Raw genomic sequence first — 72,089 nt, forward strand, 5'->3', positions numbered from 1 at the left:
TAATTGCCGTTCGAAATCAATTTTATCGGTAATATGTTATTTTGAACATGGCCTTCATGACAGGAGACTTGTGTGTGTGGATGAATAGATGGTGTGGTGGTGTTCTGCAGCCCCCCCTGGTGTGGTGGTGTTCTACAGCCACCCCCTGGTGTGGTGGTGTTCTACAGCACCCCTGGTGTGGTGGTGTTCTGCAGCCCCCCCCTGGTGTGGTGGTGTTCTACAGCCACCCCCTGGTGTGGTGGTGTTCTACAGCCCTTCCCCTGGTGTGGTGGTGTTCTGCAGCCCCCCCCCCTGGTGTGGTGGTGTTCTACAGCCCCCCCCCTGGTGTGGTGGTGTTCTACAGCCACCCCCTGGTGTGGTGGTGTTCTACAGCACCCCTGGTGTGGTGGTGTTCTACAGCACCCCTGGTGTGGTGGTGTTCTACAGCCCTTCCCCTGGTGTGGTGGTGTTCTACAGCACCCCTGGTGTGGTGGTGTTCTACAGCACCCCTGGTGTGGTGGTGTTCTACAGCACCCCTGGTGTGGTGGTGTTCTACAGCCCTTCCCCTGGTGTGGTGGTGTTCTACAGCCCTTCCCCTGGTGTGGTGGTGTTCTGCAGCCCCCCCTGGTGTGGTGGTGTTCTGCAGCCCCCCCTGGTGTGGTGGTGTTCTGCAGCCCCCCCCTGGTGTGGTGGTGTTCTACAGCACCCCTGGTGTGGTGGTGTTCTACAGCACCCCTGGTGTGGTGGTGTTCTACAGCACCCCTGGTGTGGTGGTGTTCTACAGCACCCCTGGTGTGGTGGTGTTCTGCAGCACCCCTGGTGTGGTGGTGTTCTACAGCACCCCTGGTGTGGTGGTGTTCTACAGCACCCCTGGTGTGGTGGTGTTCTGCAGCCCTTCCCCTGGTGTGGTGGTGTTCTGCAGCACCCCTGGTGTGGTGGTGTTCTACAGCACCCCTGGTGTGGTGGTGTTCTACAGCACCCCTGGTGTGGTGGTGTTCTGCAGCCCTTCCCCTGGTGTGGTGGTGTTCTGCAGCACCCCTGGTGTGGTGGTGTTCTACAGCACCCCTGGTGTGGTGGTGTTCTGCAGCTCCCCCTGGTGTGGTGGTGTTCTGCAGCCCCCCCTGGTGTGGTGGTGTTCTGCAGCCCCCCCTGGTGTGGTGGTGTTCTGCAGCCCCCCCTGGTGTGGTGGTGTTCTACAGCACCCCTGGTGTGGTGGTGTTCTACAGCCCTTCCCCTGGTGTGGTGGTGTTCTGCAGCCCCCCTGGTGTGGTGGTGTTCTACAGCACCCCTGGTGTGGTGGTGTTCTACAGCCCTTCCCCTGGTGTGGTGGTGTTCTGCAGCACCCCCTGGTGTGGTGGTGTTCTACAGCACCCCTGGTGTGGTGGTGTTCTGCAGCCCCCCTGGTGTGGTGGTGTTCTGCAGCCCCCCCTGGTGTGGTGGTGTTCTGCAGCCCCCCCCTGGTGTGGTGGTGTTCTACAGCACCCCCTGGTGTGGTGGTGTTCTGCAGCCCCCCCTGGTGTGGTGGTGTTCTACAGCACCCCTGGTGTGGTGGTGTTCTGCAGCCCCCCCTGGTGTGGTGGTGTTCTGCAGCCCCCCCTGGTGTGGTGGTGTTCTGCAGCCGCCCCTGGTGTGGTGGTGTTCTACAGCACCCCCCCTGGTGTGGTGGTGTTCTGCAGCCCCCCCTGGTGTGGTGGTGTTCTACAGCCCCCCCTGGTGTGGTGGTGTTCTACAGCACCCCCCCTGGTGTGGTGGTGTTCTGCAGCCCCCCCTGGTGTAGTGGTGTTCTGCAGCACCCCTGGTGTGGTGGTGTTCTGCAGCACCCCTGGTGTGGTAGTGTTCTACAGCACCCCCTGGTGTGGTGGTGTTCTGCAGCACCCCCTGGTGTGGTGGTGTTCTACAGCACCCCTGGTGTGGTGGTGTTCTACAGCACCCCTGGTGTGGTGGTGTTCTACAGCACCCCTGGTGTGGTGGTGTTCTTCAGCACCCCCTGGTGTGGTGGTGTTCTACAGCACCCCTGGTGTGGTGGTGTTCTGCTGCCCCCCCTGGTGTGGTGGTGTTCTACAGCCACCCCCTGGTGTGGTGGTGTTCTGCAGCACCCCTGGTGTGGTGGTGTTCTACAGCACCCCCTGGTGTGGTGGTGTTCTACAGCACCCCTGGTGTGGTGGTGTTCTGCTGCCTCCCCCTGGTGTGGTGGTGTTCTACAGCCACCCCCTGGTGTGGTGGTGTTCTACAGCCCTTCCCCTGGTGTGGTGGTGTTCTGCAGCACCCCCTGGTGTGGTGGTGTTCTACAGCACCCCTGGTGTGGTGGTGTTCTGCAGCCCCCCCTGGTGTGGTGGTGTTCTGCAGCCCCCCCTGGTGTGGTGGTGTTCTGCAGCCCCCCCTGGTGTGGTGGTGTTCTACAGCACCCCCTGGTGTGGTGGTGTTCTGCAGCCCCCCCTGGTGTGGTGGTGTTCTACAGCACCCCTGGTGTGGTGGTGTTCTGCAGCCCCCCCTGGTGTGGTGGTGTTCTGCAGCCCCCCCTGGTGTGGTGGTGTTCTGCAGCCGCCCCTGGTGTGGTGGTGTTCTACAGCACCCCCCCCTGGTGTGGTGGTGTTCTGCAGCCCCCCCTGGTGTGGTGGTGTTCTACAGCCCCCCCTGGTGTGGTGGTGTTCTACAGCACCCCCCCCTGGTGTGGTGGTGTTCTGCAGCCCCCCCTGGTGTAGTGGTGTTCTGCAGCACCCCTGGTGTGGTGGTGTTCTGCAGCACCCCTGGTGTGGTAGTGTTCTACAGCACCCCCTGGTGTGGTGGTGTTCTGCAGCACCCCCTGGTGTGGTGGTGTTCTACAGCACCCCTGGTGTGGTGGTGTTCTACAGCACCCCTGGTGTGGTGGTGTTCTACAGCACCCCTGGTTTGGTGGTGTTCTTCAGCACCCCCTGGTGTGGTGGTGTTCTACAGCACCCCTGGTGTGGTGGTGTTCTGCTGCCCCCCCTGGTGTGGTGGTGTTCTACAGCCACCCCCTGGTGTGGTGGTGTTCTGCAGCACCCCTGGTGTGGTGGTGTTCTACAGCACCCCCTGGTGTGGTGGTGTTCTACAGCACCCCTGGTGTGGTGGTGTTCTGCTGCCTCCCCCTGGTGTGGTGGTGTTCTACAGCCACCCCCTGGTGTGGTGGTGTTCTACAGCACCCCTGGTGTGGTGGTGTTCTACAGCACCCCCTGGTGTGGTGGTGTTCTACAGCCACCCCCTGGTGTGGTTGTGTTCTACAGCACCCCCTGGTGTGGTGGTGTTCTACAGCCACCCCCTGGTGTGGTGGTGTTCTGCTGCCCCCCCTGGTGTGGTGGTGTTCTACAGCCACCCCTGGTGTGGTGGTGTTCTACAGCACCCCCTGGTGTGGTGGTGTTCTACAGCACCCCTGGTGTGGTGGTGTTCTACAGCCACCCCCTGGTGTGGTGGTGTTCTACAGCCACCCCCTGGTGTGGTGGTGTTCTGCTGCCCCCCCTGGTGTGGTGGTGTTCTACAGCCACCCCTGGTGTGGTGGTGTTCTACAGCACCCCTGGTGTGGTGGTGTTCTACAGCCACCCCCTGGTGTGGTGGTGTTCTGCAGCACCCCTGGTGTGGTGGTGTTCTACAGCACCCCCTGGTGTGGTGGTGTTCTACAGCACCCCTGGTGTGGTGGTGTTCTACAGCCACCCCCTGGTGTGGTGGTGTTCTACAGCCACCCCCTGGTGTGGGGGTGTTCTGCTGCCCCCCCTGGTGTGGTGGTGTTCTACAGCCACCCCTGGTGTGGTGTTCTACAGCACCCCTGGTGTGGTGGTGTTCTACAGCCACCCCCTGGTGTGGTGGTGTTCTACAGCACCCCTGGTGTGGTGGTGTTCTACAGCACCCCTGGTGTGGTGGTGTTCTACAGCCACCCCCTGGTGTGGTGGTGTTCTACAGCACCCCCTGGTGTGGAAGTGTCCTCCAGCACCCCTGTTGTAGCGTAATATTTTAATAAACATTACGTAGTCTTAGAACACGTTCTTGGGGAGGGCTGCCGCGTGTCCGAGCATGGTCTGAGAAGGGATTCGAACTCCACCTTAAAATCTTAAAGACGTCTCAGACCATCCCGTTCTCCCTCGCCCGGCGCCCGAAACCATCAAACGCACTCAGAAATTGTAAGGTAATATTGCTTAAAAATCAATGTGCTCGCAAATATTAATTATTACTATTATTAGAATTTGATGTGTAGTTAGGCCTAGATTATGTTTATAGGATCTGTTGGCAATTAATTGTTTTTTAAGTAGATATATAGAGGAGCAGTTCGAACAGAGGTCGTACGCGAAGCAGAGTTCGAAATATATTCAAAACAGCGGGTTTGGTTGGTGGTTAGGTTAATGAACATTTGGCTCTTGTTAATGAGGACTGAATCCTATGAAAACTGGGTGTTATGAGGACTGACTCTAATGAGACCGAACTGATCGCCTCACGTTTACACGATGAGACCACAGCTGATCTTGTTTGAGGAGCTGTTTACTTGAGACAGTTAAGCAAGTCCCAGCTGTGTCTGGGTACAAGTGACAGGATGAACAACCCAGCGGGTTTTCTTCTTATTGGGGAGTGTTATACATGCTGCTATGACGGTGTGGTCACTCACAGGATGAGTGGCGCTGCCCAATACTGTCACTATGGCGGTGTGTCCACTCACAGGATGAGTGACGCTGCCCAATACTGTCACTATGGCGGTATGTCCACTCACAGGATGAGTGACGCTGCCCAATACTGTCACTATGGCGGTGTGTCCACTCACAAGATGAGTGGCGCTGCCCAATACTGTCACTATGGCGGTGTGTCCACTCACAGGATGATTGGCGCTGCCCAATACTGTCACTATGGCGGTGTGTCCACTCACAGGATGAGTGGCGCTGCCCAATACTGTCACTATGGCGGTGTGTCCACTCACAGGATGAGTGACGCTGCCCAATACTGTCACTATGGCGGTGTGTCCACTCACAGGATGAGTGGCGCTGCCCAATACTGTCACTATGGCGGTGTGTCCACTCACAGGATGAGTGACGCTGCCCAATACTGTCACTATGGCGGTGTGTCCACTCACAGGATGAGTGACGCTGCCCAATACTGTCACTATGGCGGTGTGTCCACTCACAGGATGAGTGACGCTGCCCAATACTGTCACTATGGCGGTGTGTCCACTCACAGGATGAGTGGCGCTGCCCAATACTGTCACTATGGCGGTGTGTCCACTCACAGGATGAGTGACGCTGCCCAATACTGTCACTATGGCGGTGTGTCCACTCACAGGATGAGTGACGCTGCCCAATACTGTCACTATGGCGGTGTGTCCACTCACAGGATGAGTGACGCTGCCCAATACTGTCACTATGGCGGTGTGTCCACTCACAAGATGAGTGGCGCTGCCCAATACTGTCACTATGGCGGTGTGTCCACTCACAGGATGAGTGACGCTGCCCAATACTGTCACTATGGCGGTGTGTCCACTCACAGGATGAGTGGCGCTGCCCAATACTGTCACTATGGCGGTGTGTCCACTCACAGGATGAGTGACGCTGCCCAATACTGTCACTATGGCGGTGTGTCCACTCACAGGATGAGTGACGCTGCCCAATACTGTCACTATGGCGGTGTGTCCACTCACAGGATGAGTGACGCTGCCCAATACTGTCACTATGGCGGTGTGTCCACTCACAAGATGAGTGGCGCTGCCCAATACTGTCACTATGGCGGTGTGTCCACTCACAGGATGAGTGGCGCTGCCCAATACTGTCACTATGGCGGTGTGTCCACTCACAGGATGAGTGACGCTGCCCAATACTGTCACTATGGCGGTGTGTCCACTCACAGGATGAGTGACGCTGCCCAATACTGTCACTATGGCGGTGTGTCCACTCACAGGATGAGTGGCGCTGCCCAATACTGTCACTATGGCAGTGTGTCCACTCACAGGATGAGTGACGCTGCCCAATACTGTCACTATGGCGGTGTGTTCACTCACAGGATGAGTGGCGCTGCCCAATACTGTCACTATGGCGGTGTGTCCACTCACAGGATGAGTGACGCTGCCCAATACTGTCACTATGGCGGTGTGTCCACTCACAGGATGATTGGCGCTGCCCAATACTGTCACTATGGCGGTGTGTCCACTCACAAGATGAGTGCCGCTGCCCAATACTGTCACTATGGCGGTGTGTCCACTCACAGGATGAGTGCCGCTGCCCAATACTGTCACTATGGCGGTGTGTCCACTCACAGGATGAGTGGCGCTGCCCAATACTGTCACTATGGCGGTGTGTCCACTCACAGGATGAGTGGCGCTGCCCAATACTGTCACTATGGCGGTGTGTCCACTCACAGGATGAGTGGCGCTGCCCAATACTGTCACTATGGCGGTGTGTCCACTCACAGGATGAGTGGCGCTGCCCAATACTGTCACTATGGCGGTGTGTCCACTCACAGGATGAGTGGCGCTGCCCAATACTGTCACTATGGCGGTGTGTCCACTCACAGGATGAGTGACGCTGCCCAATACTGTCACTATGGCGGTGTGTCCACTCACAGGATGAGTGGCGCTGCCCAATACTGTCACTATGGCGGTGTGTTCACTCACAGGATGAGTGGCGCTGCCCAATACTGTCACTATGGCGGTGTGTCCACTCACAGGATGAGTGACGCTGCCCAATACTGTCACTATGGCGGTGTGTTCACTCACAGGATGAGTGGCGCTGCCCAATACTGTCACTATGGCGGTGTGTCCACTCACAGGATGAGTGGCGCTGCCCAATACTGTCACTATGGCGGTGTGTTCACTCACAGGATGAGTGGCGCTGCCCAATACTGTCACTATGGCGGTGTGTCCACTCACAGGATGAGTGACGCTGCCCAATACTGTCACTATGGCGGTGTGTTCACTCACAGGATGAGTGGCGCTGCCCAATACTGTCACTATGGCGGTGTGTCCACTCACAGGATGAGTGGCGCTGCCCAATACTGTCACTATGGCGGTGTGTTCACTCACAGGATGAGTGGCGCTGCCCAATACTGTCACTATGGCGGTGTGTCCACTCACAGGATGAGTGACGCTGCCCAATACTGTCACTATGGCGGTGTGTCCACTCACAGGATGAGTGGCGCTGCCCAATACTGTCACTATGGCGGTGTGTTCACTCACAGGATGAGTGGCGCTGCCCAATACTGTCACTATGGCGGTGTGTCCACTCACAGGATGAGTGGCGCTGCCCAATACTGTCACTATGGCGGTGTGTCCACTCACAGGATGAGTGGCGCTGCCCAATACTGTCACTATGGCGGTGTGTCCACTCACAAGATGAGTGGCGCTGCCCAATAAACTCGCCCCTCGGGGCAAAATTAAAAAAAAAATTAAACCACAACTGAATAACTTAGGCAATGACACACTTTCTCACTCCCTAACTTAATTATATATTCTGTCTTTTAAACGTTTTATTGAATATTTTGAATATATGTTTTTATATTTTATATCAGTTGGGTTTTTATTTTCTAAAAACTGTTTTTTTTTTTTACTGGACGGTAGAGTGACGGTGTCATTTCATGCAGGTCGGCGTTCAATCCCCGACCGTCCAAGTGGTTTGGGGTACTATTCCTTTTCCCTCCATCCCATCTCAAATCCTTATCCTGACCCCTTCCCAGTGCTATATAGTCGTAATGGCTTTGCCGTTTTCCCTAATAATTACAAATTTAAAAAACATTTTTTTTAATTTTATTGAAAAAATTAAATGTTAATTATATATAATAAAAAAATAATTTTAATTACATATTATTATTTTTTAATTTATAATTTTTTATATAATTTTTTTTATACTTTTTTAAAATTTTATCGACGTTTTTAAGCAAATTTTCGCTTAAAATCAGCTATAAAAAGTTGGTTACTAATACTCACTAAAGAGCTAGTTACTTATACCCACTTAAGAGGTGGCCACTTATACCCACTTAAGAACTGGCCACTTATACCCACTTAAGAACTGGCCACTTATACCCACTTAAGAACTGGCCACTTATACCCACTTAAGAACTGGCCACTTATACCCACTTAAGAACTGGCCACTTATACCCACTTAAGAACTGGCCACTTATACCCACTTAAGAACTGGCCACTTATACCCACTTAAGAACTGGCCACTTATACCCACTTAAGAACTGGCCACTTATACCCACTTAAGAACTGGCCACTTATACCCACTTAAGAACTGGCCACTTATACCCACTTAAGAACTGGCCACTTATACCCACTTAAGAACTGGCCACTTATACCCACTTAAGAACTGGCCACTTATACCCACTTAAGAACTGGCCACTTATACCCACTTAAGAACTGGCCACTTATACCCACTTAAGAACTGGCCACTTATACCCACTTAAGAACTGGCCACTTATACCCACTTAAGAACTGGCCACTTATACCCACTTAAGAACTGGCCTCTTACCCAGCGAAAGATCAACACAGGTGCGTCGCCAAGATTATACCACGCTTCTATAATTAACAATTTACCTCTAATTAAAAATTAATCAATACATATTTGAGGCAGCTATAGGCCTACTGTAGAGGGCCATAACCTGACAGATTATTGATTGCTGATCGTCACGTGAGGCCTGGAAGAGAAGGCCTGGAAGAGAAGGGCTGAAAGAGAAGGGCTGGAAGAGAAGGCCTGGAAGAGAAGGGCTAGAAGAGAAGGGCTGGAAGAGAAGGGCTGGAAGAGAAGGGCTGGAAGAGAAGGGCTGGAAGAGAAAGGTTGGAAAAGTAGGGTTTAGAATGACATGGAAAGAGAAAGTGTGGTAACAGAGTGAGTGACAGAGAGCCAGTGATGGGGTTCCAACCATGGAATGGGGGGTTCCCAACCATGGAATGGGGGGTTCCCAACCATGGAATGGGAGGTTCCCAACCATGGAATGGGAGGTTCCCAACCATGGAATGGGGGGTTCCCAACCATGGAATGGGAGGTTCCCAACCATGGAATGGGGGGTTCCCAACCATGGAATGGGGGGTTCCCAACCATGGAATGGGAGGTTCCCAACCATGGAATGGGAGGTTCCCAACCATGGAATGGGGGGTTCCCAACCATGGAATGGGGGGTTCCCAACCATGGAACGGGTTGAGACTTGTGTCTATACCCTTCAACGGAAGAGGTCATCTGTGTGTCCATAACATGTCCTGAACAAGTTAACCCTCGATCTTCCTAAACGTAATCAGTTGAATTACCATGATTGGAGAGTTTAATATTCCTCCATTCCCATCAAAATTCTGGGTAGTCAGTGCTGTGTTTTTATCCCTCGTGAGTCTTGATGAGGTGAACTGCCAGAGAGTTAGATGACGGCAGTCATGTCTACGATTCTAGTGTCTATTCGGGCAATAAATATGAGTTAATATTAGCAATCTCTATTGGACAGTTATGATATAGGCCAATATATAAATACTATCAGATTTTGGCTTCTATATCAACTGGCTTTTATATATTCAACTTGGCAGCATCCTAGCTGCCCCAAGTCCAATGGGTGTTAGCTTGTGTCCAGCTTGCTCAAGTCCAACGGGTATTATCTTGTGTCCAGCTTGCTCAAGTCCAACGGGTATTATCTTGTGTCCAGCTTGCTCAAGTCCAACGGGTGTTATCTTGTGTCCAGCTTGCTCAAGTCCAACGGGTGTTATCTTGCGTCCAGCTTGCTCAAGTCCAACGGGTGTTATCTTGTGTCCAGCTTGCTCAAGTCCAACGGGTGTTATCTTGTGTCCAGCTTGCTCAAGTCCAACGGGTGTTATCTTGTGTCCAGCTTGCTCAAGTCCAACGGGTGTTATCTTGTGTCCAGCTTGCTCAAGTCCAACGGGCTATTATCTTGAGAGGATTTCGGGGCTTAACGTCCCCGCGGCCCGGTCCTCGACCAGGCCTCCTTTTTTTGTTACACACCCCCCAGGAAGCAGCCCGTAGCAGCTGTCTAACTCCCAGGTACCTATTTACCGCTAGGTGAACAGGAGGCATCAGGGTGAAAGAAACTCTGCCCATTTTTTTCCGCCTTCACCGGGGATCAAACCCGTAGGACTACGAATCCCGAGCGCTGTCCACTCAGCCGTCAGGCCGTAGTGATGACCACTGCAAATCGATGATAAGAGATATCACGCTCGAATATTATATTGCATCCATAAATACATACAAAGCTGTGCAATAAATTAATCTACAAAAAAATGGATATATTGGAAAAATATTTTTGTCTTGTTTTTGTTGTTCATCAATTGTTGTTCTTGTTGTCGCTGTTGTTTTCTTGCTTGTTTGTTTTGTCAGTATGGTTACAGATTCTAGTCTTGTTGCCATATATAGTTATAGATCAATAATCTATACCTGGTTGATGGGGTTCTGGGAGTTCTTCTACTCCCCAAGCCCGGCCCGAGGCCAGGCTCGACTTGTTAGAGTTTGGTCCACCAGGCTGTTGCTTGGAGCGGCCCGCAGGCCCACATATACCTGGTTGATGGGGTTCTGGGAGTTCTTCTACTCCCCAAGCCCGGCCCGAGGCCAGGCTCGACTTGTGAGGGCTTGGTCCACCAGGCTGTTGCTTGGAGCGGCCCGCAGGCCCACGTATTCACCACAGCCCGGTTGGTCCGGCACTCCTTGAAGGAAACTATCTAGTTTTCTCTTGAAAATGTCCACGGTTGTTCCGGCAATATTTCTTATGCTCGCTGGGAGGACGTTGAACAACCGCGGACCTCTGATGTTTATACAGTGTTCTCTGATTGTGCCCATGACAACTCTGCTCTTCATTGGTTCTATTCTATAAATATATAGTAACAATAACGGAATCTAAAAAAAGATAGATTATATAAATCTTCACAAATTTAGAAACGCATTGTATTTCAGCGACAAAGGCGCCTCATACATCTGGGTCAATCAGCACAAGAGAAGTGTCAAACACATACACGCGAGGTAGAATGACAAAGATGTTACTACACACATGAGTACATATATGCAACACCCACCACAACCCCTGCAACACCCACCACAACCCCTGCAACACCCACCACAACCCCTGGAACACACGAAAAAAAAAAATTGTTAGTAGAAACAGTTGATTGATTGACAGTTGAGAGGCGGGACCAAAGAGCCAGAGCTCAACCCCCGCAAGCACAACTAGGTGAATACACACCCATGACCAGAGGCTATACAGAGTTAACACAATCAAACAGTAAGTTGTACTTACGAGAATGATAATTACAGTCTACAGGTATTTACAGGACAGTGTTGGCTAGGTGTTGGCTAGGTGCTGGCTAAGTGCTGGCTAGGTGCTGGCTAGGTGCTGGCTAGGTGCTGGCTAGGTGCTGGCTAGACAATAGGTGCACTAGAGCAGACAATGAGAGCAGGAGTGTGTAGTCCCTTCTGGCAGTAGTCCTCGGGAGTTAGTGGTAGTCTGTGTAATGATAGCCTGGACGGCTGGAGCTATAACTCGAAGGCTCGGTTATGGAGTTGTAGCTCGGAGCCCCCATGTGTCTCTACAGGAGAGAGAGAGACCCCCAGCTGTCAACAGGAGGTAGCCCCAGCTGTCAACAGGAGCTACTAGCCCCAGCTGTCAACAGGAGCTAGCCCCAGCTGTCAACAGGAGCTACTAGCCCCAGCTGTCAACAGTACCTAGCCCCAGCTGTCAACAAGAACTAGCCCCAGCTGTCAACAGGACCTAACCCCAGGGCTCAACATGATCAAACAGCTGCTTCTCTCAAGAAAACCATCTTCCCCCACAAAGATACCATCTCCAGCGCTCCTCGCTAAATAGGAAGCAATTAGGCACAACCTATTTGGGCGACCCCCCTTTGGACAACGCAGGTTCGTTGTTGGATCACTAATTGAATAACGCCTCGCACGCTGTAATTACACCAAATACTTCGTTATATATCTACGTGGGGGCTTTCTGCCCACTCACTAATCGTTCTCCAGTTGATATCGTCGAGTTTCACAAGTTTTCATCACTGTAACGAGGCTGCAGCATCAGGGGCGAGTGAAACAAATCGACTGGAGGTGAAATATGGCGAGATCCTGAACGGATATCTTATATATATATTTTAAGGATAGCACTACCTGCTATCGATTTTGCTTCTTTAAGATGACGCAAAAGGCGTCTGACTGGAGTATATTACACGAGGATGGTTAGGTTGTTTGGGTACAAATCCCAACTACTTTCAAAATTAAATTGAATTCGCCTCGGTGCCATAAATTGCCATGATGCCTGGATAATATATAGCGCGGCCGGCCTTTATCAGCTGAGTGTCAAATGGCGGGAAAAATAGTGCCAATATCCCTCCCCTGAGCCGGTCGGCCGAGCGGACAGCACGCTTGTCTTGTGATCCTGTGGTCCTGGGTTCGATTCCAGGCGCCGGCGAGAAACAATAGGCAAAGTTTCTTTCACCCTATGCCCCTGTTACCTAGCAGTAAAATAGGTACCTGGGTGTTAGTCAGCTGTCACGGGCTGCTTCCTGGGGGGTGGAGGCCTGGTCGAGGACCGGGCCGCGGGGACACTAAAAAGCCCCGAAATCATCTCAAGATAACCTCAAGATAGTATTATGCGCCCCCTGGTGAGCACTCTGCCAGGTGTAGTGAGCCCCATATCTTGACCCATGATGTGTGGGGGTGATCTCTCTGGGGTCTTGAAACATGGCGTATGGGGGAAGGGGGTGATTCCCCTTGGTCTTGATTCATGAAGTGTTCGGGTGGTCTTTCTGGGTCTTCCCTATTCCGTACAAGGTGATCCCTGGGACTTATATACCCACGCCCCGAGCCAGGTATAAAAGTGTGTCTGAGGTGACCTTTGACCTCCCCCGACCACAGACAGATCTGGAAGCTGCTAGCTGTTCCTCGTTACCTGACCTCACTTCTTGACACGTCTTAAATAACTATGTTCTCGTTAGAATGTGATTTTACGTTGTTTAAAACGATAACAAATGTTCAAGAGTTATTACAAAGTTACTCATGTTCCTCGTGGTTATCATACACTCATCCATACACCCTCTTCCCCCCCCCCCCACCTGGGGGTTACAGACCCCCCAAATTCACCCATTATGCTGGAGGATACAGATAGACCATTATTTACCCACCCCCTATCTTAGGTACCAATTAAGCTTCAAGAACAAGATAAGTAATCAAACTATCCTCAATAAATATTGGTGTGAGAGGAAGATTACCACCCCTTTTATAAGACACTTCGGCTCCGGTTATAAATTTCTGATATGAAAACCCCCAATATAGGCCAAACTGGCGCTGTTATATAGGGAGTATTGAGGGTGTATTGTATAGGAAGCGAGGTCTGGGCCACTTGGCAGCTGATACACGTCACGTGGTAAACCAGACTGTTGTTATTAGCGTGATGTAGTGGGTATGTGGACATATATATATATATATATATATATATATATATATATATATATATATATATATATATATATATATATATATATATATATATATATATATATATATCCATGTATGTTGGGAATTGGATATTCTGGAGGGCAGACATGGTATTATGCCGTCTGTTATGTTGGGTGGGTAGCACCTGCTCCCTGTCTGTTGTGACCTGTCACTACACACCTGTCACCACACTCACCTGTCACTACCTGCCACCGCCATCACCAGCCAACACACCCACACCTGTCACCACACACATGCCATCACTCTCACCCCTTACACTCCCCCACAAGACCCAACCCCAACAACATTCAATACCCACCCTTCTCCCCCACACTCCCCACCCCGTCGCCATAACCAACCCCCTACCCACAACCCCTACCCACAACCCCTACCCACAACCCCTTACCCACAACCCCTTACCCACAACCCTTACCCACAACCCCTACCCACAACCCCTTACCCACAACCCCTTACCCACAACCCTTACCCACAACCCCTTACCCACAACCCCTACCCACAACCCCTTACCCACAACCCCTTACCCACAACCCTTACCCACAACCCCTTACCCACAACCCCTACCCACATCCCCTACCCACAACCCTTACCCACAACCCCTACCCACAACCCCTACCCACAACCCCTTACCCACAACCCCTACCCACAACCCCTTACCCACAACCCCTACCCACAACCCCTTACCCACAACCCCTACCCACAACCCCTTACCCACAACCCCTACCCACAACCCCTTACCCACAACCCCTACCCACAACCCCTTACCCACAACCCCTACCCACAACCCCTTACCCACAACCCCTTACCCACAACCCCTACCCACAACCCCTTACCCACAACTCCCTACCCACAACCCCTACCCACAACCAGGGAGACCCCAGCTTGCCTTCACTAAACAGAACCCCAAGCATCGTGTTCAGAAAGTCCAATTACAACAGAACAAACCTTAAAACCAAAAAGGCCAACGAGAGATAAACCCAGAGATAACAGCAATAATTCATGCAGCATTCCCCCAGAAAAACTACAAGATAATTATAAAATAAAGATAAACTAAAGGCCGGGAAAAATGTGACATTGATAGCCAAAGGAAATTATTTGGAGTAACTAGAACACGGTTTACAAATGGGACTTAAAAAAATACATCATATGGACTGTAATTGCTGCTCCTAAGACCATGAACCCTGTTATCTCTGCCCCCCCCCTGAGGTAAGTCTAAGATAACAGCCAGCTTAGGGGGGCCAAGTTGTGGGCAGGTTAAGCTGAGGACGCAGGTTAATGCTGAGAACACAGGTTAATGCTGAGGACGCAGGTTAATGCTGAGGGCGAAGGTTAAGCTGAGGACGCAGATTAAGCTGAGGACGCAGGTTAAGCTGAGGACGCAGGTTAAGCTGAGGACGCCAGTTAAGCTGAGGACGCAGATTAAGCTGAGGACGCAGGTTAATGCTGAGGACGCAGGTTAATGCTGAGGACGAAGGTTAAGCTGAGGACGCAGGTTAAGCTGAGGACGCAGGTTAAGCTGAGGACGCAGGTTAAGCTGAGGACGCAGGTTAATGCTGAGGACGCAGGTTAAGCTGAGGACGCAGGTTAAGCTGAGGACGCAGGTTAAGCTGAGGACGCAGGTTAAGCTGAGGACGCAGGTTAAGCTGAGGACGCCAGTTAAGCTGAGGACGCAGATTAAGCTGAGGACGCAGGTTAATGCTGAGGACGCAGGTTAAGCTGAGGACGCAGGTTAAGCTGAGGACGCAGGTTAAGCTGAGGACGCAGGTTAATGCTGAGGACGCAGGTTGAGCTGAGGACGCAGGTTAAGCTGAGGACGCAGGTTAAGCTGAGGACGCAGGTTAAGCTGAGGACGCAGGTTAAGCTGAGGACGCCAGTTAAGCTGAGGGCGCAGGTTAAGCTGAGGACGCAGGTTAATGCTGAGGACGCAGGTTAAGCTGAGGACGCAGGTTAAGCTGAGGACGCCAGTTAAGCTGAGGACGCAGGTTAAGCTGAGGACGCTAAGATCCCAGACTGTAAGAATTCCAGTATTGTCTATAACTGGGTCCAATTCCCAGACCTGCATTCCTCACGACTGGAAATTATAGCAAGCGTTAAAAAAAGATAAAATAGGGGTCAGTCTAACTGGAATAGGGTAACAAGCGGAGTACCTCAAGGATCGCTCCTGGGACCCATACTATTTCTCATTTATGTTAATGACTAATCTACAGGAATCGAGTCTTATATTGTCAATGTTTGTAGACGATGCAAAACTAATGAGCTGGGACAGATGAGGAGTGTAAGATTCTTGAAGATGAGCTGCAGAGTTGGTCCGAGAAACGGAAAACATGATAAAGACATATAAAATACTTAGATGGATTGAAAAAATGTAAAAAGAGGAAATATTCGTAATTAATACCAATATAACAAAAGGACATGGATGGAAGCCGGAAAAAAACACGTAATTTATAATGTTGGAATATTTACTTTTTGCCAAAGAATAATGGGAAAATGGAATGAACTGAAGAAGTTGGTTGTGGAAGCGAACTCCATTCGTAATACTTAATGTAGATATGATGGGGAAATAGGTCAGGAATAATTGCATTAGACAGCTAGATATGCTGAGCATAAGATCTAAAGCTCAACCCTACAGCGACAAATAGGTGAGCACAAACAGGTGAACACATACACACACACACACATTAGTCAAGGATAAGACTAAACTGGAAAAGGTTCAAAGATTTGCCACCAGACTAGTACCCGAGCTGAGAGGTATGAGCTACGAGGAGAGACTACGGGAATTTAACCTCACTTCGCTGGAAGACAGAAGAGTTAGGGGGAACATGATCACCACATTCAAGATTCTCAAGGGAATTGATAGGGGTAGATAAAGACAGGCTATTTAACACAAGGGGCACACGCACAAAGGGACACAGGTGGAAACTGAGCGCCCAAATGAGCCACAGAGATATTAGAAAGAACTTTTTTAGTGTTAGAGTGGTAGACAAATGGAATGCATTAGGAAGTGATGTGGTGGAGGCTGACTCCATACACAGTTTCAAGTGTAGATATGATAGAGCCCGATAGGCTCAGGAATTTGTACACCTGTTGATTGACGGTTGAGAGGCGGGACCAAAGAGCCAGAGCTCAACCCCCGCAAGCACAACTAGGTGAGTACAACTAGGTGAGAACAAATAGGTGAGCACACACACACACACACACACACACACACACCCACACACACACACACACACACACACACACACACACACACACACACACACACACACACACACACATCATCATTCTTAGAACATCATTCAGAAACCTAAGTAAGGAGGCATTTAGGGCGCTTTACACTGCCTACGTAAGGCCAGTCTTAGAGTATGCCGCCTCATCATGGAGTCCCCATCTGAAGAAACATATAATGAAACTGGAAAAGGTTCAGAGGTTTGCAACGAGACTCGTCCCAGAGCTACGAGGGATGGGGTATGAAGAGCGCCTGAGGGAATTGTGCCTTACGACACTAGAAAGAAGAAGGGAGAGGGGGGACATGATAGGAACGTATAAGATACTCAGAGGAATTGACAGAGTGGACATAGACGAAATGTTCACACGGAATAGTAACAGAACGAGAGGACATGGATGGAAGCTTGAAACTCAGATGAGTCACAGAGATGTTAGGAAGTTTTCTTTTAGCGTGAGAGTAGTGGGGAAATGGAATGCACTTCAGGAACAGGTTGTGGAAGCAAATACTATTCATAATTTTAAAACCAGGTGTGATAGGGAAATAGGACAGGAGTCATTGTTGTAAACAACCGATGCTCGAAAGGCGGGATCCAAGAGTCAATGCTCGATCCTGCAGACACAACTAGGTGAGTACAACTAGGTGAGTACACACACACCAGTTGAGAGGCGGGCCGAAAGAGCAAAGCTCAACCCCCGCAAAAACACAACTAGTAAACACACACATGCTAGCCAGGAATTTATAACTGAGAAAAGTAGCTTTGCAATTAATATGTTTTGACTGATGATAGTGTCAGAGCCGCTTGGCGGGTGCTTGGCCAACTTGCTGTGACTGCATTACCTCATTCAAGCAAGCTGTTACTTCCCCATTATCCACCACTAATTTGGAATACCAACCATTATCACAACTTTCAGAAGCATTTAAAGGTAATTATCCACATATTTCCTACACCAAATTTTTTTCTTCATTTAAGCCAGAGGGAGCCGGTCGGCCGAGCGGACAGCACGCTGGACTTGTGATCCTGTGGTCCCGGTGTCGATCCCGGGCGCCGGCGAGAAACAATGGGCAGAGTTTCTTTCACCCTATGCCCCTGTTACCTAGCAGTAAAATAGGTACCTGGGTGTTAGTCAGCTGTCACGGGCTGCTTCCTGGGGGTGGAGGCCTGGACGAGGACCGGGCCGCGGGGACACTAAAAAGCCCCGAAATCATCTCAAGATAACCTCAAGATCTCAAGAAGAAGCCTCGGAGGGTGAGCCCGTAGTCCCTAGTTGGTGTGTGTCTTCTTATCTTGAGGTTATCTTGAGATGATTTCGGGGCTTTTTTTAGTGTCCCAGCGGCCCGGTCCTCGACCAGGCCTCCACCCCCAGGAAGCAGCCCGTGACAGCTTGTCTGTTAGTGAGAGCCTTGAACCTGTGAAGAGTAATCCCAAATAGTACCTGTGACTGAATAGATCCAATAGGACTCACTCCCAGTCCCCCTTTCCGTCGTTCCTGTAAATTAGATCCACCAGCCTGTGTTTGTGTGAATTCACATCAATGTTGAAGCTACCCAACCTTATAGATTCCACCGCCGGTGCCTTGGCTGGATTCAACATCCGCGAATGATGTGAATCATGGTTCACTAGACCGCTCAGATAAGGTCTAAATATTAACTAGCTTAAGGGCCTCGATTCCGAGTAAAATATTTCGAAATGAGTCTGACAGAATCGCTATTCACAAAATAGGTTTATATACTTGACATTCTATATAACTTCCAGTTCTCTTGGGCTATTAGGCTCGGGTACTATAAGCCGAGACTCTCAGCTAGCTGATAGTCTTATTGTTCAATTAGTATAGTTCAGTGTTGGACTAAAAGAACCTTCACCTATGTGGAGAGATTTGTAAGTTCTTGGCGTTCCTGTTCTTGGCGTCCCTATTCTAAGCGTCTGGGTTGAGTGCAGCTATTCTCTGGTCGGCCGTCTATGTGAACTCTCGGGTGCTGATGTGTAAAGGAGGAAATGTATATGTTTATCTCTCAGAATGTTCGGTAATATGTTTATTGTTTGTGATGTGTGTCTATGTATGTATTAACACGTTGTACTGAACGGGGTGAGAATAGCTTGAGCTACCTCATCCCTTTGTGTGTATTTTACCTCAATAAACTTATTTCAATTTCAATTTCAATTTTGGGTGCTGATTGGACACTGGGATCAGCAATGCGTTATCGAGCATCGCTCTGATTGGTGTTAATGTCGCCTTTCGACCAATCATAGCTTATGTCACCTGTCGTTATTGGCTTAGATATCGCCACGTGTACCAAGGACGAAGGTGACATCATGCAGTGACTTGATGACTCTCTCCCTCTCTCCCTCTCTCTCTCCCTCTCTCTCCTCTCCCTCCCTCCCCTCTCCCTCCCTCCCCTGCTATCTCTCTCTTCCTTTTATTACTGATATTTGCGTTTCCTCATCACATGATAAACGTGAATGTAATCGGAACTAAAATTAAACAAAATATGATAAATACTAAATTGATGTGGAGGAGGTATCAAAGCGACGGTTTACATTCCCGGGTAATTAAGGGGGGGGGGGGCCAGGAACGAGGTGTTCCGACCTGCACAGTAATTGGTGCTTGTAAACGACCCGTGGCTCCAACGACCTGACCTCGAGCCCACATAGTTGACCTCTGCTGCCACACCAAACTGAACAATGGTGTAATGACCGATAAAGATTACGTCTATTAAGATGTTTGACGTGTTGGGTACATGTCTGAAGGGTTTATTATTATTGGTGTTTGCTGTTTGGGTCTTGGACTGGAGCCCAGGAGCTATGATACCTTGAATCATAGTTCTTGGGCTCCGCCTTTCTATAATCGTTGGTTGCCTAATATACTGACTCCCGACCTGTTTTTCTGTATCCTATCTACACACACACACACACACACACACACACACACACACACACACACACACACACACACACACACACACACACACACACACACACACTCACACACACACACACACATATCCCTAGGATGCAGCCCGTAGCAACTGTCTAACTCCCACCTACCTGTTTAATGCTAGGTGAACAGGAGAATCAGGCTGAAAGAAACTCTACCCATTTGTTTCTGCCTTCCTGTGTGTGTGTGTTCTGCCCTAGAAGTGCTTGCAAGAACGAGCTCAGTTCCTAGCCTCGACTTTCAAATGCTTGTGCATTAATACAATGACTCACGTTCCAAGTTTTTTGTTTATTGAATTCCATCCACACGATGACTGGAATTATTTTAATTTGTCGATGGGTTTCCTGATTGTTTCTCATATAATGGAGATATCTCTCTTAGCCTATTACGTCTTCAGCTTTAGTGAGACCACGAAGCTATCACTGTAATATGGGAGTTGAGCTATGACTCCAGTGAGGCAGTGGAGGCATGATAGCAATGAGTCAGCGGAGGCGTGATAGCAATGAGTCAGTGAAGGCATGATTACAGTGAGTCAGTGAAGCCATGATAACAATGAGTCAGTGAAGCCATGATAACAATGAGTCAGTGAAGGCATGATTACAATGAGTCAGTGAAGCCATGATAACAATGAGTCAGTGAAGCCATGATAACAATGAGTCAGTGAAGCCATGATAACAATGAGTCAGTGAAGCCATGATAGCAATGATACAGTGAACCCATCATAACAATGCCACACTGAAGCCATGATAACAATGAGTCAGTGAAGCCATGATAACAATGAGTCAGAGAAGCCATGATAACAATACACCTTGACATTATATCTTTAACTTAGTATTAACTCTGGTATTTATCTCGTGAAATAACAACTGGAAACAATATATTGGATGAGCGCTGGATATTACTGAGAAACTCGCGAGAATTTTAAGTGAAAAGTGGATCCTTTTTTTTAAGTGTAAAGTGGATGAAAGTGGGGTTTAAGTGGATGCCTTAAGTGGAAAGATGCCACGGACTCATTTCTCTGTGATGAGTCCCTCACTTGGTCATGAGTTAGCTCATATGAGTATCTCTCGACTGGTAATGATCCAGCTTTAATATGCTCATCAGCAAATGATGAGGAAGCTGTGACACCTGTCACTATATGTTGCCATATATATATATATATATATATATATATATATATATATATATATATATATATATATATATATATATATATATATATATATATGGCAACAGTGCAGGCGTACATATATATATATATATATATATATATATATATATATATATATATATATATATATATATATATATTTATATATATATATATATATATATATATATATATATATATATATATATATATATATATATATATATATATATATATGTCACTATGAGCAAATGTTGTGGATATCTAAACTCACTTGTGTGATTCCACAGTTGTAATTATGAGGTAATTATTCTTCACGGCAGATCTCAACAACTCATTTTTCTTCCCTCCGTAAAGTCCCGAGTTTCTTAACTCATTATTGTTGTAGATTCAGCTACTGGGAACCAAAAGTGGCAAGTAGCACGGGCTATGGCGAGCCCGTAGTGGACTTCCCCGGCACAGGGGTGGGAACTCATAGGCGCTTATGACAAGATTAACTTAACACATTGCTAGTAAACACCTGGATGATAACTCATCCAACTGTTAACATCTGTTAACAGTTGGATGAGTTATTGTCATCTAATGGTCACATGGCATTAAACATATGTATTGTGTAAGTAAATAAAAAATGATTGACAATAATAATCACGTCACTCGAGTGGGAATATAAATATTTCATATATCCCTTTAAATGTGTGTGTGTGTGTGTGTGTGTGTGTGTGTGTGTGTGTGTGTGTGTGTGTGTGTGTGAGTGTGTGTGTGTGTGAGTGTGTGTGTGTGTGAGTGTGTGTGTGTGTGAGTGTGTGTGTGTGTGTGAGTGTGTGTGTGTGTGTGTGTGTGTGTGTGTGTGTGTGTGTGTGTGTGTGTGTGTGTGTGTGTGTGTGTGTGAGTGTGTGTGTGTGTGTGTACTCACCTATTTGTGCTAGCGGGGGTTGAGCTTTGGCGCTTTGGTCCCGCCTCTCAACTGTCAATCAACTAATGTACAGGTTCTTGAGCCTACTGGGCTCTATCATATCTACACTTGAAGCTGTGTATGGAGTCAGCCTCCACCACATCACTTCCTAATGCATTCCATTTGTCTACTACTCTGACACTGAAAAAATTCTTTCTAACGTCCCTATGGCTCATTTGGGCACTCAGTTTCCACCTGTGTCCCCTAGTGCGTGTGCCCCTTGTGGTAAATAGCCTGTGTGTGTGTGTGTGTGTGTGTGTGTGTGTGTGTGTGTGTGTGTGTGTGTGTGTGTGTGTGTGTGTGTGTGTGTGTGTGTGTCAGAGTGTGCATGCGCATGTTGATTACTTGCTCTCGCAATAAAATGAACAATAAAGCACCAGACACGAATGGTAAACATGTCAATGCAATAATTCCCCCTCCCCCCTCTACGACTCACGTACGCACGGCAGGGGTTGTGTGTGTGTGTGGGCGTACAGTGCAGGCGTACAGTGTGGGCGTACAGTGTACATCACTACACATCACAGTAGCTCGCGGGCGTGGACGTACGGTGGGTGGGTGGGGGGGGATTCGAGCCTAAACTACCCTGTTGATCGTTATAGTGCTAGTATGAAGCAGAGTGCCGCCTCCAAGCCTGGCACTGTGAGTGCCGCCTCCAAGCCTGGCGCTGTGAGTGCCGCCTCCAAGCCTGGCACTGTGAGTGCCGCCTCCAAGCCTGGCACTGTGAGTGCCGCCTCCAAGCCTGGCACTGTGAGTGCCGCCTCCAAGCCTGGCGCTGTGAATGCCGCCTCCAAGCCTGGCGCTGTGAATGCCGCCTCCAAGCCTGGCGCTGTGAATGCCGCCTCCAAGCCTGGCGCTGTGAGTGCCGCCTCCAAGCCTGGCGCTGTGAATGCCGCCTCCAAGCCTGGCGCTGTGAATGCCGCCTCCAAGCCTGGCGCTGTGAGTGCCGCCTCCAAGCCTGGCGCTGTGAGTGCCGCCTCCAAGCCTGGCGCTGTGAGTGCCGCCTCCAAGCCTGACACTGTGAGTGCCGCTTCCAAGCCTGGCGCTGTGAGTGCCGCCTCCAAGCCTGGCGCTGTGAATGCCGCCTCCAAGCCTGGCGCCGTGAGTGCCGCCTCCAAGCCTGGCGCCGTGAGTGCCGCCTCCAAGCCTGGCGCTGTGAGTGCCGCCTCCAAGCCTGGCGCTGTGAGTGCCGCCTCCAAGCCTGGCGCTGTGAGTGCCGCCTCCAAGCCTGGCGCTGTGATCCACATTACCGAACTCGCAACTCCACTAAAGAGAAGTTTCCGGGGTCGAAGGTGGATGCCGCAAACTGTAGCCGCTTCACCTTACAAGACCAAAATTGACGATTAGAGAAAAGCCGAGCCAAGAGGAAGAAGAAGAATTGACACGGATAATCAGTCGTAAGTGGAGTCTTGAGGGTTCGTAGTGGTGCTCATGGGAAAATTACCTTTTCCTTTTAAACTAAGAAGGATGAATATATATGTTCGACCATTGCAACAGGAAATGTTACCGAGTGTGATAAGGGGTAAACAGCTTTAGTCATGACGTGATATTGCTGCAATATTGTGGTCTGTGGGGGCAGCAGAGCTGTCTGTGTGGGGTTATTGTGGTCTGTGGGGGCAGCAGAGCTGTCTGTGTGGGGTTATTGTGGGCTCTGGGGGCAGCAGAATTGTCTGCGTGGGGTTATTGTGGTCTGTGGGGGCAACAGAGATGTCTGCGTGGGGTTATTGTGGGCTCTGAGGGCAGTAGAGCTGTCTGTGTGGTGTTATTGTGGTCTGTGGGGGCAGCAGAGATGTCTGCGTGGGGTTATTGTGGGCTCTGAGGGCAGCAGAGCTGTCTGTGTGGGGTTATTGTGGTCTGTGGGGGGCAGCAGAATTGTCTGCGTGGGGGTTATAATGACCTGAGAGGTTGTTACAGGGGGAGGGGATATGTCTGCTCTGACACCACATCTCTGGTGTCAGTCATTGCTCTCAGGAGGGGAGTACTTTGTAATATATATCTGACTTGCTGGTTCATATCTGCTGCCACATCTGCCTTCACTGCCGCCACCACAGCTGGGTGGACAGCGCCTGACAGCTGGGTGGACAGCGCTTCGGATTCGTAGTCCTGAGGTTCCGGGTTCGATCCCCGGTGGAGGCTGAGACAACTAGGCAAAATGTTTCTTTCACCCCTGATGCCCCCCCCCTGTTACCTAGCAGTAAATAGGTACCTGAGAGTTAGAAAGCTGCTACGGGCTGCTTCCTGGGGAGGGGGGGGGTGTAACAAAAAGGAGGCCTGGTCGAGGACCGGGCCGCGGGGACGCTAAGCCCCGAAATCATCTCAAGATAACCTCAAGATAACCACACACCAACCATCAACATTACCACCCCCACCACCATCACCATCTGTAGCTGCCCACAAGAAAAATATGTATATTTGGTGGTTATCATTGTGTAAATGTGGAGGAAAATAAACTAAAAACTGTCCCCCAAACAGCCCTCATAACTTCAGTAACTCACAAACATCAACACCCCCATAACTTCAATTACTCACAAACATCAACACCCCCATAACTTCAATAACTCACAAACATCAACACCCCCATAACTTCAATTACTCACAAACATCAACACCCCCATAACTTCAGTTACTCACAAACATCAACACCCCCATAACTTCAGTAACTCACAAACATCAACACCCCCATAACTTCAGTAACTCACAAACATCAACACCCCCATAACTTCAGTAACTCGCAAACATCAACACCCCCATAACTTCAGTAACTCACAAACATCAACACCCTCATAACTTCAATAACTCACAAACATCAACACCCTCATAACTTCAATAACTCACAAACATCAACACCCCCATAACTTCAGTTACTCACAAACATCAACACCCCCATAACTTCAGTAACTCACAAACATCAACACCTCATAACTTCAGTTACTCACAAACATCAACAGCCCCTCCCCATAACTTCAGTAACTCACAAACATCAACACCTCATAACTTCAATAACTCACAAACATCAACACCCTCATAACTTCAGTAACTCACAAACATCAACAGCCCCTCCCCATAACTTCAGTAACTCACAAACATCAACACCTCATAACTTCAATAACTCACAAACATCAACACCCCCATAACTTCAGTAACTCACAAACATCAACAGCCCCTCCCCATAACTTCAGTAACTCACAAACATCAACACCTCATAACTTCAATAACTCACAAACATCAACACCCCCATAACTTCAGTAACTCACAAACATCAACAGCCCCTCCCCATAACTTCAGTAACTCACAAACATCAACACCTCCTCCCCATAACTTCAGTAACTCACAAACATCAACAACACCATAACTTCAGTAACTCACAAACATCAACAGCCCCTCCCCATAACTTCAGTAACTCACAAACATCAACACCTCCTCCCCATAACTTCAGTAACTCACAAACATCCTCACCCCCATAACTTCAGTAACTCACAAGCATCAACAACACCATAACTTCAGTAACTCACAAACATCAACAACACCATAACTTCAGTAACTCACAAACATCAACAACACCATAACTTCAGTAACTCACAAGCATCAACAACACCATAACTTCAGTAACTCACAAGCATCAACAACACCATAACTTCAGTAACTCACAAGCATCAACAACACCATAACTTCAGTAACTCACAAACATCAACACCTCATAACTTCAGTAACTCACAAGCATCAACAACACCATAACTTCAGTAACTCACAAGCATCAACAACACCATAACTTCAGTAACTCACAAGCATCAACAACACCATAACTTCAGTAACTCACAAGCATCAACAACACCATAACTTCAGTAACTCACGAACATCAACACCCCATAACTTCAGTAACTCACAAGCATCAACAACACCATAACTTCAGTAACTCACAAACATCAACAACACCATAACTTCAGTAACTCACAAGCATCAACAACACCATAACTTCAGTAACTCACAAACATCAACAACACCATAACTTCAGTAACTCACGAACATCAACACCCCATAACTTCAGTAACTCACAAGCATCAACAACACCATAACTTCAGTAACTCACGAACATCAACCCACCATAACCTCAGTAACTCACAAACATCATCACCCCCATAACTTCAGTAACTCACAAACATCAACAACACCATAACTTCAGTAACTCACAAACATCAACAACACCATAACTTCAGTAACTCACAAACATCAACAACACCATAACTTCAGTAACTCACAAGCATCAACAACACCATAACTTCAGTACCTCACAAACATCAACAACACCATAACTTCAGTAACTCACAAGCATCAACAACACCATAACTTCAGTAACTCACAAGCATCAACAACACCATAACTTCAGTAACTCACAAGCATCAACAACACCATAACTTCAGTAACTCACAAGCATCAACACCCCCATAACTTCAGTAACTCACAAGCATCAACAACCCCATAACTTCAGTAACTCACAAGCATCAACACCCCATAACTTCAGTAACTCACAAGCATCAACAACCCCATAACTTCAGTAACTCACAAGCATCAACAGCCCCATAACTTCAGTAACTCACAAGCATCAACAGCCCCATAACTTCAGTAACTCACAAGCATCAACAGCCCCATAACTTCAGTAACTCACAAGCATCAACAACACCATAACTTCAGTAACTCACAAGCATCAACAACACCATAACTTCAGTAACTCACAAGCATCAACAACACCATAACTTCAGTAACTCACAAGCATCAACAGCCCCATAACTTCAGTAACTCACAAGCATCAACAGCCCCATAACCTGACGGTAAACACAAGACGATATAGTAGAATTTCGCCAACTTTGAAGGTCGTAATGTTTCCTGAGAACAGAGAGACTCTGCTGACAAAGATATCTGAGGAACGCGAGAAATCACTTGGCCATAAACATCACATTGTTTCTTACGCCGATTTGAATAATCTGAGGATGAAGAGCAGCGCCTTGCAAGACGGAGTCAGTCCCATTGTGGTTAATGGCGCGAGGAACCACAATACAGCTGTGGAGACTTGCTCTTGATGTTAGAGGTTCGAGGAAGAAAAGCCACATTTAAAAATCACGATAATATTTCTCCGTTTGTATGTAAATGCAAAATATTACTCGGGAGTTTGGTTGTATTTACGGGGTTTGATGTCAGCCATATGGGTGACGTCGCAAGGTGCATATCTTCCCGTTATCGTAAGCAGAGCGAGAGGAAACTAATATTTTATTCCTCCCAGACAGTAATATGTTCTGGATTAAAAAAGTGATGTGATATATGTGTTTGCTTGGGTGTTTTTCCTCGGGTTAAGTGGGCTTATTCGTTCATTTAGGCCGTCACCGGTTGCTGCTATATGCGGCCCGCACCCGGTCCGCACCCGGCCCGCACCCGGACCGCACCCGGCCCGCACCCGGCCCGCACCCGGCCCGCACCCGGACCGCACCCGGACCGCACCCGGCCCGCACCGGGACCGCACCGGGAGCGCACCCGGCCCGCACCCGGACCGCACCCGGCCCGGCAGGAGAGGACTCGCTTCGGGTGGTAACTGATGCATCGTGTCTACAGCAGTCTTGTGTAGATGGTTGCTTGATGGTATCTTACCCCCTGGCTGCTTCTACTTCCTTGCTATCCATGGCCACGTCGACCCCCCACCTCCTCCCTCCTGTCCCCTCACCCCTCCCCCCCTCCTCCCTCCTCTCCCCTCACCCCTCCCCCCCTCCCTGGAGACATCAATCACCTTGTGTCAAGGGAAGCTGTTCATTTTGTTCAATATTCGCCAAGAACAACTCCTAGCAGTGAAAATCACTGCTCTCAAACAAGTATTGTTAGTATGATAATGTTACGGACCCTGATCCAGCGTCCAATCTCTAAACAGTGACGGCCGCGCCATCTGTGGGTCAGCTCCCGAAATCCCCTCCAAACCGACGACGTGTACTAGCTACGAGGGCCAGTTTCCAGCCCCGTTCAGCGCTCAACACCGCCGCCGCTGACCTCTGGTGAGGTGGTGCTCAGACTACAACGCCATCTATGGAGTGGATATGTCGGGCGTTTGTATCTGAGCCTGTGAGTGTGGTGTATTAGTGTCCCGGTTATTAATGACGTGTCTGCTTACAGAGCCGACCTGGGACCACTGTGTTGAAGGTGTAGTCAGTCTACCCGAGGCAGCCAGTCTCCATACAGTGAAGTTTGCTGCAGCTGTCGTGACGTCGTCCCCCCCGGAAGAACACTGTGGTGTGTTAAGCCTGCCAGTGGAGTGGCAGTGGAAGGATTTACCCGGGACCGACGGTTGGAGACGATAATCCACTGGGGTATTGAGGACAGGAGGGTGATTGGTGATATCACACGAGACTCCTGTCTAGGGCGTACCCCTTTTATCGTTCGTGGAGTGGCCGTGCCAGCCTTGGTGGCTCAGTACCTGCCAGCAGACCTGCTGGGCGTGTGGTTGACGGCCTCCACGACGGTGCCCCCAGTGGACCTGTGTTGTGGCTGACCTGTGGCCAGGGTAGACTCGGCGTTCTCAGAGGACACGTCTTGAGGCCACGAAGAAAGCACCGCGGACTCAGCACCTAGCTTCAAGGATCCATAGTCTCCAGCAGAAGACTACAGTGTTGACCCCCTTTGTAAAGTGTTAATACCCCTCCCCCTTGTGTACGTTTTACTTTTACATATATTTATGGTGATGGTGTCAATTATAATATTAAGTTTCTTAACTTTCTTTCCATACTCCCTTTAAGTTACTTGCGTCACGGATCGCATCCCTTGAAAGCCTCTACTGGCTTGGGGTCGGATATATATATCTTCCTCTAACGACATCAGAGTAAGAACCCCGTTGCGTCCCGAGAGGGCCGTAACATAATTGGCATCCCCAGCGGGATCCGTCCCCTTGTTAAGTATGTTTGACAGGTGTGGTGAAGTGGCGTAATCCCTGTATATAATTCCCCCTGTGTGTGACGATTGTGACGTTATACGTCCTGTGCGGTGCTCAGAGTGACTAAGTGCGATATTGTGCAGTGCGGTGCTCGCTGTGATTAAGCGATTAGGTGCAATATTGGGTAGTGTGGTGCCCGAAGTGATTACGTGCAATATTGGCAAGTGCAGTGTTTGGTGCGATAAAGTGCAATATTGGCGTAGAACAGTGCTCGGTGTGTTAAGTGCTAACGTGTAAGCAGTGTGTTAAGTGCTCGTTAAGTGTTCCATCTGTGACAATGGCAGACAAGGCTACCATCGATGATCTGGACGATGTCCAGGCTTTCCTGAACAGAGAGGACTGTCTTGCCAGATTAAAATATCTGAGCAAACCGGAACTTGTACTAGTGAGCGCCTACCTGGAGATCAAGATCCGTGCCAGTGATTCCCGTGTGGAGATCTTGTCTAAGGTTCACCGGCACCTGAAGGCAGAAGAGAAACAGGAAGGCGAGACTCCTAGTACAAGGGAAGGTGAGGAAATAGCTTCCACAGAAAAGGAAGATAAGGGCAGTGACATTGACAGTGATGCAGGTGAGCTTAATATCAGCTTCCTAACAGTCAAAATGCTTGCCCTAGAGATCAATCGCGAGATAGAGTGGAAGAAGTTAGAATTAGAACGAGAATTAAAAGATAAAGAAATGGAGATGAAAGAAAAGGAATTGGCGATGAGGCGTTTAGAATTAGAAAGAGAAGAGAAACGAGAGAGAGAAGAGAGAGAAAGAGAAGAAAGAAGAGAAGAACGAGAAAGAGAACGAGAAGAACGAGAAAGAGAACGAGAAAGAGAACGAGAAGAACGAGAAAGAGAACGAGAAAGAGAAGAGAGACGAGAGAGAGAAGAACGAGAAAGAGAAGAAAAAGAAAGACAGAGACAACATGAACTAGAAGTATTACGACTAGGCGCTGGACAGAGACAAACTGGAGTAAGCGGTTTCGATCCGGTAAGGAATATCAAAATGGTCCCCAAATTCAACGAGAGAGAGGTTTCGAAGTTCTTTGCTGCCTCTTTGGAGTGGCCAAGGGAGAATTGGGCCATCATGATACAGTCAGTTTTGACTGGGAAGGCTCAAATCGCATACTCTACGTTATCCCTTGACGACTCCGGCGATTACGATATGGTGAAGAAAGTGGTGCTCATGGCGTACCAATTGGTACCTGAGGCATATAGGCAAAAGTTCCGTAACCTGAAGAAGACCTCAGAGCACACTTTCACCGAATTCGCCACCATCAAGGAGCGACTTTTTCAAGAATGGTGCGCCTCTCGGAAGGTGGAGACCAGGGAAGACCTCGAACAGCTGATTCTGCTCGAGGACTTCAAGGATTGTTTGTCTGGAGACCTCAAGACGTACTTAGAGGAACAGCAGGTAGAGACCTTGAGTGCGGCAGCCACCATGGCGGAAGAGTATATCCTGACTCATAGGCCATCTGCTAGGTACGTCCCGAAGACCTATTCAAGGTGTCCAGCCAAACATAAACCGGAAGATAGAACTGCCCCTCGTAGTGCCGCCAAGTCAACCTCGGATAGTCCTCGGAGGTTTAGTCCGAAGAGGGATGTATTGTGTTGGACCTGCGGTAAGAGAGGACATATTGCTGCGAAGTGTCGTAGCAGTTCAGGTAATAATCCCCGTAGGGAAGTCATGCTGATGAACAGTATAGTACCACCGACATCCACCCAAGAGAAGAGGAAAGGATTGTTCGCCCCATATACCTCCCAAGGATATGTAGCCAGTGGCCTTGCAAGTACGCCTGTGGTAATACTTAGAGACAGTGGAGCGGCCCAGTCTCTAATTCTGGAAACATCATTACCCGAAGGTATATCGGCGGATGAGATGCAGAAGGTAATCCTGGGAGGATTCCCTTCAACCTTGTACGTTGCCCCATTGGTACAAGTACATCTAGACTCTCAGCACTTCAAAGGTGAGTGTCGGTTGGCCGTGGTGGATAGTCTTCCCATAGAGGGAATTGACGTAATATTAGCCAATGACTTAGCCCTAGGATTGTTACCCAACTGTCCCCTGGTAGTGGATATTCCAGGACGTGAAGAGACCAGTCCCATCGCAGCAGTGCAAACCAGGTCTCAGGCGCACCTCCATGCACCACTAGATCTAAACACTTTGTTTGACTCTCCTCCTATCCCGCAGGTTACAAGTAGCCATACACCAGTCCCACCAGTCCAGATGCCGGTTCCCGAACGCTGGACTCGAGCCCAGCTGATAGAGGAACAGAAGAAGGACCCTCAGGTACGGAAGTTGGCCGACACCGTAGACTCTCCTACGAAAGGAGGGGATCTATATGTGTGGTCAAGTGGTGTACTGTGTCGCCGGCATCCTCCGAAATACCCCCAGTCAAGGGCGGTAGGTGATCAGATAGTCGTCCCAGCCGTGTTCAGATATAAGCTGTTAGAAACAGCCCATGCTGATAGATTTGCTGGACATGGTGGGATCTCTAAGACTTTCCACCGCCTAGCCAAAGGTTTCTACTGGCCGCATATGAAGGAGGACGTACGTCATTTCTGTAAGACCTGCCATGCCTGCCAAGTGGCCGGAAAAGCAAACCAGCCTGTCCCCAAAGCCCCTTTACACCCCATTCCATCAATAGGTGAGCCCTTCGAACACCTCATCTTGGATATAGTAGGCCCTCTTCCACCTGCTACCTCAGGGGTGAAGTATTTGTTAACAATACTAGATCGGGTTAGTAGGTACCCAGAAGCGATCCCCCTTAAAACCATCACAGCTAAGGTTTTGGTGAAACAACTGCTCTGGTTCATCTCGCGATACGGTCTTCCCAAGACCATTCAGACGGACCAGGGGTCTAATTTCATGTCCCATTTGTTTCGCAAACAGATCGCCGACCTGGGAATTCGACAGGTTACCTCTAGTGCCTACCATCCCGAGTCTCAAGGAGCTTTGGAACGTTTTCACCAGACGTTGAAGGGCATGCTTCGGAAGTTTTGCTACGACAGGCAGAGTAAGTGGGTGGAAGAACTGCCCTACCTCCTATTTGCGGTAAGATCGGTACCCAATGAATCCATAGGAATCTCCCCATTCGAGATGATCTTTGGTCACTCGGTAAGAGGTCCCTTAGAGGTGGCACGAGACCATTGGCTGGACGCAGAAACCAACGAGGATATTGTGGACTGGTTGTCTACAAATAAAGGACGGCTGTTCTCAGCCTGGGAGATGGCTACTAGGACCTTAGAAAATACACAAAGAACGATCAAGAGCAGGTATGATAGGAGGACCAAGCAAAGGGAGTTCCAAGTAGGAGATCTGGTTTTGGTGTGTACTCCTACAATAACTGGGAGTTTGAGCGCCAGATTCGTAGGTCCCTACCCGGTTGTAAAGAAGGTTACTAACCTCAATTACCTTCTGAGTACTCCAGACCGTCGTAAGAAAGAGACTCTGGTTCATGTTAATATGATCAAGAGATACGAGGGGCGGGATACACTCCCCGTAACCTTAGTGACCACTAATGACGACATTGAGGAGGAAGAGGAGGTGTTGACTAACTCAGACATTCTGTTAAACTTGCAGGCAAAGTTGACACACGTAGCCGAAGAACATCAATCATCGTTGCTGCGGATGATCCGGCAATACAAGCCTATCTTCGACGATGTTCCAGGGTTAACATCTGTCATGAGGCATGATGTCGAGCTGGAGGAAGGCGTCCGACCTATAAAGCAACACCCGTACCGTCTCAACCCACTGAAGAAACGGGTGGTGAAAGAGGAGGTAGATTATATGCTGAAACACCATCTGATAGCCCCGAGCTCGAGCCCATGGTCATCCCCGATACTACTAGTGCCCAAACCTGGTAAGAAATACCGTCTTTGTATTGATTATCGCCAGGTGAATAAGATCACTGTAGCAGATACCTACCCTCTCCCCAGAGTAGAGGAATGTCTGGATGCCATAGGTAGAGCCCGGTACCTGACAAAATTTGACCTGTTCAAAGGCTATTGGCAAGTTCCCCTTACGGAAAAAGCCAAACCCATATCAGCATTTGTGACTCCCGACGGGCTGTTTGAATGTCAGGTGATGCCATTCGGGATGAAAAACGCAGCCTCCACTTTCCAGAGACTGATGGGTACGGTGTTGCGTGACGTGGAAAACACCTTAGTCTACATCGATGATGTATTAATATATGATGTAGATTGGCAGGATCATCTGCGTCACATAGAGGATTTCTTCAAGGCCATGCTCCAGTCAGGATTAGTGGTCAACCTGCATAAATCTGAGTTTGCCAGAACCTCTGTCATCTTCCTAGGTCATAAGGTTGGAGGAGGATGGATTGCGCCGAAGGCCAGCAAGATCGAGGCGATAGTCCAGTATCCTACGCCAGCTACCAGGAAGGACATCCTGCGTTTCCTTGGTATGGCTGGGTTTTATCGTAAGTTTGTCCCTAATTTTTCCTCCATCGCCGCCCCCTTGACCAATCTGCTGAAGAAAGGGGTAAAGTTAATATGGAATGAGAATTGCCAGAAGGCATTAGTCTCTCAAAGCAATTCTGATCTCTGCTCCAATCCTCAGGTCCCCGAGCTTTGAGGATAGATTCATCCTGACGGTCGACGCCTCTGACTATGGCCTGGGCTCCGTTTTATCCCAGACGGACGAGAAGGGGGTGGAACATCCGGTGGCCTATCATTCTAAGAAGTTCACCCCCAGCCAGCTGAATTACTCGGTCATAGAAAAGGAAACGTTGGCCTTAATTAATTCCGTCCAGCACTTCGAGGTATATTTAACAAGCAATGGCCATCCTATATTAGTACGGACCGACCATAACCCTCTGAAGTTCCTGGCTCAATTTAAGCAAAAGAACCTCAGGCTCACCAGATGGAGTCTACATTTGCAGCAATATCCCCTCCAGATTGAACACATCAAAGGGGTGGACAACGTGGTAGCTGATGCATTATCTCGCATCTAAATCCACGTACTAATTTGGTTTGTCTTCTCTTTTCATAGGAACCCAAACCAAATTCTTTTGGTGGGGAGGTGTTACGGACCCTGATCCAGCGTCCAATCTCTAAACAGTGACGGCCGCGCCATCTGTGGGTCAGCTCCCGAAATCCCCTCCAAACCGACGACGTGTACTAGCTACGAGGGCCAGTTTCCAGCCCCGTTCAGCGCTCAACACCGCCGCCGCTGACCTCTGGTGAGGTGGTGCTCAGACTACAACGCCATCTATGGAGTGGATATGTCGGGCGTTTGTATCTGAGCCTGTGAGTGTGGTGTATTAGTGTCCCGGTTATTAATGACGTGTCTGCTTACAGAGCCGACCTGGGACCACTGTGTTGAAGGTGTAGTCAGTCTACCCGAGGCAGCCAGTCTCCATACAGTGAAGTTTGCTGCAGCTGTCGTGACGTCGTCCCCCCCGGAAGAACACTGTGGTGTGTTAAGCCTGCCAGTAGAGTGGCAGTGGAAGGATTTACCCGGGACCGACGGTTGGAGACGATAATCCACTGGGGTATTGAGGACAGGAGGGTGATTGGTGATATCACACGAGACTCCTGTCTAGGGCGTACCCCTTTTATCGTTCGTGGAGTGGCCGTGCCAGCCTTGGTGGCTCAGTACCTGCCAGCAGACCTGCTGGACGTGTGGTTGACGGCCTCCACGACGGTGCCCCCAGTGGACCTGTGTTGTGGCTGACCTGTGGCCAGGGTAGACTCGGCGTTCTCAGAGGACACGTCTTGAGGCCACGAAGAAAGCACCGCGGACTCAGCACCTAGCTTCAAGGATCCATAGTCTCCAGCAGAAGACTACAGTGTTGACCCCCTTTGTAAAGTGTTAATACCCCTCCCCCTTGTGTACGTTTTACTTTTACATATATTTATGGTGATGGTGTCAATTATAATATTAAGTTTCTTAACTTTCTTTCCATACTCCCTTTAAGTTACTTGCGTCACGGATCGCATCCCTTGAAAGCCTCTACTGGCTTGGGGTCGGATATATATATCTTCCTCTAACGACATCAGAGTAAGAACCCCGTTGCGTCCCGAGAGGGCCGTAACAGATAACTATTAGTATGATAACTGTATGATAACAAGCCTTAACCCACCATGGATATGACTATTCTGTTATGCAAAAGCTTCTTCAATCCATCTATCAAGTGTGTCAACTCAAGCAGCAGTCACTCTCACGGATTTTTTCTGGAGTTGAAGAAAATTCAAGTCTTAAGGCAAATATATTAACTCAGTAGCTTCCTTTAGCCTCTATCTCGCATTCGTGATTTGTTTCTGGTTACTTACACCACCCCTAATGAACCCAACCAGGATTCGAACCCATGTCGCTCAGGATCACCCTTAAACGTACACGGTACTGTGACCACCTCACCAATGATAGTCTATCATTAATTACTGACTGGCATTAATCCAGTCAATTGAATTATTACAATCTCTCCAGTCAACAATGTATTTGACTGTTAACTTTTCCTTATAATACATTAGTGTTCTTATATTCCTTGATATATATATATATATATATATATATATATATATATTATTAAATATGGCCGAAAAAGTAAGATTAATAATTCTGACACGAATTTTCTCAATGTTTCTTATATTTTTCTTCACTGTTGATGGTAACTGAAAAATCAATTCTCCAAAAATAAAAATGAATTTTGGAGAATTGATTTTTCAGTTACCATCAACAGTGAAGAAAAATATAAGAAACATTGAGAAAATTCGTGTCAGAATTATTAATCTTACTTTTTCGGTCATATTTAATATATATATCCCGTGGCAACCTTGTTACATGTCCCGCTCCTCGTACTAAGATACAGTAAGTGACAGAAAGTGGTTGTACAAGTCTAAGGTAGACGGGTGGAAGCGTTGTCTGGCTGTGGTTCGACCCCCGGAGGAGGCAGAAACAAAATGGGCAGAGTTTCTTTCACCCTGATGCACCTGTTCACCAAGCAGTAAATAATTACCTGGGAGTTAGACAGCTGCTACGGGCTGCTTCCTGGGGGGTATGTAACATAAAGGAGGCCTGGTCGAGGACCGGGCCGCGGTGAAGCTAAGCCCCGAAATCACCTCAAGATAGGAGGAGAAGAAGAACAAATCCACAAGGGCCGTGACGAGGATTCGAACCTACGTCCTAGTTCTTTTGACCATGTCGTAGCTCAGGCAGCGTCTGGGATGCTCTCGGACGTAGGTTCGAATCCTCGCCAAGGCCTTTTGATGCATCACGCTATTGTGATTTCTGTGTGTAGGAGAAGAAGTCCCAGCGGAGGAACAAGACGGTCCAGACGTCTCCAGGTGTCAGACTCATGACTCGAAGAGATCAAAATATTCCTCCGACATTATTCAGATAGTGAACAATTCTCCCCTAAAAAAAAGCAGCAATTGAATTCCTGGAACAGCCATCAGAGCCAAACGGACCCTAAAACGATGTACCAGCCCACACAACGATAACAAACACGATTATAATTAGAGGAAGAATTCAATAAAGTACTCATTTGATATCATCCGGAAGCCCATAATACAAAGATGGATCACAAACCACGAGGTACTCGACTCTCAGAAGACACTTAATTATTAAGGAATTACAAAGATATAGACGTGATTACAGAGTGGAGTCTGATTACTGATCCACCCGCTCCTTCTCTCTGATGAATGGCGCCACAGGTCACTCAGAGGCTACATCAGTGTGTGTGTGTACATCTATGTATCACTATTATATCATATTTTCATCGAGGGAGCCATGCTTTCACCGGAACCAGGTGATTTGGGGTCATTACCGCAAGTTAGGATTCGTCGGGTTGCTGGAAAACAGGGCCCCGTCCACACGAACATCCGCCTCCTAATGGTCCTGCCTTTCCTTCCTGTGTGTGTGTGTGTGTGTGTTTGTGTGTGTGTGTGTGTGTGTGTGTGTGTGTGTGTGTGTGTGTCTGTGTGTGTCTGTGTGTGTGAAAAAATAATAAAAAGTAGTAGTTAGTAACAGTTGATTGATTGACGGTTGAGAGGCGGGACGAAAGAGTAGAGCTCAACCCCCGCAAACACAACTAGGTGAGTACAGAAACACACACACAGTACAGGAAATGCTGGATTAATTCCACCAGAGATGCAAAAATAAGACCAGTTACCCCATCTAGAGAGAATTAGGTATGTAAACAAACCCTCCAATATGGCCCCCGGTACCTCTCCATCACCCCTGAATCGTATCAGTGATTGGCTGCTGCCACGCCTGAGGATTTACACCACACAATCACTCAAAGTAAACCATAATGCAGAGATTGTTGGGCTATAGTGAACATGGAAGGTGACTATAGTGTCAGTTGAACACAAGGAAGATGAATAGGATAGCAACAAGGCAGATGAATTAAAACTATGATGATGCGTTGGACTGTGGATGCTGGAGGTCATCACTGCCTTACTCTTCAGATCTGTGGGGTGATGTCTAATTAATCACTTAAATAAGTATTCACTAAATTAATTGTTTTTTAAAGGAATTGGGGGAAGAGGGGCAATTTTTATCCTTCATAACAGGTGTCTTGGAAGCTGTTTAAGTAGATCTGGTTTGAGTTACTCGAACACGTGTATTCTAAGATTGTATAGGACCTAACACACCTCCAGCAAACCCACAATAAGTAATAAAATTTACGCATTACATTAATTATTTTGGAAGTGGACAAATTCAACCAGCCTCTCAGAGGGGGGTAGAAATACCCTAAGCTACTCTATCCCTTCGAGATGCATTTTTTCTTATCTCAACAAACATACGTGAACTTGAACAGCTTCTTGCCATTTCAGAGCTCGTCCCAACACGGTCAATATATTACCCTCTGCCGGACAGAACTAAGTGACGACGTTGGTAACAGCGAAAACACCCTTAAGATCCGTAGCGACTGAGACTTTAACTGCCTCATTAATCCCTCACTTGAGTAAATTCTCCGAGTCATATGAGGCCTTGTGAGGGAAGGAGACGACATTAATGGTGCCATTATGAGTTCTTTACTTAGTTTGCTATGAGGCGCCGCGAACATTAGAGTCCTCTGTGTGTGTGTGTGTGTGTGTGTGTGTGTGTGTGTGTGTGTGTGTGTGTGTGTGTGTGTGTGTGTGCGTGTGTGCGTGTGTTTGGAAGGTTGAGCTTCAGTTGCTGGGTTCCGTCTTTAATGATGTTGGAAAAATGTGATTTGGATTTCCTGTTCGTCTTGTTTCGAGTTTTTTTTTTTTGGGGGGGGGGGGCGCTTATGTAATTGTTGTTGTTTGTGATCTCTTCTCACCTTGTCAGTCACTTGTGAAGCTTTTGTCATTGTCACTGATGTCATGTTTCATTCACGTCATCTGTCATTGATGTCATGTTTCATCACGTCATCTGTCAGTGATGTCATGTTTCATTCACGTCATCTGTCATTGATGTCATGTTTCATCACGTCATCTGTCATTGATGTCATGTTTCATTCACGTCATCTGTCATTGATGTCATGTTTCATCACGTCATCTGTCATTGATGTCATGTTTCATTCACGTCATCTGTCATTGATGTCATGTTTCATCACGTCATCTGTCATTGATGTCATGTTTCATTCACGTCATCTGTCATTGATGTCATGTTTCATTCACGTCATCTGTCATTGATGTCATGTTTCATTCACGTCATCTGTCATTCATGTCATGTTTCATCACGTCATCTGTCAGTGATGTCATGTTTCATTCACGTCATCTGTCATTCATGTCATGTTTCATTCACGTCATCTGTCAGTGATGTCATGTTTCATTCACGTCATCTGTCATTCATGTCATGTTTCATTCACGTCATCTGTCACTCACGGCATTACTTATTCATGTCATCTATCCTTCCTCTACATCATCATTGCGAGCATCAAGTCCCCTGTACCTTTCCTCAGAGGTCAGTCCTCACACCTCTGGAACCAGTCCTCGCAACAAATCACACACAAGAGTACACAACGTAGTCCACTTCAGGCTACACCTGGTGTAGATGAGTGCCTCCCTCACAGGTGTGAGGAAGGAGGTGTGAGGCAGGAATGAGGCAGGAATGAGGCATGATAGAGCACCTGGTGGACAAAGAGGTCTTACACCTCCGGGGGGGAACGATGCAGATACGTTGTTAGTGAAGCAGTTAGACATAATGGTTCAGTAATGACCCAATTACCGGCTATTGCCGGGAATCACGTCCCCCAGCGGCTGAGAAGGCCCGTGGGGGTATTAACACTATAACAGGGTGAGGGCCATAGTGCCAGAACGACCTTCCATATGGCTCTCCCAGGGAGGGAACGACCTCCCATATGGCTCTCAGGGTGGGAACGACCTCCCATATGGCTCTCCCAGGGAGGGAACGACCTCCCATATAACTCTCCCAGGGATCGAGGGAACGACCTCCCATATGACTCTCTCAGGAAGGGAACGACCTCCCAGATGGCTCTCCCAGGAAGGGAACGACCTCCCATATGACTCTCCCAGGGAGGGAACGACCTCCCATATAACTCTCCCAGGGAGGGAACGACCTCCCATATAACTCTCCCAGGAAGGGAACGACCTCCCATATGACTCTCCCAGGGAGGGAACGACCTCCCATATAACTCTCCCAGGGAGGGAACGACCTCCCATATGACTCTCTCAGGAAGGGAACGACCTCCCATATGACTCTCCCAGGGAGGGAACGACCTCCCATATGACTCTGCCATGGTGGGAACGACCTCCCATTTGGCTCTCCCAGGGAGGGAACGACCTCCCATATGACTCTCCCAGGGAGGGAACGACCTCCCATATGGCTCTCCCAGGGAGGGAACGACCTCCCATATAACTCTCCCAGGGAGGGAACGACCTCCCATATGGCTCTCCCAAGGAGGGAACGACCTCCCATATGACTCTCCCAGGGAGGGAACGACCTCCCATATGACTCTCCCAGGGAGGGAACGACCTCCCATATGGCTCTCCCAGGGAGGGAACGACCTCCCATATAACTGTCCCAGGGAGGGAACGACCTCCCATATGACTCTCCCAGGGAGGGAACGACCTCCCATATGGCTCTCCCAGGGAGGGAACGACCTCCCATATGGCTCTCCCAGGGAGGGAACGACCTCCCATATAACTCTCCCAGGCACACTCTCCCTGCCTCTCCCACAGTGTGGTCCTCCGCTGCACAACGCACCAAGGCTCTCCCATGCTCGCTATAATCCTTAAATAACGCTAATTGGGTTAATTTAGTGTTAACCCACCTAGCAGTGGGAGTGATCTGACCTTATCCTTTAATATGGTAATTACCTTAATCTGGTAATTGGTGGCTTGTTCTAGTCAAGAACAGGAACAGGACACGTCTTGTTCTAGTCAAGAACAGGAACAGGACACGTCTTGTTCTAGTCAAGAACAGGAACAGGACACGTCTTGTTCTAGTCAAGAACAGGAACAGGACACGTCTTGTTCTAGTCAAGAACAGGAACAGAACACGTCTTGTTCTAGTCAAGAACAGGAACAGGACACGTCTTGTTCTAGTCAAGAACAGGAATAGGACACGTCTTGTTCTAGTCAAGAACAGGAACAGGACACGTCTTGTTCTAGTCAAGAACAGGAACAGGACACGTCTTGTTCTAGTCAAGAACAGGAACAGGACACGTCTTGTTCTAGTCAAGAACAGGAATAGGACACGTCTTGTTCTAGTCAAGAACAGGAACAGGACACGTCTTGTTCTAGTCAAGAACAGGAACAGGACACGTCTTGTTCTAGTCAAGAACAGGAACAGGACACGTCTTGTTCTAGTCAAGAACAGGAACAGGACACGTCTTGTTCTAGTCAAAAACAGGAACAGGACACGCCTTGTTCTAGTCAAGAACAGGAACAGGACACGTCTTGTTCTAGTCAAAAACAGGAACAGAACACGTCAAGGTAAGATCTGACCTCTCGTGCGTTTCATATTAATAAAGTTGATTCTTGTTAGTAATTCATAGCTAGAAACGTAATTGAATTATGTCCAATCAAAGTCTCTTTATGAAGCTGTGAACTATGTGATCCAGGAGTGAACAAGGCTGTTAGTTGTCCGAAAATATTGGAGGATAATTAGGAATTTACAAGTGGGATTCTTCCTCTGTTGTGACCTGTCCCTTGTACTGTTGTGACCTGTCCCTTGTCTGTTGTGACCTGTCCCTTGTCTGTTGTGACCTGTCCCTTGTACTGTTGTGACCTGTCCCTTGTCTGTTGTGACCTGTCCCTTGTCTGTTGTGACCTGTCCCTTGTACTGTTGTAATTTTTATTTTATATTGGCGTTAATACCGGTTGGTGTTGTTGTTGATGTTGTTGTTGTTGTTGTTGTTGTTGTTGTTGTTGTTGCTGTTGCTGTTGTTGTTGTTGTTGTTGTTTAAGATTCGCTACCTGGAACAAAAAGTTCCAACCCTGGAAACACAAACCGAAACTGTCTCTATTTTCCGCTTGTTACAACTTGTAATAAACTTGTTACATCTTGGCTTAACGTGTTTATGACGTATTAGAACGTTGTTACAACTTGCTATATTGGTTGTTATAACTGGTTAGGTGGTGTTAAATCTTGTTCGAACGTTGTACCAACGTCGTAGTTTCGGTGTGTGTTTGGGGGGGAAGTAGCACGGGCTATGGTGAGCCCATTTCGTTTTCTTACGATTTGCTTAATTAATTCCGGTAATATGGGACTAGGTCAACTACTGAGAGACTTGACCACCTGCATCCGTAATCCGGTCAGAGGAATAACGCGGTGCACAACATATGTCAGACCAGCTCTGGCATATGCAACGCCAGATGTGAGTCCAGATATCGTTAAACACAAAACAAGGCTAGCCAGTTCGAAGGTCTGCCACTAGACTAGTACTAGAGCTGAGAGGTATGAGTTACGTATATCTTGAGTTTATCTTGAGATGATTTCGGGGCTTTAGTGTCCCCGTGGCCCGGTCCTCGACCAGGCCTCCACCCCCAAGAAGCAGCCCGTGACAGCTGACTAACACCCAGGTACCTATTTTACTGCTAGGTAACAGGGGCATAGAGTGAAAGAAACTCTGATAATTGTTTCTCGCCGGCGCCCGGGATCGAACCCGGGACCACAGGATCACAAGTCCAGCGTGCTGTCCGCTCGGCCGACCGGCTCCCAACCGGCTTACGTGGGAAGACTTAACGAATAATACCATCACAGGAGTAGATTAACGTCAAGGAATCCGTTGGTAGCGATACATAATCCCTACCAACGGATTTCTCAGGGTACTGTTTAACATGGATGGTACACGCACGAAGGAACACAGGTACAAACCACGTCCCGGAATGATTCTTAGAGACACTAGAAACAGCAAATTTTACTGTCAGAGTTGTGACAAACTGGCATACGCAGTCCCAGGTGGCACAGTGGTAAAACACTCACCCAGAGCCTTTGGGAGCGACTTGGTCTTAGCTCCTCGACTTAGCTCCTCGACCTTAGCTAGACGACTCCTCTTAGCTAAGAGGAGTCGTCTGCTGCGGTACCCACCTGTGTAAAAAATAAACAACACTGGAGGCAAAAGGCTCGGCAACTTGTACACCAGCCAAGTACAGGTTTAGCGGCGGAGTCAAAGAGCTGGAGCTCAATCCCCATAAGTGCTAGTAGGTGAGATCCAGTCTGGTCAGCGGTGAAGGTTGTGTCAGGACGTCTCACCACTCTCCGTTAATGTAATAATCTCCGTTGAGGTCTGATAAAGACCTTTTGTGCCCTCTGTAATCCTTTTTTTGCGCTACCGCTCACAGGATGAGTATGGGGTGCACAATAAACTAGGCGCCTCCAGCGTCAACAATCCATCAATCTACACCGCCTTAGACAACCAGCTCGAGGACATCGCGAGAATTGTCGTTAATATGATCTATCTTCGATAGTTATCACGGAAATATTTCCTCCTCATTCAGTAGCCAAGACATTCTGTAATTACACATAGAATGAGAACTACATTACCACAAGTTGTCCGTGAACTTTATTTATTGATGAAACTATTTATATAGTCACTTTGAGATATATATAAATATCAAATATCGCATTATCAAATTTAATAGCCAAATAAAATAGGTTCAAACGGCAGCAGCGAAGTCTTTGGGAGCTTCTTAAAGCAACACTTGGAAAAGTTATGCATGAAGAGCAATGTTGCGTGTACGGGGGAGGGGGGAGGTGTTCGCATCGGTGAGAAGCCTCGTTCCGAACACCAGCAATATTACACGTCCGAACACACCATCTTGTGATCGCTATCGCTGTTTTATAGATGCTCTCATCTACTTTTGTTTACTTTTTTGGTCACGCACATTGTTCTGTGGTTCGCTGTGGCTGCTTCAGTCGTGGCTGCTTCAGTCGTGGCTGCTTCAGTCGTGGCTGCTTCAGTCGTGGCTGCTTCAGTCGTGGCTGCTTCAGTCGTGGCTGCTTCAGTCGTGGCTGCTTCAGTCGTGGCTGCTTCAGTCGTGGCTGCTTCAGTCGTGGCTGTTTCAGTCGTGGCTGCTTCAGTCGTGGCTGCTTCAGTCGTGGCTGCTTCAGTCGTGGCTGCTTCAGTCGTGGCTGCTTCAGTCGTGGCTGCTTCAGTCGTGGCTGCTTCAGTCGTGGCTGCTTCAGTCGTGGCTGCTTCAGTCGTGGCTGCTTCAGTCGTGGCTGCTTCAGTCGTGGCTGCTTCAGTCGTGGTTGTTTCAGTCGTGGCTGCTTCAGTCGTGGCTGCTTCAGTCGTGGCTGCTTCAGTCGTGGCTGCTTCAGTCGTGGCTGCTTCAGTCGTGGCTGCTTCAGTCGTGGCTGCTTCAGTCGTGGCTGCTTCAGTCGTGGCTGCTTCAGTCGTGGTTGTTTCAGTCGTGGCTGCTTCAGTCGTGGCTGCTTCAGTCGTGGCTGCTTCAGTCGTGGCTGCTTCAGTCGTGGCTGCTTCAGTCGTGGCTGCTTCAGTCGTGGCTGCTTCAGTCGTGGCTGCTTCAGTCGTGGCTGCTTCAGTCGTGGCTGCTTCAGTCGTGGCTGCTTCAGTCGTGGCTGCTTCAGTCGTGGCTGCTTCAGTCGTGGCTGCTTCAGTCGTGGCTGCTTCAGTCGTGGCTGCTTCAGTCGTGGCTGCTTCAGTCGTGGCTGCTTCAGTCGTGGCTGCTTCAGTCGTGGCTGCTTCAGTCGTGGCTGCTTCAGTCGTGGCTGCTTCAGTCGTGGCTGCTTCAGTCGTGGCTGCTTCAGTCGTGGCTGCTTCAGTCGTGGCTGCTTCAGTCGTGGCTGCTTCAGTCGTGGCTGCTTCAGTCGTGGCTGCTTCAGTCGTGGCTTGCTTCAGTCGTGGCTGCTTCAGTCGTGGCTGCTTCAGTCGTGGCTGCTTCAGTCGTGGCTGCTTCAGTCGTGGCTGCTTCAGTCGTGGCTGCTTCAGTCGTGGCTGCTTCAGTCGTGGCTGCTTCAGTCGTGGCTGCTTCAGTCGTGGTGTTCAGTCGTGGCTGCTTCAGTCGTGGCTGCTTCAGTCGTGGCTGCTTCAGTCGTGGCTGCTTCAGTCGTGGCTGCTTCAGTCGTGGCTGCTTCAGTCGTGGCTGCTTCAGTCGTGGCTGCTTCAGTCGTGGCTGCTTCAGTCGTGGCTGCTTCAGTCGTGGCTGCTTCAGTCGTGGCTGCTTCAGTCGTGGCTGCTTCAGTCGTGGCTGCTTCAGTCGTGGCTGCTTCAGTCGTGGTTGCTTCAGTCGTGGTTGTTTCAGTCGTGGCTGCTTCAGTCGTGGCTGCTTCAGTCGTGGCTGCTTCAGTCGTGGCTGCTTCAGTCGTGGCTGCTTCAGTCGTGGCTGCTTCAGTCGTGGCTGCTTCAGTCGTGGCTGCTTCAGTCGTGGCTGCTTCAGTCGTGGCTGCTTCAGTCGTGGTTGTTTCAGTCGTGGCTGCTTCAGTCGTGGCTGCTTCAGTCGTGGCTGCTTCAGTCGTGGCTGCTTCAGTCGTGGCTGCTTCAGTCGTGGCTGCTTCAGTCGTGGCTGCTTCAGTCGTGGCTGCTTCAGTCGTGGCTGCTTCAGTCGTGGCTGCTTCAGTCGTGGCTGCTTCAGTCGTGGCTGCTTCAGTCGTGGTTGCTTCAGTCGTGGCTGCTTCAGTCGTGGCTGCTTCAGTCGTGGCTGCTTCAGTCGTGGCTGCTTCAGTCGTGGCTGCTTCAGTCGTGGCTGCTTCAGTCGTGGCTGCTTCAGTCGTGGCTGCTTCTGACGGCATTCGAGGCCAAAAGTGCTGTTCCTAACAGCAAACATACATACATACATATATATATATATATATATATATATATATATATATATATATATATATATATATATATATATATATATATATGTATATATATAATATGGCCCCTGGTTGAAGAACATTGTTCAAGGAGAACACGTATACATATATATATATCAAGGGATATTAAGAGTTCATATGCTGTATGTGGCAACCTGTTATTAAATGACGAGGGGGGAAAACATTTGTCTTATATATTATGCGAAAATGAACATTAGTTTCTTGGCATCATTAGTGAACGGAGTAAGTGCATAGCGCTCTGTAGCTGAGTAGTCAGCGCCAACCTGCTGCTCTCGCAATTATAACGACGATTAGGCAACGTCCCTTCATTGTCCGCCTCTGTGCTTCTAGCAGTAACTGGGAACCTGGTTGTAAAGCAAGTAGCGGATATTGTTCTGGGTAAAACAGGCAGCTGATCTCAAACAGGCAGCTGATCTCAAACAGGCAGCTGATCTCAAACAGGCAGCTGATCTCTCTACCTGCGCTCCAGAGTTTGAAAAATTCAGCTCAAGCACCGTCACAAAATTTTAAGGAACAAACAAAAAACTAATGCACATTTGTAGTAAAAAATATATATATATATGTATATACATGTAATATATTTGTTTAGAACCTGTAATATTCACGTTCTACCCAAGACATTACTACCGTAGATGACTATCAAAGCAAAGGTCTAAGAACGCTCGCTGACGTCTACAAGATACAGATGTCTACAATATTACCTTGCACATGTCTACACAGATGGCTCTAATCTCTCGAGATTGATAAGGTTTCAAGTCATCTAAGGCAAAATTGAAAGGCAACTTGTAGATGGAGACAGGTAAGTTATGTTCTACATTAAGAGTTCTTAAACATATGATGAACAGTTGAATGATGTAATTAATATTCGTTGACTATTCAACTGCATTTCAACTCACACAAAGCTGAATAAAATCCAATCCAGCAGAAGCCAAATGAGCCATCCAAGACAGGAGGTTGTTGAAGCAACTACCAAACACAAGCACTACGAACTACCAGAGATGAGCTCAGCACTATAATTCACAAACTACTAAGATAATACTGGCATGCAAGATGACTTGTAAGACCTCTGAAGACACTTCAAGAGAAGTGATCTTGTCTAGTCAATGATCTTGTCAGAGCCAGTTAGGTGCAGGAGAGACCGGTAGGCTGAGTGGGTCAGATGGAGATCGACTGCCTCACCCACAGTCACCTCGCACCTGCCTCATGGAACACTCACACAAAGGAAGCAGGTAATGAGAAACTTACAGTAGAAAACTTTAAGGTTCTGTATGGGTAACACCTTCTCCTCCATATCGACCTGCTGCATGGGTAACACCTTCTCCTCCATATCGACCTGCTGCATGGGTAACACCTTCTCCTCCATATCGACCTGCTGCATGGGAAACACCTTCTCCTCCATATCGACCTGCTGCATGGGTAACACCTTCTCCTCCATATCGACATGATGCATAAGTAACAGCTTCTCCTCCATATCAACCTGCTGCATGGGTAACAGCTTCCCCTCCATATTGACTTACCCAGGCTTTGGGCCCACTCCACCCTCGACAACCAGAGCGCAACTCCATAGTCTCCTGAGACTGATGGATGCCTACTACTATTACTATTACTACAGTAGAAAAAAAAACATTGTAATCAGAACAATTTGAAGTAATAAGAAGATTGTGTCTAACGTTTGAATTAACAAGATTTACTAAAACTAATAAATAAACCAAATATCATATCTATTGAACTTGTAAAGACATCATATATGTAACAAATATACATGTCCTTGACCAGAATACACATGCAGCCAGGAGTAACAATATTGGACAAGCGTTCGACTCTCTTAATACCATATTTAAGAGTGAATACGCAGATACGTGACGCCCTCGCAGATCACCAAATAAACTCTACAATCAAAGCTTTGATCTGAAGCACCTTTCTCTTGCAACACGACAGAACGCTGACAGAAAGTTGCATAGATACTCGAGCAAGAATTCCCGGCCTTGGTAAACTGACTCTCCGGATTAGTTAACAGAGATGTGTGCCAGTGCAAAACTTAGATGCAAAATAAGGAACGGCATGAAAATTATGACTATTTTTATGTGCAACTATTTCTCGTCTCCTGGTGTATACGACCAGCTCAACACTTGTGATAAGATCCAATTGGTTCCTTCAGAGGCAAGACTCCACTATATTCACCTGTTTCGGCTGCCAGAGTTTAAGCTGAAAACTCTGTGTTCTCCTCCACCATCACCATCTGAGATGTCGGGCTCACTCGTAGAGGCCAAAGTAACTACAACAGAGGCTAAAGAAACTGCTCCTCTATTGGATCACATTGTGATGCATGACTATAAACACGCAAGGAAAATGGGGTTTAATGATTGGGCCTGTCATATTAATGATTCGGTTTATGCCATATTAACGATTGGGTATGTGTCATATTAATAAGGTCTGGTATAAACTAGTGGGCTGATGGGAACTTGTGTCACTTGTGTGGTAAGCTGAGATTTGTGACAGGTGTTTGCAATCAACTTGACGTGTCAGATGTGTGTGGAGTGTCTTTGGCAGGTGTCTGTGTATGGTAAAGTGTGTGGCAGACGGGTGTTTGAAGCAGGTGTGGGCAGCGGAGGGTTGACAAGACCTTCGTGTCAGGTGTGGAGAGTTGATATCAGCGGCTCTTTAATGTTTTATCAGGTGTTTATATCTTCAACAGCATCTTCCTTCACATGAGTCTCGTTATTGTGGTTAATGGTGTGTGTGTGTGTGACTCTAATGTTTATCATCTGGTCTCTCCCAGGTCCCCTAGTTCAGGTCCCTCCCAGGTCTGTCTTCGGTCTCTCTTTACAACCGGGAATATTTTTCATGTCGTGATTAAGTACTCTTTCAATGTCTCGAAACCAAGTTTACCTTTCTCAACTGCATGACTTGTCGGGTTGGGAACCTCAAGAATTGTTCGTATATTCGTGACATTCAGCTTCCTCTGTGACTTCTGTCATTCAGCTTCCTCTGTGACTTCTGTCATTCAGCTTCCTCTGTGACTTCTGTCATTCAGCTTCCTCTGTGACTTCTGTCATTCAGCTTCCTCTGTGACTTCTGTCATTCAGCTTCCTCTGTGACTTCTGTCATTCAGCTTCCTCTGTGACTTCTGTCATTCAGCTTCCTCTGTGACTTCTGTCATTCAGCTTCCTCTGTGACTTCTGTCATTCAGCTTCCTCTGTGACTTCTGTCATTCAGCTTCCTCTGTGACTTCTGTCATTCAGCTTCCTCTGTGACTTCTGTCATTCAGCTTCCTCTGTGACTTCTGTCATTCAGCTTCCTCTGTGACTTCTGTCATTCAGCTTCCTCTGTGACTTCTGTCATTCAGCTTCCTCTGTGACTTCTGTCATTCAGCTTCCTCTGTGACTTCTGTCATTCAGCTTCCTCTGTGACTTCTGTCATTCAGCTTCCTCTGTGACTTCTGTCATTCAGCTTCCTCTGTGACTTCTGTCATTCAGCTTCCTCTGTGACTTCTGTCATTCAGCTTCCTCTGTGACTTCTGTCATTCAGCTTCCTCTGTGACTTCTGTCATTCAGCTACTCCTTCACCAACAATCACAGTTTTCTTGTTTTTTTGGTCAATTTCTCCTAATTTGTGTATTTGTCTCATGTTAGGCACCGTGTCGAAGACTTCCTTACAGTCCAGGAAAATGACGACTTCTCAAGCATTGTTTCTCCTGTGTGATCTCCGTCAGCTGGTTTGTAAGGCAGGTTTGTAAGGCAGGTTTGTAAGGCAGGTTTGTAAGGCAGGTTTTTAATTTATAAATCTTGGACGGAATTCCTGTTTTTCTCGGTGTGTTTGTGTGTTAGTGACGACTTAGTAGTTCTCGTGAGTGGTGAGATCGCGATCTTTTAGGCCCTTCCTCCTACCTGTTTGTTCCTGTTAATTGGTCTCTCAATTAACCAATTAACAATTAGTTAATTGTTCCTTTTGACGTTCTAGTTCCGCTCCGGGTTTGCTCGTGAAGCTCCGAATGGAGGGGTTTTATACGTGTTTAACACACGTTGACCGTATGAGTATAATTCCTTACGTCTCAAATCCATTAGTGATTCCAATTTACACCGGTGTCCGCTTGGGCTATTTTCTGCACAGCAAGAGACCACAATTATCCATCTTCTTTATTTCCCTCAGTATTTTGTACGTTGTGATCATATTACCTCTGCTCCATCTCTCCCCTGGAGGTGTCAGAATGATAATAAGACATACCTTGTAATTTAGACTCCTTAATTAATTTGGACACATTCCTTGTAGTAAACCACTATTCTTTGTCAAGTTACTTTCTGATCTTTACGAGATGCGAGTTCCATGTCAATGCTGCGTATTCTAGTACTAGTCTGACGTAGGTTGTATGATTGATTTGCATGATGGTGTGTGTGTTATTGATATATATATATAATTTGATATATCGAACATTTCAAACTTTATACATATCGAATATTTCAAACTTTATATATATATTGAATATTTCAAACTTTATACATATCGAATAATTCAAACTTTATATATATATTGAATATTTCAAACTTTATACATATCGAATATTTCAAACTTTATACATATCGAATATTTCAAACTTTATACATATCAAATATTTCAAACTTTATATATCGAATTCCATGAAAATACAATCTGTTCAACCCTCTCTCTCTCTCTCTCTCTCTCTCTCTCTCTCTCTCTCTCTCTCTCTCTCTCTCTCTCTCTCTCTCTCTCTCTCTCTCTCTCTTGTTTGATTGTTAACATCCTGTGGTTGAACGCTAACAGGCTGGTGTTTGCGTGTGTATGTGTTTGAATAATACAATTCTAACCTCCGCTGAACAGTTCATAAATATTCGTTACCTGTCGTAATGTTTTCCAAACAGGTTGAAAAGAGACCCGCGATCCATTTTACCGTCGTTGGGTGGAGGGTTGAAGTAGTTTGTCAGTCATTAACATAAATTGCACAGCGAAATTTGGAGCAATAATTTGTGATCTTCTCTCTTATGCACGACTTAATTCACTGAAATTTGTATTTAGTTTGAGGAGTAGTTATGAATTATATGACCGGATATCTGTGTTTTTTTAAGACATGGAGGTTGAGTGACAAACCTCGGGTTTTGTTGCATGTTGCGTAGGTGTTGTGCTCCATTATAACAGGTGTTTCACGTGTTCCTGTCCTATGTTTTCTCTCCTCCTGCTTCTCCTTTTTCCTTAGTCTCCGTCTATTTCTTTCACAACATCATCTTCGTTTTCTGTTGAGAATGCTAGACAACAAAGTGTGATTATCTGGATCTTGTCACGACTGGTGGTGGTGGTGATTCTCCATTTTTCTTTCCCATTTGGCAGTTAGTGTGATCAATGTTCGCTTTTCCTGTGGCATGTTGATGGGCCCTCGAGTTAGATGTTATTACATCGGGGTCACGTGTGTCAGCAAACACTCTGGTCGAGGGAGGTCACTTATAAATATATTCAATATTATAGAACATGGGAGCCTTGAGGGAGTTCAGCTCCTGGCGTGAAGGGCTCACAAGAATTGTTCCACGTTGAAGCAGGTGGGTGGGGAGGGCTCAGAACTGTTCCACATTGAAGCAGGTGCGTGGGGAGGGCTCAAAATTTTTCCACGTTGGAGCAGGTGGGTGGGGAGGGCTCAGAACTGTTCCACATTGAAGCAGGTGCGTGGGGAGGGCTCAGAACTGTTCCACATTGAAGCAGGGGGGTGGGGAGGGCTCAGAACTGTTCCACACTGAAGCTGGGGGGTGGGGAGGGCTCAGAACTGTTCCACATTGAAGCAGGGGGGGTGGGGAGGGCTCAGAACTGTTCCGCATTGAAGCAGGGGGGTGGGGAGGGCTCAGAACTGTTCCACATTGAAGCAGGGGGGTGGGGAGGGCTCAGAACTGTTCCACATTGAAGCAGGGGGGTGGGGAGGGCTCAGAACTGTTCCACATTGAAGCAGGGGGGTGGGGAGGGCTCAGAACTGTTCCACACTGAAGCAGGTGGGTGGGGAGGGCTCAGAACTGTTCCACATTGAAGCAGGTGGGTGGGGAGGGCTCAAAATTGTTCCACATTGAAGCAGGGGGGTGGGGAGGGCTCAGAACTGCTCCACATTGAAGGAGGTGGGTGGGGAGGGCTCAGAACTGTTCCACGTTGCAAGTTTGAACACAAGATCGTCGCGCCGGAGGTTGTCTGAGGCCTTCTGAACATCTCTTTGCTGACGGATGCTGCACGGATGCTGCACGGATGCTGCACGGATGCTGCACGGATGCTGGGTCGTAGATGGTGTTGATTGTTGGGTTGATCTATACTTCCCAAGTTCACATTGTTTCTCGGTAAAGAAATTGTTGTATTTCGTGTGGTGTTTGAGACGGCTCTATAAACAACACAAAATTAAAACATTTATTTTTGTTTCCCACTATACACGTTCCTGTCTATTTCCACTGTTATCTCCGAACAGTGTCGGTACAGTGTCGGTACAGTGTCGGTACAGTGTCGGTACGGTGTCAGTACAGTGTCGGTACAGTGTCGGTACAGTGTCGGTACAGTGTCAGTACAGTGTCGGTACAGTGTCGGTACGGTGTCGGTACAGTGGCAGTACAGTGTCGGTACACTGGCAGTACAGTGTCGGTACAGTGTCAGTACAGTGTCGTACAGTGTCGGTACAGTGTCGGTACAGTGTCGGTACGGTGTCAGTACAGTGTCGGTACAGTGTCGGTACGGTGTCAGTACAGTGTCGGTACAGTGTCGGTACAGTGTCGGTACAGTGTCGGTACAGTGTCGGTACAGTGTCGGTACAGTGGCAGTACAGTGTCGGTACAGTGGCAGTACAGTGTCGGTACAGTGTCAGTACAGTGTCGTACAGTGTCGGTACAGTGTCAGTACAGTGTCGGTACAGTGGCAGTACAGTGTCGGTACAGTGTCGGTACAGTGTCGGTACAGTGGCAGTACAGTGTCGGTACAGTGTCAGTATAGTGTCAGTACGGTGTCAGTACAGTGTCGGTACAGTGCCGGTACAGTGTCAGTACAGTGTCAGTACAGTGTCGGTACAGTGTCGGTACAGTGTCAGTACAGTGTCAGTACAGTGTCAGTACAGTGTCGGTACAGTGTCAGTACAGTGTCAGTACAGTGTCAGTACAGTGTCAGTATAGTGTCGGTACAGTGTCAGTACAGTGTCAGTACAGTGCCAGTACAGTGTCAGTATAGTGTCGGTACAGTGTCAGTACAGTGTCGGTACAGTGTCAGTACAGTGTCAGTACAGTGTCAGTACAGTGTCAGTATAGTGTCGGTACAGTGTCAGTACAGTGTCGGTACAGTGTCGGTACAGTGTCAGTACAGTGTCAGTACAGTGTCGGTACAGTGTCGGTACAGTGTCGGTACAGTGTCAGTACAGTGTCAGTACAGTGTCAGTACATTGTCGGTACAGTGTCGGTACAGTGTCGGTACAGCACAACACGTAGCATTTCAGAGCTCACAAACTATTAAATCAGTGTAAACAAAGCTGCCATGAATGAGGAAAGATGTAATGGTTTCGTAAATACGTATAATAAATCCTGGCCCCGTGGGGCTAATAGCCAAGCGGGCCCTTTGCGGTAGCTTGCGGGGTCTTGAGGGCTCGCGGGGGGCTCGCCTGAGCAGCACCCGGCCTCCAGGTGCTGGTGCTGTCAGGGTAGTTAAGACTGGAGCTGTCAGGGTAGTTAAGACTGGAGCTGTCAGGGTAGTTAAGACTGGAGCTGTCAGGGTAGTTAAGACTGGAGCTGTCAGGGTAGTTAAGACTGGAGCTGTCAGGGTAGTTAAGACTGGAGCTGTCAGGGTAGTTAAGACTGGAGCTGTCAGGGTAGTTAAGACTGGAGCTGTCAGGGTAGTTAAGACTGGAGCTGTCAGGGTAGTTAAGACTGGAGCTGTCAGGGTAGTTATGACAGATTACACTCACAATGAATCGTCTTGATGATTGTTTGACTGTTGTGTAATTAACAATTACCACTTGACGGCTGGTTTGTGCCGTGCTCAGTCTTTGCTGTGCGCTTCCTCTCTGTGTGTCGCTGCCAGTGGCTGCTCAGGCCTCCACAGTGGCTGCTCAGGCCTCCACAGTGGCTGCTCAGGCCTCCACAGTGGGTGCTCAGGCCTCCACAGTGGGTGCTCAGGCCTCCACAGTGGGTGCTCAGGCCTCCACAGTGGGTGCTCAGGCCTCCACAGTGGGTGCTCAGGCCTCCACAGTGGGTGCTCAGGCCTCCACAGTGGGTGCTCAGGCCTCCACAGTGGGTGCTCAGGCCTCCACAGTGGGTGCTCAGGCCTCCACAGTGGGTGCTCAGACCTCTACAGTAGGTCCTCAGGCCTGCACAGTAGGTGCTCATGCCTCCACAGTGGGTGCTCAGGCCTCCACAGTGAGGCCTGGGCGAACCATCTTAACATACTCAGCATGTGGGCCGCCACTGAACACATTCTTATGCATTTAGCTAACATGCACAACCTTCTCGATCCAAAGTGTGCAAGACCCGGGTTCACTGTTTATATCATCAAAGCATTGTTTAAGATCAACGTTTCTGGGTTTATCGCACTTTCTTATATAGGAATTAAGGGGTTTATATCTTGCAACAAAAGTTGTTTTCTTCCGGTTAAGGAAACGGGTCATAAATCCCCATTGTTGCCTCTGGCCGGGTAGTTGATGGAACAATAGCCGGATGTTGCTCAAATCACTGGCATCATGACAGTTAAATGTGTTAAATAGACTTTATTAAAGGATGTTTGAAATTGTTAATTATGGCTATTTAACGCACTAATACCTTACTGCTATAATCAGTGACAAATATTCCTTTTGGTTTAGAGGTGAGACATGATACTGTTGCTGTCTGTTGGTTGTTTGTTTGTTTGTTGTTGTTGTTAGTCTGGGTTGTGTTGTAGAGGTCATTGCCACAGCTTACCTGTAACATTGCGTTGTACCATCGTAATCTATCAACAAACTCTGGGTTTTCCAACTCCATCTTGGGCGTGGAAATCACACATGTTTAATCCAACAATTACAATCGTTGGTCACAATCAATATCGTTTAATATAACAACCAACTTCAGATGCTAATTGTGGTTTGTTATTTAAAGACTTTGGCGCACTTGGCACAACAAATCACTTCACCTCTATATTGTTTAAGGTAATCTTTAATCTCTGTGTTGTTCTCATTCAGTCGTTCAGTTGTTCAGTCGTTCAGTCGTTCAGTCGTTCAGTAGTTGCATTCTAGACTTGATTAGTTCATTTGCTTTATATACGGCTTATGCCTTATATAAATATATGTATTTATATATGTTTATTTATATATATAACGCAGTTAAAGACATTTATCTGCGCTTAAATGCACAAGACGATCAATAAAGGCACAGTATTCAGTTTGAGATTTTAGAAATAGTTCGTCAATATTGATCGGCTTGAGAATGGTCCAGGACGGACCGAAACGTCGTCGTCCCTTCAATTTCTAGTGTGTGGTCTGGTCAACATACTTCAGCCACGTTATTGTGACTCATCGCCTGCATGAGTTTGTCAATAGCTTTTAGAGTTATGGCATTCACAGTTACAGCGCTATAGGTTTATTTTACACTGACGGGTGTATAATGTGCGAAGACCTACATATCTTGTGAAGGACGAAGGTAGAGACCTGGAAATATAATGACTAAACCACACATTAGAAGATGGAAGGGAATTATCAGGGGGAAAGCGCCAAGCCATTATGACTATACAGCACTGAGAAGGGGGTCAGGATAAGGATTTGGGATGGGACGGGAGGAAGGAATGGTGCCCAACCACTTGGACGGTCTGGGATGGAACGTCCTCGTCGTCTCTCCATCTTAGAAGATGGAGAGACGACGACGTTTCGGTCCATCCTGGACCATTCTCACAATCGACTTGAGAATGGTCCAGGACGGACCGAAACGTCGTCGACCATTCACTTTCTAGTGTGTGATCTGGTCAACATACTTCAGCCACGTTATTGTGACTCTTTGCCTGCAAACTCAATTCTTTTTCTCAATTTATTTTTCTCTTATAACTGGCCACTCCTACTTTTCCAGAATATAAACTTAATTGTCAGGAAATACAACTTAAGAATGAGTGATGTATATACATAATGGTGAAGCAGGTATACAGGACACAATAAAACAACTTGACAGACGAGGTGAATGTCTGGAATGTTGAAGGAACTAGAGACACAAAGAGAAGGTTTACTGACAGCCATTATGAGTCCTATTGAAGTCACATCCATGTTGCATGAACTGTGTGTTGGGAGGGAGTTTAATCTGAGAATTGTAATCCCTACAATTTGTTGGTTCAGAGAGTTGAGGGTGTGAAATTTGTATGTATAAACTCATTGAATAGTTATTTGAGGTTTATCTATAATAGTGTCATTTATATTAGTTTTTATTGACACATTTAGATACATTTGCATTTGTGCAGCTACCCTAGACTATATGAAGGGGAGCACAGTGTCAAAAAGCTAGCTTCGTGTTGCTAAAAAGATCCCCATCACACAGGATGGTTAGTCATACAGAGGCACGTGATACGTAGTCTACACTGGCAGACTCTGGGCGCATTATGAGGATATCATCAACACAAGAGTGAATAAGGCAGCAGTGACACTAGAAGTAAAATAAAATAAATTTAGTAAAATACAAAAAAATTTATTTTCTGAGCCATTTATACTGAACTCTAAGGAAACAACGCTTTCTCATTCATCTACCATGATTGACACCTGGGGATCAGAGGATGGGTGGCACTTGTGACACCCGAGGCCAGAGGATCGACACCCGACACCTTTAAGACAACTGGGAACTAACTCGGGAACCAGAGATGAGACTCGCTGCTCCAGAGAAAGTCGCCGGAACCTCTAATGGCTTTACTCTGTACTGTATAACGAAGATGGAATTTAACCACTCTGCTGGAAACCTTCAGATCTGATAAGAAAGAAATGAGACACCGGGAAGCGGAAGTATGAAACACATAACTTGCTAAGCTCTGACACCTATATATATGGCCTGCACAAACGTCCACAATATGACGTCGTAATTGCCAAGGATGGGGCAGGGTAATGGCCACCTGTGGCAGGTGACGAATCTCCCAACCTTAAGTACTCCAGGTGCACACTCTGTGAGCAGGAACTGGGCCATGATCTCACACTCTACACTAGAAAATGTCTAGTCATTAGACCCATCAGAGCTGTCGGTACGAGGCACCTGGAGCTTTGTAATTACTTTATCCACTCCAGTGTTCTTGAGGATATCCTCATAATCCTTCCAAAGCTAACTAGCTGCTTACCAGGCCTGTGAAATGGCGATTTTAGAATCACATAGTTCTTGACGCAAGCTCGGTATCCCTTCGTATGGTCTAGGGAAGCTGGATAAACGTACTTAAATATGTACTTATGTACATATTATGTACATAAATATGATAAATGTACTTAAGTATGTAAATAACTCAATTCGTCTTGTGAGAGAGATAGGTCGCTTGACTTAGGCTGTGAAATGTTGCATTATCTTGTATCAGCTGCACCTCCCCTCCCCCTTTGTTGGCGAGGCCTGGCGCTCAAGGTGAAGCTTGAGGTGATCTTCCTTACCGTCATTTCATGTGTCTTGCACACCCTTGTGAATTCCTCTTGTGTAGCGGCCCCGTTTAGGCTCAGTTGAGGCTTGCAGTCCCTCCATGTGTCTGTGTCTAGCCACTGCAGACACATCAAGTGGGAACAGACACCGGGACAACCCTGTTTGGTTTTGATTCACGGATACACTAGAAAGAACTTCAATATTGGTGACGCAGGGGAAGCAAGCGTCACGCACGCACTAACACGAACGATGAAACCCACGAATAAGTTCTCTACTCTATCAAAGGGTAAGGGGCAGGAGGCACATAAGTGCTCTGATTCCTAGGTACAAATGTCTTCTCACATCTCATCCTGTGTGCGTGTGTGCGTGTACGCGTGCGTGTGTGCGTATGCGTGCGTGTGTGTGCGTGTGTGAACGAGGAAGTACAAGAGCTTTCAAACGCCGCTACTCAGGTGATAAATTAATGTGTTTGTGAAAACATCTCATTTTTTTTTCATATACTTCTAAAAGTGAAGTTGTTTTTTTTAGTTGTCTGCGGTGGACAGGAAACAGAGAAGCATGAATCATCATTACCCACCGGTTGTCTAGCCTTACTCAATGACTCAGGAGCGGCCGGCAGCTAGTCAGGACTCGTGAGTGATTGACCCAGCCAGGTACTCATGAGTAACTCAACCAGTTGTCAAGTGAGAGAGGGCCAACTAGCTGTGAGTGAGCCACACGGAAATATTGAGTGAGTGAGTAAGTTAGCAAAGAAATGCCAATGTGAGTGAGTCAGACCATTGTGAGTAAAATACTCACCTGCGTCAGGACGTTGAGTAAGAATGAGAAAAGAATATCACACGCCTGGTGATATTTGTTTACAAAAGTTGTTATATCAAGAAACAGCAGCGCCCCAACTTACAATTTTTGTTCAGCATCTGATCGCCTTGTTCTTTACGTGAATTCTGGGAGTGATATAGAACAACGTTCTTATAACCTTCTCCGACTTCTTGGTGGTGGGGGCTTCAGCCTTAAGATATAACTGTCATCTGGGTCTACGTCTGGACAGTATGGGGGCGCTTGCTGTCCCTTGGGGCAGGTCTGGACAGAATGTGGGGCGATTACTGTCCCTTGAGACAGTAATCAGACTCAACTTGGAACCCCAGGAGTAGTAACGTATAGCGAGGAGTTGTGTAACCCTTGGAGATAATGCCTCCGTCTTCACGAAGCACTTACGATCCTGTACATCTTTTCACAATCTTTGGCGGCATTGTTTACAATTATTAAACAGTTAATGAGCTCCGAAGCACCAGGAGGCTGTTTATAACAATAACAACAGTTGTTTGGCAAGTTTTCATACTTGTAAAACTGTTTATTAAATGTAACCAAAGCCGTCAAAGATTGTGGAAAGATGTATAGGGTCGTAAGTGCTTGCGTAACTACTTCGTGAATCTGGCCCCCTGCAGTGGCCAAGACAACACACTTATACGCACGCCCACTACACTACGTGAGTTGAAACTAAACCACTCTTCCACTGCACGTGGAATTGAGATAAATTTTCACAACATGAAAATTAAGGTAAAATTTTCACAACTTGAAATGGAAAATCACAACTCACCTTTCACGCCTTGATGTACTTGACGCTTCTTAAGTAAATTGAAAGTGCAATGAGAGAATTGAGGGGAGAAATATTCAAGACTAGACAAACAACAAACTTAACCTAACCTAACCTAACCTAACCTAACCTAACCTAACCTAACCTAACCTAACCTAACCTAACCAACCAGAGGTTCAGCTAAGATCAGCTAAAGAAGAAATACAAAAATCCACTAAAAAGAACCATACAGCAAATGGAACAAATGTCATCAATGTAATGAACACAGAGTAGTTAAAGAACCGTTTTCAGGGAGATGACATTTATAGATATAATGAAAAGGGAGGCAGAGGTCTATGCATCAACAAACCCCTGCAACGAACACTGTTGCAGGGGGAAGCTACTTGCAGTAGGGAGCCACTTTGCCAGTAGCAGCAAGGATCACCTGCCAGCAAGAAAAGGAACAGTAGCGGTGGAAGAGTTGGACAAACTAGATTATGTTAAAAAAGAGGATTACAAAATTGAGGAAGAGAGATGGTGTGAAAGGGATCCTGGCAAAGTTGCAAATGGAAGGGGGAGAGAGACGAAATAGAAGTGTCTTTGGGTAGTTGCGGTTGACCTCCATTTGTATTTTGCCTATTTCTTGCCTTCTTGCCCTTACCTATTTCTACCTTGAAGGTAGGAAATATAGGAATAAGGAGGAAGGAAGCCAGTCAAACATCGGGTAAATTGGTGGACGATCTTTAAAGAGGTCTCTGGTCGGCTCTCAACCTCTTCCACTTCTCAACCCCCGCAAGCACAAATAGGTGAGTACAAATAGGTGAGTACACGCAACCACTCGCACTTGTGCGTGAGTGGAGGGGGGGGGGGGGGGTTCCTCCCTATTCTTTGACGCCCACAGATGCGACTCCTGTGTTGTACACCAGGGGGGAGAAAGAGGACCCAACGTGTTGTACACATCTGTTGATCTTTGGAATGTTTTTTTTTCCATTACTCAAAATGGTACACATCTAAATGCCAACTACCGCAGTGAACAATCTCCTGGATAACAAGACATGTTGCAATTCTTCCCTTCAATGTTCAGTTTCTTAATCATTAGAAGCAGGAAGAAATATATTCGCTGAAACACTGCAGAAGAATTAAATAAATCTTAATGTAGTGGGATCGAATTGCCGTATGTGGCCTTCCCCAGAACACACACTACGGACACATTTACAACCACCTTAAAGGCATCACAACCAGAAATGCACAAGAATACATATTAATAATTGCTTTCCTTAGCCAAGAAAGAGAAGTGGACTCTAGTTCATTTTATAAATAAATTTAAAATGATAAATTTGAAGCTGATCACCTGATGTACTGAACGAGTACATCAATACTTTGTTAACAACTATGATAAAATGCGTTCAGCTAAATGGATGAGAGGCCGGTAATGAGAGCGTTAAGCTGTGAGCTTTAAGCTGAGAGCGTTAAGCTGTGAGCTTTAAACTGTGAGCGTTAAGCTATGAGCTTTAAGCTGTGAGCGTTAAGCTGAGAGCGTTAAGCTGTGAGCGTGGGAACCATCACGACACCCGTGTACCTGTGGTCAATAAATCAAGAGTTATGGAGTCAGCAGAACATAATAACACAGACAGCGTTGAGCCGGTGGCTTGCAGGCTGGGGGAGATTACACAATAAAGCATCGACGTGGGCATCGCAAACCTCTTTCTTCTCCATGTTTAATGGCGCCCTCAGTCATGTAAGGCAATACTGGGGGTCTGTGACTAACTGTAGGCTCCGGGTGATCGATACTGGGGGTCTGTGACTAACTGTAGGCTCCGGGTGATCGATACTGGGGGTCTGTGACTAACTGTAGGCTCCGGGTGATCAATACTGGGGGTCTGTGACTAACTGTAGGCTCCGGGTGATCGATACTGGGGGTCTGTGACTAACTGTAGGCTCCGGGTGATCGATACTGGGGGTCTGTGACTAACTGTAGGCTCCGGGTGATCAATACTGGGGGTCTGTGACTAACTGTAGGCTCCGGGTGATCGATACTGGGGGTCTGTGACTAACTGTAGGCTCCGGGTGATCAATACTGGGGGTCTGTGACTAACTGTAGGCTCCGGGTGATCAATACTGGGGGTCTGTGACTAACTGTAGGCTCCGGGTGATCAATACTGGGGGTCTGTGACTAACTGTAGGCTCCGGGTGATCGCTGGAGTTAGTTAATGCTCTCTCTCACTCACATTTTCAACTTCATCAATGTGATTCATTGCAGCTGTAATTTTCCTCGTGGCGGATTACAGACTTTATCACCATTTCCTTGCTGTCGTTTTCCTATTGTTTATTACTTATGTTTTGTAATGTTATTTGAATTTTTTTTTTTTTTTTTTAGCTTTGACGTGAAACGTCTTGAATGGTGTTTGGTTCGTTTTGTATGGTGAACGTAAGTGTTGTGTGTGGGTGTTCAGGAGCCTGTGGTGAGGCATCAGTCATATCCTCTTGTTATGTGTTCTCCGGCATCTGTTCTCTTACTACGGGCTCACCATAGCCCGTGCTACCTTGAAATTTTTGTTCTAGGTAGCGAATCTTAAACAACAACAACATCTGTTCTCTCTCTCTCTCTATCTCTCTCTCTCTCTCTCTCTTCTCTCTCTCTCTCTCTCTCTCTCTCTCTCTCTCTCTCTCTCTCTCTCTCTCTCTCTCTCTCTCTCTCTCTCTCTTGGGTCCCGGACCAGTCCGTCCTCTTATGGTTTCCCTACGTCACGAAAACGGTCAATTTAAAGTAGTCTCTCCTAACTTACCAGAGAACCCAAAACAGAAAACGGGACAATACGTCACTTACGCTAACCGCTTCTATTTTCCAGTACAACAATTTTTGACCTTAGGTAACGCATACGAGCGAAAAGCGACGTTCTTTGAAGGAGGACAGGTTGCAGGGATGATCAGCTGAGGACGCCATGTTGGGTTAGCGTGGGTCCCAGACTCCCGCAGGAGCTACTTGTAGTGACAGACAGACATGTAAACAACGTCTGAATGTCTCGTATTTGATGCAACTGTAAAATATATCAAGAGAGTCAGCTTGAGAGAGACTGAGAAGGAGATGGTTGGGATTGACCAAGAGTATGAACGGAACACCGGAGACTCCAGGAACACCAGGGACTTTGATGGAAAACTGGGAATGTTTAGTTACCACGATCGAGATTTTTGATGGCGTGAGCAGGTGTCGGTGCTGGAAGGAATTCGTTGCAGGACGGCGCACCTGATGTGTTGGCGATGCAAGTCATGTGCTGCAGTTCTTACCCCGAGCAACACTTCGGCTGCAGTAATCTATGCAAAAAAAAAAACATTGTGTCTTATTTTTTATCTATCTCTCCGAGGATAGAGGCCAAATGCTTGCGGCTAGCCTCACCCAACATTGCAAGATGTCACATGGGAAGTATGGGAGTATCATAGGATAGTCGGAGTCGGCCCCCAGTCCCACACATTTCCGCTGATGCTGTTGAGGAAGAATGACTTACTCGAGGGCCGTGATCACAGCAGGCGGACATTAGGTTGATCATCTCCTTGGTGGCGTCCCTTGGAGAGTGGTGGCGTCCCTTGGAGAGAGCACGTGAACGTGTGATATGGGTGTAGAACCACGTGAAGCTCCACGTACCTCCCTCGTACCCACGTACCTACACTACGTGGGTCCCACTACCCACACACACACTATAATCTCCAGGGGGCCAGATTCACGAAGCAGTTACGCGAGTACTTACGAACGTGTACATCTTTCCTCAAGCTTTGACGACTTTGGTTACATTTATTAAACAGTTTACAAGCATGAAAACTTGACAATCAACGGTTGTTATTGTTATAAACAGCCTCCTGGTGCTCCGGAGTTCAAAAACTGTTTAAAAATTGTAAACAAAGCCGCCAAAAATTGAGAAAAGATATACAGGTTCGTAAGTGCTGGCGTAACTGCTTCGTGAATCTTGCCGCTCAGTTTTGATGTATCATATAGGCCAACCAGTACAGTAAGACTGAAATATTCACACAAAGTAACATTGCAAATTTTCTTCCCAGGATTCACTACTGGGATGCAGTATATACATTACTTCCAAAAATACGGATCATTTCAATTTATTCAGAACATAATGGAAAATATTCCGATCTTTCATCTATGATGTTTTATTAACGTCAGTTGACCTTATGTGAGTGAAAATTGATAACGAAGGTGACTCACTAAGCTATGGTTATCTTGAGATGATTGATTGATTGATTGATTGATGGAACATTAAAATTAATCTTGAGTGATTAAGACCATTGATGAAGCATCTCTAATGTAGTCACTTTCATTAGTGTTGTTTTTAAGTTGATGCCCCGTCTGTTGATGTCCCGTCTGTTGATGCCCCGTCTGTTGATGCCCCGTCTGTTGATGTCCCGTCTGTTGATGTCCCGTCTGTTGATGCCCCGTCTGTTGATGCCCCGTCTGTTGATGCCCCGTCTGTTGATGCCCCGCCTGTTGATGCCCCGTCTGTTGATGCCCCGTCTGTTGATGCCCCGTCTGTTGATGTCCCCGTCTGTTGATGTCCCCGTCTGTTGATGCCTCGTCTGTTGATGTCCCGTCTGTTGATGTCCCGTCTGTTGATGTCCCGTCTGTTGATGCACCGTCTGTTGATGTCCCGTCTGTTGATGTCCCGTCTGTTGATGTCCCGTCTGTTGATGTCCCGTCTGTTGATGTCCCGTCTGTTGATGTCCCGTCTGTTGATGTCCCGTCTGTTGATGTCCCGTCTGTTGATGCCCCGTCTGCTGATGCCCCGCCTGTTGATGTCCCGTCTGTTGATGCCCCGTCTGTTGATGCCCCGTCTGTTGATGTCCCCGTCTGTTGATGTCCCCGTCTGTTGATGCCTCGTCTGTTGATGTCCCGTCTGTTGATGTCCCGTCTGTTGATGTCCCGTCTGTTGATGCACCGTCTGTTGATGCACCGTCTGTTGATGTCCCGTCTGTTGATGTCCCGTCTGTTGATGCCCCGTCTGTTGATGTCCCGTCTGTTGATGTCCCGTCTGTTGATGCACCGTCTGTTGATGCCCCGTCTGTTGATGCCCCGTCTGTTGATGTCCCGTCTGTTGATGCCCCGTCTGTTGATGTCCCGTCTGTTGATGTCCCGTCTGTTGATGCCCCGTCTGTTGATGCCCCGTCTGTTGATGTCCCGTCTGTTGATGTCCCGTCTGTTGATGCCCCGTCTGTTGATGTCCCGTCTGTTGATGTCCCGTCTGTTGATGCCCCGTCTGTTGATGCCCCGTCTGTTGATGCCCCGTCTGTTGATGCCCGTCAGTTGATGCCCCGTCTGTTGATGTCCCGTCTGTTGATGCCCCGTCTGTTGATGTCCCATCTGTTGATGTCCCGTCTGTTGATGCCCCGTCTGTTGATGCACCGTCTGTTGATGTCCCGTCTGTTGATGCACCGTCAGTTGATGCCCCGTCTGTTGATGCCCCGTCTGTTGATGCACCGTCTGTTGATGTCCCGTCTGTTGATGCCCCGTCTGTTGATGTCCCGTCTGTTGATGCCCCGTCTGTTGATGCCCCGTCTGTTGATGTCCCGTCTGTTGATGCCCCGTCTGTTGATGCCCCGTCTGTTGATGTCCCGTCTGTTGATGCCCCGTCTGTTGATGCCCCGTCTGTTGATGTCCCGTCTGTTGATGTGCCTCGTCTGTTGATGCCCCGTCTGTTGATGTCCCGTCTGTTGATGCCCCGTCTGTTGATGTCCCGTCTGTTGATGTCCCGTCTGTTGATGTGCCTCGTCTGTTGATGCCCCGTCTGTTGATGCCCCGTCTGTTGATGTGCATCGTCTGTTGATGGTCTTTATCCGGTCACTTCCTCTCTCTCCCTCAAGTGGCACTTGATGAAGTGAATAGAAGTGTAGGTGAGAGAGCGAGAGCTTGATAATGGTCCATCACGGATCGAAACGTCGTGGTCGTCTCTTCAATTATGTAGTTTGGTCAACATATGAATCATAACACTACACACATATGCAGGTAAAGGTATATATATGAGCTTAACGCTCGTATTCACACATATATGCCTTCTGCAACAGTGTAAAGTAAGCCAGCATATTCTAGTGCAGTCACTCCTTGAATTAAGAATAGTCTCTGACTAGCGACCTTTCCATTAAATACTAGAATAATATATATATGTGTGTGTAAAGAATCAGTGGGATCAAAACCTACATAGTCAATACAGTACTATTAGATACAATGTCTCTCAAACCGGCCCTGAATGTGTATAAATAAGAAATCTCTCTCTCTCTCATAAAAAAAACTCAATGCAAGAACAATGATGAGAAATAGGGATAATAAATGGGAATGTGTACAGCATCATCTCAAGATAAGTCAATACCTTCCTATCTCTAGCTCTCTCTGTCTTTGTCATGTCTCTCTCTCTCTCTCTCTCTCTCTCTCTCTCTCTCTCTCTCTCTCTCTCTCTCTCTCTCTCTCTCTCCCTCTCTCGTCTCGTTGACGCTATCACCAGCACTATCAGATCGCCGCTATAGATTCAATTATGGCAGTCGAGAGCACCACTCCCAAGTGCTTATTTTTACGCCCTAGATTGTCAGGTTTCGACACGGGGCTGCCCGATACCCGTTATTCCCGCCAGTGGTGGGAGGACACGATGCTTGGAGGGCCGGGGTAATGAGAGGGGGCATGGTGGATAATGACTGTGGCTGGCTGGTGGCCAGAGGAACCCTGGATACTGTGACGGGGGAGAGAGAGACTGGGATTCTCTGAGACCTCTCCTGCCTTGCGTCTTGGGTTGAAAGTGTTTTGTTTGAGTTGAGCGGACGCCCCTTGTTCGACGGTATGTTTGTTAATTAAATTTCATGTGGGGTGAGAGAAGTGCGGATTCTCAATTTGGTGTTAGCATTGGCTACTTTGACGGGCAGTGTTTTGATATAAATCATATTTAGTGTTATATATACTAGGGTACCATCATACTCTTTATATATAAAACTAACAGGGTTGAGGTACCACTCATATTTGTATATTGGTTTACCCTTCTACCCCCCCCCTTTTTATTTTGTTGTAAACTGTTTTATACAAGATGGGTTACATAGACGGTATAAATTAAATTGTCACAGGCTGACGAGTTCCTCAAGGTCTTCGGATGATGGACAGGTGCCAAGAATGCAGTGTGTATTTACTCCCTGTAATGTAACACTGTGGCGCTGGAAAAGGAAGCTGGCTACTCTTGGGTCTCTCGTTTTTTCAGTGAATCTATAACCCAAATCCTTAAGAAAACTCTTAACACTTCGACCCCTAGTCAAAGTGTTAAGAGCAGCAAAGGTCACTGATGTAATGGGGATAAACTTGTAACGGTTATCAAGTTTGATGTAGTTTTTTTGGTCCGATTTGTTGTGGGAGGCAGCACTACTTGGATGTGCAAAAGTCAGAGTAGGTGTGAGCCAAGGTTGACACCGTGCGCACACACACACACTCTCTCTCTGCTGGACATCCAGTCGGGGCAAGACTCCTGCTGATGTTGTCCTTATCTTCACTGTGACATAGGTGTCATTCCCTTGTGCTTTGGCAGAGCAGACTGTAGTGGCCGTACCTCTTAAGTGTCCGCCTCGCTGCCAGTACACCCATATTCGAGGATTTAAGTTCGTTTACACAAAGAAATCACACGAACGTGATATATATCAATACACGGGGTAAGGTACGCGGCTGGCAGTGTCCTGGTCGCTGGTTCGAGGCACCTCCTTGATCCAATTGATTATTTCAATGAATTTGAGGCGTAAAATTACGATTCCTACCAACCGGGTCATGGTTATACACAAGGGTCTCGGAACTACCTAACTGTTGGTGGTGGGAAGAGAGAACATACACGCCTGGAGCCTTATTTACACCTTTAATCTATTGACTGTGGCTGTTTATATGTATATATTACGTGTTTACTCACTTGTTAATCTCCTATTGTAGTGGTTCTTCCCATAGTACTCACCTAATTGTAATCATATAATTATGCTTGCGGGGGTTAAGCTTTGGCTCTTTGGTCCCGCCTCTCAACTGTCAAGCAACTGGTGTACAGATTCCTGTACAGATAGTGTTGGGGTTTTCACCTTGTGAGAGGCAGAGTCTTCTAGTATTGGGGGATCCTCTTTTAATGTCGGGATCCTCTTCTGGATCCCATCACCAGATCCCAAAATAATCACCATGACCTGAAATCCCTCCTGACGCGCATACACGGCCCCCCCCCCCCAACTATCCCGGCTTCCATAAGGAGGCAAAATACACAAATAAATCCCACATCTGAAGCGGATTATGCTTCCACAAAGTTGACCTGGATCCTCCTATACGGTCTCCCAATCAGGGTTTATGAGTTCTTTTGTTTATTGTTGACGTTAATCTGATCACATGTGAATTCTGCCAATACCAAGCGACATCTGGGCGGGTCTAAACTAAACCCCCATCTACACTATACTGATTAAGGCAGCGTCTGGGATGATCTCGGACGTAGGTTCGAATCCTCGTCACGGCCCTTGTGGATTTTGTTCGTTAACTCCTCTCTACTTCTTATTTTCAGTAAATATCGTAGTACATACATTCATATATGTCCCACCTTGTGTAGTCTGTTGGTAAACAGACTTTTAATAATTCATAAAATCAGGGGTTTTTAACTGTAAATTAGAGATGACGAGGCATAGTTTAACATATATCAAGTAGTGTTTTTTTTTTTTTTTTATTTGTATGGTGTATTTTACAGAGATGCTGATTTACGACATTAATGTAAATCATCAATTGTATTTACCTTTTATTTCTATTTAAATTTCTAAGTGGATTTCATTCACTGATCATCCTTCCGTGCAGGTCAAGATATTTATAGCTTCCCTGTTAGGATTTGTATTTTGTATATCGAGTACATGTCTCTTCCTTTCGTAATGTAACGAGTCAATGTCTCTCATGCTGACCAGACGAGTCATGTCTCATCCTAACCAAACGATTATGTCTCTAGTCCTGATCAAACTTGTTTCTGTCTCTCATCTTAATCAAATGAGTCTCTGTGTCTCTCTCTCACACTGAGCAAAGCGTTGTACAGCTGAGTGTGTGTGTGTGTGTGTGTGTGTGTGTGTGTGTGTGTGTGCGTGTGTGTGTGTGTGTGTGTGTGCGTGTGCGTGTGTGTGTGTGTGTGTGTGTGTACTCACCTAATTGTGCTTGCGGGGGTTGAGCTCTGGCTCTCTGATCCCTTTGGTCTCTGGCTCTTTGTGTGTGTGTGTGTGTGTGTATGTGTGTGTGTGTGTGTGTGTGTGTGTGTGTGTGTGTGTGTGTGTGTGTGTGTGTGTGTGTGTGTGTGTGTGGAGTGAACTGTGGTGCTCGTAACGAGGCTGTGCAACAAACATGCAGCGTGAGGAAGATTGCATAATGACAGAGTCCAGGTGTTGTAAACAATGTCTGATTAGAGCCCCAGACGTGAGTAAGCTTTTGTTGTGAGCGCCATCTCCTCCCTCCCCCCTCCCCCCACCCACCCCCTTCCCCCAACCGCACAGAATCCCACATATACCAATTATTTTAAATCTTCTTTATCCCAAATTTCCAATCCAACATTGTTTACACGACAATCATCAGCCTTGATCCCAATAAATAAATCTCCCAACCCTCCATTATGTATATCTGCTTGATAATCTTCCCAAACACCTAGTCGTTAGTTGAACTATTTTGCGGGGCAACGCGTTTGGCGGGAAAGGGGGACTATCTTTCAGCGAAATGGCATAAGGCGCGCGCCCACCCACCCACGCCCGGTCGTAACTCGCTGTCATGGGTGGATGGGGGAGTTGACGTCCAGGGGTCGTGATTGTGTCTGTGGGCGTGTGGGCGTGGGCCGGACACCCGTGTGGTCGTGTGTGTGGGCGGCAGAAGGCACGGGGCGTCACCATACTTCTTGACGAACAAGCCACTCTGAATCTAAACTCTTGCATTATTCAGGTATTTTGCGGGTTAAGAAGTGCGTTTGTCGGCAGTAATGTGAGGTCGGGAGAGGCAGGCTCTCGCCCCGAACTGGGATTACTAAGGGGGGACTTATGGCCTCCCGATCATTGGTCGGTGCTGGAGCCAATCACAGGCGCCACTACTCACGATAACCACGATACAGAGGTTGAGAGGTAACGTGTATGTTGGAGTTCTAGGTCATCAGTCACAGAGGTCGGTGGCACTGTCACGTGTCACAGTGGTGTGACAGTGGTCCAAGGTAAGTGGTCCAAGGTAAGTGGTCCGAGGTAAGTGGTCCAAGGTAAGTGGTCCGAGGTAAGTGGTCCAAGGTAAGTGGTCCAAGGTAAGTGGTCCGAGGTAAGTGGTCCAAGGTAAGTGGTCCGAGGTAAGTGGTCCAGGGCAAGTTGTCACTGGCGAGTGCAAGTGTAGGTTGGTGGTATTGTCTGTTGGTTGAGACTTTATTGTGTAGAATGTAAAATGTAAATTCTAAAAACCTGTTTTTAATGTTTACGTCTTCGTCGCAGAAAATATTCTTTTGCACTTCTATAATATATATATATATATATATATATATATATATATATATATATATATATATATATATATATATATATATATATATATGTCGTACCTAGTAGCCAGAACGCACTTTTCAGCCTACTATGCAAGGCCCGATTTGCCTAATAAGCCAAGTTTTCCTGAATTAATATATTTTCTCAAATTTTGTTCTAATGAAATGATAAAGCTACTCATTTCATTACGTATGAGGTCAATTTTTTTTTATTCGAGTTAAAATTAACGTAGATATATGACAGAACCTAACCAACCCTACCTAACCTAACCTAACCAATCTTTATAGGTTAGGTTAGGTTATGTAGCCGAAAAAGTTAGGTTAGGTTAGGTTAGGTAGGTTAGGTAGTCGAAACACAATTAATTCATGAAAACTTGGCTTATTAGGCAAATTGGGCCCTGCATAGTAGGCTGAGAAGTGCGTTCTGGCTACTAGGTACGACATATATATATATATATATATATATATATATATATATATATATATATATATATATATATATATATATATATACATATATATATAATTGTATGTGTGTGTGTGTGTGTGTGTGTGTGTGTAATAACCTAAATGTCTAAGTGTAGTTACAGGATGAGAGCTACGCTCGTGGTGTCCCGTCTTCCCAGTACTCTTTGTCGTATAACACTTTGAAACTACTGACGGTTTTGGCCTCCACCACCTTCTCACTCAACCGTCTACCACTATGTGTGCAAAGGAAAACTTTCTAATAATTTTTTCGGCACGTTTGTGTTCTTAGCTTGAATCTGTTCTCTTGAAGTTGCTGGTTTCAGAAATTCCTCTTTGTCAATTTGGTCGATTGCTGTTAGTATTTTGTATATGGTGATCATATAACCTCTTTTGTGTGTGTGTGTAATTACCTAAGTGTAATTACACACACACACACACGAAAAAGAGGTGATATGATCATAACTAACACACACCTGTTATTATTTTGTGTGTGTGTGTGTGTGTGTGTGTGTGTGTGTGTGTGTGTGTGCGCGCGCGCGCGCGAGTTTGTACTCACCTAGTTGTGCTTGCGGGGGTTGAAATTTAGCTCTTTGGTCCTAGTTTCATTACCTTACATTTACTTGGGTTGAATTTTAGTAGCCATTTATTGGACCATTCATTCAGTTTGTTTAGGTCATCTTGTAGCCTCATACTATCTTCCTCCGTTTTACTCCTCCTCATAATGTTTGAATCATCCGCAAACATTGAGAGGAACGAATCTATTCCCTCTGGGAGATCATTTACATATATCAGGAACAGTATAGGTCCAAGAACTGATCCCTGAGGAACTCCACTGGTGACGCCTCGCCACTCCGAGACCTCACCCCTCACAGTGACTCGCTGTCTTCTGTTGCTTAGGTACTCTGTTATCCAGTGGAGTATCTTCCCTTTCACTCCAGCCTGCATCTCTAGTTTGTGCACCAATGTCTTAAGTGGTACTGTGTCAAAGGCTTTCTGGCATTCCAAAAAAATGCAGTCTGCCCAGCCCTCTTTTTCTTGCCTGGTCATAGAATTCAATCAATCCTGTGAGGCATGATCTGCCATCCCTGAACCCATGCTGATGTTTTGATACAAAGCTCTTCCGCTCCAATTGTTCCACTAGTTTTTTTTTCGCACAATCTTTTCCATCAGCTTGCATGGTATGCAGGTTAGGGACACTGGCCTGTAGTTCAGTGCCTCCTGTCTATCACCCTTCTTGTATATCGGGACTACATTGGCGCCTTCCAAGTTTTTGGCAGTTTACCTGTCACCAGTGATTTGTTATACACTCTGGAGAGTGGCAGGCGCAGTGATTCAGCTCCTTCCTTCAATATCAAAGGTGAGATTCCATCCGGGCCTATAGCCTTTGTCACTTCCAACCTTAGCAGATGCTTCCTCACCTCCCCATTGGTAATCACAAACTCATCTAGTGGTGTTTGGTTAGATCTTCTCTCTCCTATCTATGGGACTTCCTCTTGCTCTACTGTGAAGACCTCCTGAAATTTCTTATTGAGTTCCTCGCACACCTCCTTGTCGTTTGTAGTGAATTCGTCTGCCCCTATCCTCAGTTTCATTACCTGTTTCTTCACTGATGTGGCTGTGCAGCAATTAAGGTTGAGACTTTGCCTTGCTTGCTATGTTGCTTTCATATTGTCTTTCTGCCAGAAATTTTAGCCAAATATCCCCAGTTTGCTAACTGTAGGTAGTAACTAAGTGATTGTAACCTATCCACCGCTGCCCACTGGATGGGGGGCGGTGTGCAGGACAAACATATCAATTTTGACACTAGCTCTCCACATATGTCAGTTGCTTAATTTAGAACCTGTACTTGTGGTCGATCTCGAACCCATTGTTAATGTGACGACTTATATTGAATTTTGTAACTAGCTCATCAAGATTGTAAGTTGCTTAGCTAAATGAATTGTGTTGGTCAGTCCCTGAGCCCATTATGTACCTCTGTAACCCTTTCCACTACCGCCCACAAGGTGGGTATGGGGTGCATAATAAATGAACTAAACTAAACTTCTCACCCTAACGTATTCATTCCTGGCACTCTGTTATCTTTCTCTGCTCACTAGTGTCATATTATTTCTGTAGTTTCTCCACGCCCTTTTACTTATCTGCTTTGCTAGCGTTCATCTCTGATTAAACCATGGGTTTCGCGTCTGCATTTCATTTCTTTCCTTTTGGACTGGGACGAACTTGTCTGCTGCCTCTTTACACTTCTGTGTGATGTAGTCCATCATGTCTTGGGCCGACTTTCCTCTGAGCTCTGTTTCCCCAAGTTATATCTGTTAGGAATTTTCTTATCTCCTCATAATTTTCCCTTTCGGAATGCCAGCCTTTTGTTTTCTGGTCCTTTCTTTGAGTACATTAACCCTACTTCGACCAGATACTCAAACATCAGTACGCTGGGATTTGTTTGTACGTTTGTTAGTGTGTGTGTGTGTGTGTGTGTGTGTGTGTGTGTGTGTGTGTGTGTGTGTGTGTGTGCGTGCGTGTGTGCGTGTGTGTGTATATTCACCTAGTTGTGCTTGCGGGGGTTGAAGTCTGGCTCTTTGGTCGCGCCTTTCGACTGTCAATCAACTGGTGTACAGGTTCCTGAGCCTATTGGGCTCTATCATATCTACATTTGAAACTGTGTATGGAGTCAGCCTCCACCACAACACTACTTAATGCATTCCATTTGTTAACTACTCTGACACTGAAAAAATTCTTCCTAACGTCTCTGTGGCTCATCTGAGTACTAAGTTTCCACCTGTGTCCCCTTGTTCGTGTTCCACCTGCGCTAAAGAGTTTGTCTTTGTCCACCCTGTCAATTCCCATGAGAATTTTGTAGTGGTTATCATGTCTTCCCTTACTCTTCTGTTTTCCAGTGTTGTGAGGTTCAGCTCCCTTAGCCTTTCATTGTAACTCATTCCTCTCAGTTCCGGGACCAGTCTGGTGGCATACCTCTGAATGTACGTGTGTGTGTGTGTGTGTGTGTGTGTGTGTGTGTGTGTGTGTGTGTGTGTGTGTGTGTGTGTGTGTGTGTGTGTGTGTGTGAGGTGTACATGTCTCTCATGGGAGTGACTGGGTGGAGAGCCACACAAAACTCGCATACTT

At 47.2% G+C, this 72,089-nt stretch overlaps 4 protein-coding genes across 4 annotated transcripts; 2 read left to right on the forward strand and 2 right to left on the reverse strand.

Annotated features, from left to right (window-relative positions):
* The first annotated feature begins 22,261 nt into the window (after positions 1-22,261).
* LOC138361330 (transcriptional regulatory protein AlgP-like) lies at positions 22,262-22,999 on the forward strand. The gene has a single exon (XM_069320700.1). The coding sequence runs from the start codon at positions 22,262-22,264 to the stop codon at positions 22,997-22,999; it is 738 nt and encodes a 245-aa protein (XP_069176801.1).
* A 7,043-nt stretch (positions 23,000-30,042) lies between these two features.
* Positions 30,043-33,574, forward strand: LOC138361341 (uncharacterized). Its single transcript, XM_069320711.1, has 2 exons — positions 30,043-33,044; positions 33,181-33,574. The coding sequence occupies exons 1-2, from the start codon at positions 30,043-30,045 to the stop codon at positions 33,572-33,574; spliced, it is 3,396 nt and encodes a 1,131-aa protein (XP_069176812.1).
* Positions 33,575-42,879: 9,305 nt separating this feature from the next.
* Positions 42,880-46,351, reverse strand: LOC123759829 (spermidine/spermine N(1)-acetyltransferase-like protein 1). The gene is made up of 4 exons (XM_069320721.1): positions 46,218-46,351; positions 45,546-45,669; positions 43,860-44,744; positions 42,880-43,809 (listed from the first exon to the last, which is right to left on the reverse strand). Exons 1-4 carry the CDS (start codon positions 46,349-46,351, stop codon positions 42,880-42,882), a joined length of 2,073 nt encoding a protein of 690 aa, XP_069176822.1.
* A 15,897-nt stretch (positions 46,352-62,248) lies between these two features.
* Positions 62,249-63,793, reverse strand: LOC138361360 (spermidine/spermine N(1)-acetyltransferase-like protein 1). Its single transcript, XM_069320727.1, has one exon. It carries the CDS (start codon positions 63,791-63,793, stop codon positions 62,249-62,251), a length of 1,545 nt encoding a protein of 514 aa, XP_069176828.1.
* Positions 63,794-72,089: the final 8,296 nt, after the last annotated feature.

The sequence above is a fragment of the Procambarus clarkii genome, chromosome 8 (genome assembly GCF_040958095.1).
Source record: "Procambarus clarkii isolate CNS0578487 chromosome 8, FALCON_Pclarkii_2.0, whole genome shotgun sequence".
NCBI lineage: Eukaryota > Metazoa > Arthropoda > Malacostraca > Decapoda > Cambaridae > Procambarus > Procambarus clarkii.

Bases quoted from the DNA above. Each gene is read 5' to 3' on its own strand.
- LOC138361341 (XM_069320711.1), top strand. From the start codon at position 30,043: ATGGCGGAAGAGTATATCCTGACTCATAGGCCATCTGCTAGGTACGTC. The intron at 33,045-33,180 runs GTTTGTCCCTAA...TCCAATCCTCAG, and splicing joins ATGGCTGGGTTTTATCGTAA to GTCCCCGAGCTTTGAGGATA.
- LOC123759829 (XM_069320721.1), bottom strand. From the start codon at position 46,351: ATGGAGGGGAAGCTGTTACCCATGCAGCAGGTTGATATGGAGGAGAAG. The intron at 44,745-45,545 runs GTAATATTGTAG...GAATGCCGTCAG, and splicing joins TCTGTGTAGACATGTGCAAG to AAGCAGCCACGACTGAAGCA. The intron at 43,810-43,859 runs GCAAGCCACGAC...CGACTGAAGCAG, and splicing joins CTGAAGCAGCCACGACTGAA to CCACGACTGAAGCAGCCACG.
- LOC138361330 (XM_069320700.1), top strand. From the start codon at position 22,262: ATGAAGCAGAGTGCCGCCTCCAAGCCTGGCACTGTGAGTGCCGCCTCC.
- LOC138361360 (XM_069320727.1), bottom strand. From the start codon at position 63,793: ATGCACATCAACAGACGGGGCATCAACAGACGGGGCATCAACAGACGA.